Consider the following 70,478-nt stretch of genomic DNA (forward strand, 5'->3'; position numbering starts at 1 on the left):
ATCAAGTCAGTCAAAACTTTTAGTCGTCAGTCCATCACAGTCCATTCACATGCATACCTCCATACACATTCATACCAGATGTTGCTGATAATGGAGTCTCACGCGCAACATATTCGAGCATCCATCACCAGCAAGATGACGTCATCATTTTAAAGGAAAACAATTCCTTGTTGTTTTTTGGGCCGGATTGACTCGGTGCAATCCTTTTAGACTCAGAACTTCTCAGTGTTCCCTATAAGTGAATTTCTCCCAAGCCAATTACAATCATGGAGAAGCACACTTTGCAACTGTTTACAGTAATAATATTTTATAGCGCTTTAAATTTCAATCTTTCAGGCCTGGTTTAAAGAGCTGATTGTTAAATCATGAACTCACAAAATATCAACATATCACCATATCACCATATCACCACCGGTGGATCACACCTCTCAGATTTTCTTATCTCAGTGCACTGTAACAAAAACGAAAACAGACATAACCAACAAAATACTACTAAAATAACACAAACTAGGGCCCGTTGCAGACATGTCCAAGCATAAAACTATCCCTCTCTCGCTTACGAGAAAGAACACAAGCCAAAGCTCACTGATAACATCAAACTAGCGCTAAACAAAACCAAACAATCAACCAGAAATTCACAGGAACATTTTGCTTCCTGCCGGGACAATATTGTGTGGGAATGAGAACCTCAGGTGCCGTAACACCTTTTGTTCCTCCTTGAATTAAAACTCAATCACAGAAAATGCCGTACTCCGACCTAAAACTTACACTATTAATTCATCATTTTCACTCTGTGCCACTGTTCCTCATCAGGGCTGTGTGAAGCACAGCAAAGAATTCAGTCAAGGCCTTGAGCCATAAACAGACATCACGCACAGACATTGTTTTCATAACCAAACTTTTTTAGACCTTATTCCTAAAATCTACATAAATGCCCTCTGGGTGACATATAACACATTCTAAGTAATCAATGGCTCCTCATAAAAATTATGCATTGGGATGTTTGTGTGCAGCATTTTGCATATCAGCATAAGCAAAGCATTCTTCATTGCATCAGCGTGTGTGTGTGTGTGTATGTGGATCACTTCTCAGTGAATCAGCATTCCAATGTGTGTGTGTGTGTATATGTGTGTGTGTGTCATTTCTCACTCACTCAACGAGTGCACGTGTTCATGTGTGTATTTCACTTCATTCTGAATCTGTGTGTTTGGAGACGTGTGTGTGTGTGTGTGTGTGTGTATGTGTGTGTGTGTGTTTGTTCATCACTTTCCTGTTCTGGTGTTCTGGGTAAACCACTGCCTGAAGCGTGCCCTGGGGTCCTGCCCCCCTCCTTTTCAGTTTGTTTGCGACCATTGCTGCTGCTGCTGCCCAAAGTTCTGTCCGTCCTGGTTCTGACCCCAATTGGGGCAGTCCTTTCTCCAGTGTCGATGTTCACCGCAGGTGAAACCTGCATCTTCTTCTGTGTTTTTTGTCCATTCTGAGGTGCCTTCTGACCTCAGTTACTCCTCCTGTCTCGGTCACGCCCTTTTTGCCGCCCGATCATCCGTGTTGGTCCATCACTGTCCTGCACAGTGTGAATGCAAAGTTATCAAGGTCAGCATTCTTTCGCTCGGCCTTACTTTTCATTCGGGCTTGGCGGGCGTCTCGTCACAGCTCTGTCAGCTGACGCAGTCTGGGAATTTTCCCCCGTGTAGTGAAACGGGCCTTAGGTTTAGTGCTCTCCGTCTCGGCTGCATGAGATCACATTCCTGCAGGTCTGTTGACATTCTCAGGTCGTTGTTGTGGGTCCAGCTGTTGCAGCATTTGGTCAGTGTCACGTATGGGGGAGAGCAGGAGTCCAGTCAGCCTCGGCTTTCAGGGCCGGCAAAGCAGCCTGTAATTAAATATATATAGAAAAAACAAAAACAAAACAAAAAAAACAAAAACAAACGAACAGGAAAATGATGTTGTGTTGGCTGTGTTATTCAGAGGGGAGACAACGGGGCCAGGCCCTGTGTCAGCCTTCTCTCCCCCTTTTTTTGTTTTTTCTCTCCCGATATAATCAACTCCTAACCCACCAAGTTGACAGGACAACATGCACCTGTTAAAATTCTTAAGATCATGTTTAAAAGCCCAAAAGGAAATTTTCTTTCATTCAGTAATCACTTGTCTCAATCAATCAGCAGAAAACATGTCACAATTTGAATCTTTTAACCCCTAAATTTGTCATGTCTTCACTGGTTGGTCAGACCAGTGTCTTTTTTTTTTTAAGTTAAATTGTTGTCCTGCAACCCAGAGAGTTTATTTGTCAGTAATGTATTTATCCTTTAACACCAGATGTATGTTAAGTTTCGCTGCTGTAGCCTTGCTGGAAAATCTTCACGTGTTCATGAGTGTAAGCTGTTTCTTCATTGCGTGTATGTGCATTTGTATAAAAGCAGGTTAATTTTATCTTTTCTCAAACTAGGCGTTACCTTAAAAGGAGCCTTTCTCTCAGATTTCTCTGCTTGTGTGTTTTTGTTTCACCTTTTTGTTGTGATGCTCCGGACGCCTTCCCAACCTCCACAAGTCCGTTGGCCCCAATTTTATGTGTTAAAACTTCTCTTAATTTCTCCTCTAATTCTCTCCTCGCTGCTGTCTTTTTCACAGCTGCTGATTCGTGCTGGGTGTGGTTCCCATTACCTATAATTTTGCTTCGGCCGCTGTGCTTGTGGGGGCAGTTGGTCCAGGTCCGCAGCTTCCTGTATTAACACACTAAGAGATTTATTTTAATTTCATTTTCATCACTTTTAAACCGATAAGCAGGCAACCCGCCTACCTTGACAGCGTAAACTGTACGCCAGTCTCCCAACACATTCCTCTCTCTACTCCTCCATAATTCTCCACTGCACACCTCTTACTATCTCTCCTTTTTATTTTTATTACACCACAGAGTAATACACCCAATTATGCCCGTCTATCTCTATGTGGCTCCAAATTCCCTCTTTATTTTAATTTCACACTCGTCAGGGGACAGGCACACAACAATTTCAACCACTGAAACGAGGAATTCAACCTTTTCATATTTCTTTACTAATCTAGACTCAACCTTTGTTCGCAAAATGTGTCTTGTTCTAGTCCGGAATAAATGTGAACCCGCAATTACGCTGCGGTCCCAGTGTTATTCCGTAGCTATGCGGGGGCCCTCACCTCCCCAAGTCACCACCTCGGCACCCGGACGCCGCCGGTCCTGGCCGCGCGTCCACGAACAGGAGGGTCGCCACTCCTAGGGCAAAATTATTTCCACAGGTACACTAGGCATCAACCTTTGATCCTAAAATGTGTCTTTGCTCTAATGTCCTCCTAATCAAACACATCAACCGTCACTGTCACTGTGTTCAGACTTCACACACACACAAAAAGCACACTCAGAGCGCGCCTCACCCACGGCCAGAGCGCGCCTTACACACACAGCGCGTTACACCATCAGTGTGACACACAGAGAGCGCCTCTCATCAGCAGAAATTTGCACAGAAACCTCTGAGCTCAACTATTAGATCTTCTTAAAGCACACTGCACCATAGACCAAAATACCCCTTTCTCTGCGCTTATGACCGCCACAACGGGGCAAAGTCGCATCATAAAAGTGATGCTTGCATCCCCGAAGTTATACCTGACATCATAAACCAGGTGTTACTCTATGTACTTAAAATTTTACTTTGTATTATGACCGCAGCCCTTAAAACTCGACTGACGCCACAAACCACCGTCAAACCTCTATCCAATGTACTAAAACTAGCACCAACCACTACTGCACTTCATGGCCGCACCACCGGAACACGGCCGTATCATAAACCAAATCTACGGACGTGTTTCGCTCTCGCGTTGCCAGCGTTCAACTGCACCGTGAAGCCAGCATCTGCTTTTCCTTAAATCAACTTCTATTTCATAGCCGGCAAAAGCCAGGACGTCACTGACACCATAAACAAAATAAACAAACCTCGACTTCAATGTACTGGACTAATGGCCGCGTCTTCAGAAGAAATTCTAACGTATTATTGCTACAGAAGCCAGTATTAGACAAAATTAAATGTGGAAGGTAAAGTGGCTGCAACTAGTCCATCGTAGTATGTTATTAGTATCTCGGTAGAAGCAGTTTATTTAACACACTGGAATTCAGCCTCAACTTATGTTGTTAGTATCTTGCGCCAAAAACCAGACACCGACAAATTTACTGTGAAAATACATGTGACTCAGCGAACAGATTAATTTGGAAAGCCCAATATGCACATTTGGTATTTATAATACAACAGGCTGTGCTTATGTAACCCAGTTCCTAAAATCATCTCAAACAAAAAGAGAAGAAAAATTAAAACATTTAATGTTCATTGTTCTGTTCTTACTGTCCCTGTTAATGAAAGTGAAATGAGATCAAAATATTTATTTAAACATAGAAGGGATGCAGATTATATATGATATGCTCTGGTCAAACAAGGGTTAAGTTTTCTCAGAGGGTTGATGAGCTCTGATGAGAGCCAATTGTTTTACCCCACTCCTCACATGTCAGCCAATCGGTGAAGCTCTAGGCAGCTCTTGTCCCTCCTTAGTACCAGCTCCCAAGTTTTCAGTCTCTTGCTTCTACAGCCGAACAGAGCAGACGGACTAAAACTTTTGTTATCGGTAAGCTGGAGAAATTAACCTCTAACGAGTTAAAAGAAATACCATCTAAACTGGTATTTTTCACAAATTATGTATTTGCACTTGTTGTTGTCAAGGGCAGAGCGAAACCGGAGGGTTTACTGAGCTGTGGCTCCATGTAAATGCTGAGCATCCACTCGACGGCGGTAAGCTAAATGTGGCTAATCAGACATGTGATGTGCGGAGTGTGGGTACAGTTGTTCGATGTCTCTGAAACGCTGTTGTTATGCTAGTTAGATCGTTAACTAAGTCATTAACATGTGAAAAGCTGTAAATGGTTAAAGCAGCTAAAAATAACTTTATGAGAGATAATTGTAATCAGACTTTATCCTGCTTCCTGTTTAAATTTTGATGTCAATCAGTTGTTTTACAATACTCAGTATTGAACACTTGGAGGTAATTTTTAGTGTATTTCCACTTGTACTGGTAGGCCTATGGTACAAGCGGGATTAAGCACGTCTATTTTAATACTCCTATTTGTGGACTGAGTCCTTGTGTTTACGGGTTATTGAAATTGATTATTTGCACTTTGTTCAATTTCTGATAAGCATTTGCATATTATTCCATTTCTTAAAAGGGGTAATATACTTATTTATTTGTGATTAGATATATATGTACAGTGAGTTATTTTGATGGATGTAATTAATGTTTACAATGAAAGTGAATTATATGGTGACTATAATTCCTGCATGTTTGCAACCTTGTAGATAATCTTTAATGTTACTGCAGGTTACAAATAATTGAACCTTGATACTGTGAAATTTTGGATATTGATACTTTGACCTTTGAAACTTGATATTTTAATGTTGTACAACATGACTGAACTGATGATGATTGAATTGATGATAGCTGATCTGAATAGTAGTTACTGCACTGTGACACTACTTTAGTTTAATTTGTGAGAGTTATCCTTAAAGGGCACGTGACATATATTTGGCCATTGTTTATAGGTCAGGTTTTTATATGGGACGAATCCAAAGACCAGGTCAGCGATTCCAGAACCCAGAGTGTTCCAGTGTTCACTGGATGGCGAGCCAACCCAAGATCCTAGGAGGCGATATACATATACACGCACACTCATTTGCACATTGATGGACTACAGTCCTCTACTGTACAAGTAGTACGGTAGGACAGACAATCACACGCACACTCCTTGTCAGATGAATTCTATGGGCCCCACCGGTACCATTTGGACTTAAAAAAGACTAATTCTTTTACTTGTGCACAATTTTATTTAATTCTATTTTTTTTTGCTACTTTGGGGGAAATTTTTATACTTGACATTCTGTTAAAACCTGTTGTAATACTGTGTTGTTTACAAATTTCTTTTACAAGGCTTAACATCACTAAAGTACTTTTAAAGCCACATAACTGTGTTTGTCTGGTTTCTCTGCCATTTGTGTACCAGAGCTCTAAGAGTCGTTCTCAGTCTTCTGACACTAGCCCAAATTGCTTATTACTTTGGTAATTATCCATCGGTACTTTATGTAACTCCACATAAGTGCTACAAAAGTGGCGAGCCAGCCAGGAGCTCTTTGGTGCATGAATATCAGCAGTGAAACCTCCTTAAAGTGTGTATTGTCATTGAAACATCTTTTGCTATTGCCACAAGATGGATTTTGTATTGAGCTCAGGTATCAAAGTCCCCAATGCAGTAATTGTTAGTGGTACACTCAATTCATCGGATGATGAAGGGGTTCTTGACTTTTTGAAGCAGTATGGTACCTTTAGAGCCGTCCCAGTTGTAGATCCAAACTCAGAATTTTTCAAAAACCTGATCGTCGAGTACCGAAGTGGTAACGCCATTGATGCCTTAACTGATCTTTTGCCATACACATATGAAGTTGAAGGGAAGCCCGGTGTAAAATACCATGTAAGAGCTCTCTCCAGCGTTTACACTGCCAAGGTGGGTGGCAGTGCTACTAAGTCCTACTTAGATGAAATAAAGCAGGTGGCAAAACTGAGTGGCAAAAGTTTTGAAGAGGTACTGAAGTCGATGATGACAGAGATCAGTGAAATCATTGGGAGTTCAGAGACCGATGATGAATGTATGCTCTCCTCCATGCAAGTTGATGATCCAGACAGGGAGAACCAGCTTCACCCCTCTCTTAAAACTTCTGAGATTGCACGCCAGCAGTTTTCTGAAGATCCACCCCAGGTAGGATTGATTCAAGGTGGTGCGGAGCCACACCTACCTGTTGATTTCAAAAAGAGCCCATTTAGTGCGGCAAACAGTTTCAACCCACCTGAAATTCAGAAAGTCATTGTGGAACACATCGTGAAGAAAGATGACTTGATTGCACATTCATATTCTCCAATGAGACTCCGGTCATTCTCTGGCAGGATCCCCAGACCCAGCGGTGAGACAGATTATGACACATGGCGTTCACATGTCGAACTTCTCAGGAAAGACCCTGCCATGTCTGAACTTCAAAAATCTAGAAAGATCTTTGAGAGCTTGTTGTCCCCTGCAGCTGACATTGTCAACAGACTGAGCCCAGAAGCTACACCTGAGACTTACCTTCAGTTGTTGGATGCAGCTTTTGGAACAGTGGAAGATGGAGAGGAGCTTTTCGCCCAATTCATGAACACTCTTCAGGATCCTGGTGAAAAGGCCTCTGCGTACCTCTGCCGTCTTCAGGGCGCATTGAACCTTACTCTGAAGAGGGGAGGAGTCTCTGCTGGGGATGCCGATAAACACATTCTCAAGCAGTTTTGTCGTGGATGTTGGGACCACACCTTGCTCTCAGATCTTAATCTTGAAAACAAGAAAAGCCAACCCCCAACATTCTCAGAACTTCTATTAATGCTCCGGACAGAAGAAGATAGACTGGCAGCTAAAGCTACACGGATGAAGAAACACCTTGGCTCAACCCGGCAGCGGGTTGTGGCGCACTGTCAAAAGACTTGCACCTGTAGTGAGCTACAGGCAGTGACTCAATCTGATTCTGACCCGTTGACAGATCTGAGGAAGCAAGTTGCATCCCTACAGAGTCAGCTTACTAATTTGATGGCAAAGAAACAGAAGAAAAGCTCGAAGCCTAAGGACAAGGCCGAGTGTGATTTACGTGAGATGGCTATGGCAACACCTAGCATCAAGGTCACAAGTGCGAAGCCTGCCAACTTGCGGCAGAGCACCCAGCCAAAACCATGGTACTGCTTCAAGTGTGGTCAGGATGGCCACATCTCAGCAAGTTGCAGTAATGACCCAGACCCCACTCTTGTCGCTGATAAGAGGAAGCAATTGAGAGAGAAGCGTCGCATTTGGGAGATGCAAAACACTCCATCTGCTGACCAGGATTTTTAGACGCAGTCTCAGTTGTGGGGCAAACTGGGACTGAAGCAGGTCAACATCGTCCCGCTAAATCTGGAAGTCAAGCTAAACCAAGAGCACAGGCCACTTTGAGGCAATCCCATGTTGGAGAACAACCTTTCAGACTACCTAAGAGGCTCATAGGCACAAAGAGTACAGGTCAAGTCACGATCAAAGGTAAGGTGTGCAGTTGTCTCCTTGACACAGGTTCTCAAGTGACCACTGTCACCAAGTCCTACTATGACCAGTATTTGTCTGAGCAACAGATAGAGCCACTACATGACCTTCTGGAGGTTGAAGGGGCCAATGGGCAGCTTGTACCTTACCTGGGTTATGTTGAGATTGGAATCACCTTTCCTAAAGACTTTCTTGGTGCTGAACTAGAAGTCAAAACGCTAGCTCTAGTAGTCCCAGACACCGGGACATTAACGAAGTCTTGTGTATTGATAGGAACAAACACTCTTGATGTAGTGTATGAAATGTACAGAGAGGCAAACCCAGAGGGCTACCATCCCATTCCTCATGGGTACAGAACCGTACTCAAAGTACTGGAGTTGCGGCAAAAGCAAGGTTCAGATGAAAACGTTGGATTAGTGAGGATGCGTGGCAAGGATGAAGTGAATGTCCCAGCTGGGAAAACAGTCGTTCTTGAGGGGACAGTATCAATCAAGGAATTTTACACTGAGAGATCTGCCCTGTTGGAATATCCTTCAGTATCTTCCCTGCCTGGGGGGCTTTTGGTGCAAACCTGTCTCCTTGACTTGCCAAATAACCAGTTGTGCAAGCTACCTGTAGTAGTTTCCAATGAGTCAGAGCATGACATTACCATCCCAGCAAAGAGTGTGATTGCAGAACTCAGTGCAATACAGACTGTCCTATCTCACAAACAAATTGTGAGTGAGCCATCAGAGTGTGAACCATCCAGGACCTCTAGTGTGACATTTGACTTTGCCGACTCTCCCATCCCTTCTGACTGGAAAGACCGCATTACTCAAAAGCTGAGCAGTATGCCAGAGGTCTTCGCCCAGACTGATCTGGATTTTGGAAGGACGGACAAGGTCAAACACCACATTAAGCTATCAGATGAGACACCATTCAAACACAGAGCCCGACCGATTCACCCGCACGACATAGAGGCTGTTCGAAAGCATTTGCAAGAGCTTCTCGCAACTGGAGTAATCCGCGAGAGCGAGTCCCCATTCTCTTCGCCAATTGTTGTGGTCAGGAAGAAGAACGGTCAGGTACGTCTGTGTGTTGACTACCGTAAGTTAAACTTACAAACAGTGAAAGATGCATACGCCCTCCCAAGACTGGATGACACCTTCACCGCACTCTCAGGTTCCAAGTGGTTCAGTACACTCGATCTTAAATCCGGCTATTATCAGATCGAAGTTGCAGAGAGTGACAAGCCCAAGACTGCCTTTGTCTGTCCACTAGGTTTCTGGGAGTTCAACCGTATGCCACAGGGAGTGACAAACGCGCCAAGTACTTTTCAGAGGCTTATGGAGAGATGCATGGGAGACATAAATCTGAAGGAAGTTGTTGTTTTCCTGGATGATCTCATAGTTTTCTCGAAAACCCTTGAGGAGCATGAAGCCAGACTCATGAAAGTCCTGGAACGCTTAAAGGAGTATGGCTTAAAGCTGTCCCCCGAGAAGTGCAAGTTCTTCCAGTCCTCAGTTCGGTACTTGGGGCATGTTGTTTCTCAACACGGAGTAGAAACTGACCCAGAAAAGACAGCCACACTTAAAACTTGGCCAGTCCCTCAGAACCTTAAGGAGCTGAGATCCTTCCTTGGGTTCTGTGGATATTACAGACGGTTTGTTAAAGGCTACTCAAGTATTGTGAAACCGCTGAACGATCTAACGTCCGGTTATCCACCACTGAGGAAGCATTGCAAATCAAAAGGGAGGAGTAATCAGTATCATGATCCAAAGGAGCCGTTTTATGGACGGTGGACCCCTGCATGCCAGAAAGCATTTGAGACTATCATTGACAAGCTAACGTCGCCTCCAGTCCTGGCCTTTGCTGACCCAAAGCTGCCTTACATCCTTCATACGGATGCGAGCACTACGGGCCTTGGAGCAGCCTTATACCAGGAGCAGGAGGGACAGCTGCGGGTTATCGCCTATGCGAGTAGAGGTTTGTCAAGTAGTGAGTCCCGCTATCCAGCACATAAGCTCGAGTTTTTGGCTTTAAAGTGGGCTGTAACAGAGAAGCTGAGTGACTACCTCTATGGCAATCAGTTCACCGTTGTCACAGACTCAAACCCTCTGACCTACATCCTCACCTCAGCAAAACTCGATGCAACCAGTTACAGGTGGTTGGCGTCCCTCTCTACCTTCAATTTCAGACTCCAGTATCGTTCTGGAAAACAAAATGGAGATGCCGATGGACTCTCGCGTCGTCCTCATGGCAGGCTACCTGATGACCTTACATCTCAAAAAGAGAGAGACCGGATATGCCAGTTCGCAAAACAACATCTGTCAGATCCAGACAATATTGACTCAGTCGATCAGGACGTTGTTCATGCTATCTGTGAGAGACAGTTTGTTTATCATTCAACCACCTCTGAAGCTTTGGGTGATGATGCAGGTATAACCCTTGTCGAAAGTCTTGCCATTTCTGGAGATGCTATACCTGACAGCTTTGAGCAGGAAGAAACATTGGGAGGCTTACACATCATTCCCCACCTGTCACCGGCAGATCTCAGAGACAGCCAGAGATCTGATCGGTGCATCAGACATGTTATTACCCAGATGGAGAGTGGGGAGAAACCCCCTCCCACATTGAGGAAAGAACTTCCAGACGTAGTCCTGTTGCTGAGAGAGTTGAACAGGTTCGAGCTGTGCAATGACATTCTCTACAGAACACGAAGAGAAGGCGGTAATAAACATTACCAGTTGGTCTTACCTGAAGACCTGCGAGAGTCTGTGTTGACAAGCCTACATGACAATATGGGTCATATGGGAATAGAGCGCACACTCGATCTGGTCAGAGCCAGGTTCTATTGGCCAAGAATGTCCTCAGATGTGGAGAAAAAGATAAAGACCTGCCACAGGTGTGTGCGCAGGAAAACGTTACCTGAGAAGGCTGCACCTTTGGTGAATATCATGACGACAAGACCCCTCGAGCTAGTCTGCATGGATTTCCTATCCATTGAACCAGACAGCAGTGATGTGAAAGATGTTCTTGTCATCACAGATCATTTTACTAAATATGCAGTCGCTATCCCAACATCGAACCAAAAAGCTCGGACTGTCGCAAAGTGTCTGTGGGACCATTTCATAGTACACTATGGCATTCCTGAAAAATTACACAGCGATCAAGGGCCTGATTTTGAGTCTCAGTTGATCAAGGGGCTGTGTGAAGTAGCAGGCATACAGAAGATTCGGACTACGCCGTACCACCCCAGGGGCAACCCGGTGGAGCGTTTTAACCGAACACTCTTAAGTATGCTTGGAACTCTGGAGAACAAAGACAAGTCACATTGGAAGGATTTTGTAAAGCCTTTAGTTCATGCGTACAACTGTACCAAGAACGAGGTAACTGGATTCACACCGTATGAGCTGATGTTTGGGCGTCAGCCACGGTTGCCTGTCGATTTGGCTTTCGGTTTACCTGTGAGAGAACAACAAAACAAGTCACACTCCCAATATGTTAAGGACCTCAAATCCCATCTTGAGGAGAGCTATAGAATAGCTACACGGAGTGCTGCAAAGGTAGCCGAAAGGAACAAAACCAGATTTGACAAACATGTGACCACATCTACCTTGGAAATCGGGGACCGAGTGCTGGTCAGGAACTTACGCATTCGAGGAAAACACAAACTCGCCGATAAATGGGAGCAGACCGTCTATGTGGTGGTGAAACGAGCTGGAGACCTCCCTGTCTACACCGTTAAACCAGAGGGCGGGGATGGCCCCATACGCACCCTACACAGAGACCTCTTACTCCCTTGTGGGTTCCTCTCTGCAGCCAAGGAAGTGAAACCTGAACAACCAGAACCCAAGAAAAGGCCCAGAACGCGACGGACCACTCAGAAAGACAATGAAAGAGCAGATCACCCCTCGGACGAGGATGATATTGTTTCAGTCCACTGGTTTGCAGATAGATCAGTGCCAAATGACTCGGCGTACATTGTCAAGCGAGATCTTCTGCTGACCCATAAATCAAGTCTTGGTCAAGATGATGTGACTGCAGATCAAGACAAGTTGGCTGGTAATGCTCCAGCTTGTGCAGACACCATCTCCGATGTTGTTCCAGCCAGTCATGCTGACCATAACCAACCTTATGACAATCAGATTGCGAGTTATGGAGAAGCCTTGTATGGGGAAGACTTAGCCGGAAATGACGAACCTGAAAAGGAAAGAGACTTACCCGGAAATGACGAACCTGAAAAGGAAAGAGACTCACCTTCTACGGATCGCCCTGACATGAGGGATGAACAAATCCTACTTCTTTCGGACATGTTAGGGAGTGATGAGGAAGGAGAGGACTTGATATTTGACAGGGAAACAGTAAACAAAGAGAGAGATGAACAAACAAGCAAAGAAATTCCTGTTCGAAGATCAGAAAGAAGTCGCCAGCCACCAAAAAGGCTAGACTATGCTGAATTGGGAAATCCCCTTGTCACTGTGGTCAAATCATTATTTCAGGGTTTAACCACAGCTTTCATTGACTCTTTAAATGCTAAAGCTGAATTATTGTTCTTAGATGATGCAGTTCACAGTAGACATGCAAAGGGACTTGCATGAATTCAAGAGGGGAGGGTGTAACCCAGTTCCTAAAATCATCTCAAACAAAAAGAGAAGAAAAATTAAAACATTTAATGTTCATTGTTCTGTTCTTACTGTCCCTGTTAATGAAAGTGAAATGAGATCAAAATATTTATTTAAACATAGAAGGGATGCAGATTATATATGATATGCTCTGGTCAAACAAGGGTTAAGTTTTCTCAGAGGGTTGATGAGCTCTGATGAGAGCCAATTGTTTTACCCCACTCCTCACATGTCAGCCAATCGGTGAAGCTCTAGGCAGCTCTTGTCCCTCCTTAGTACCAGCTCCCAAGTTTTCAGTCTCTTGCTTCTACAGCCGAACAGAGCAGACGGACTAAAACTTTTGTTATCGGTAAGCTGGAGAAATTAACCTCTAACGAGTTAAAAGAAATACCATCTAAACTGGTATTTTTCACAAATTATGTATTTGCACTTGTTGTTGTCAAGGGCAGAGCGAAACCGGAGGGTTTACTGAGCTGTGGCTCCATGTAAATGCTGAGCATCCACTCGACGGCGGTAAGCTAAATGTGGCTAATCAGACATGTGATGTGCGGAGTGTGGGTACAGTTGTTCGATGTCTCTGAAACGCTGTTGTTATGCTAGTTAGATCGTTAACTAAGTCATTAACATGTGAAAAGTTGTAAATGGTTAAAGCAGCTAAAAATAACTTTATGAGAGATAATTGTAATCAGACTTTATCCTGCTTCCTGTTTAAATTTTGATGTCAATCAGTTGTTTTACAATACTCAGTATTGAACACTTGGAGGTAATTTTTAGTGTATTTCCACTTGTACTGGTAGGCCTATGGTACAAGCGGGATTAAGCACGTCTATTTTAATACTCCTATTTGTGGACTGAGTCCTTGTGTTTACGTGTTATTGAAATTGATTATTTGCACTTTGTTCAATTTCTGATAAGCATTTGCATATTATTCCATTTCTTAAAAGGGGTAATATACTTATTTATTTGTGATTAGATATATATGTACAGTGAGTTATTTTGATGGATGTAATTAATGTTTACAATGAAAGTGAATTATATGGTGACTATAATTCCTGCATGTTTGCAACCTTGTAGATAATCTTTAATGTTACTGCAGGTTACAAATAATTGAACCTTGATACTGTGAAATTTTGGATATTGATACTTTGACCTTTGAAACTTGATATTTTAATGTTGTACAACATGACTGAACTGATGATGATTGAATTGATGATAGCTGATCTGAATAGTAGTTACTGCACTGTGACACTACTTTAGTTTAATTTGTGAGAGTTATCCTTAAAGGGCACGTGACATATATTTGGCCATTGTTTATAGGTCAGGTTTTTATATGGGACGAATCCAAAGACCAGGTCAGCGATTCCAGAACCCAGAGTGTTCCAGTGTTCACTGGATGGCGAGCCAACCCAAGATCCTAGGAGGCGATATACATATACACGCACACTCATTTGCACATTGATGGACTACAGTCCTCTACTGTACAAGTAGTACGGTAGGACAGACAATCACACACACACTCCTTGTCAGATGAATTCTATGGGCCCCACCGGTACCATTTGGACTTAAAAAAGACTAATTCTTTTACTTGTGCACAATTTTATTTAATTCTATTTTTTTTTGCTACTTTGGGGGAAATTTTTATACTTGACATTCTGTTAAAACCTGTTGTAATACTGTGTTGTTTACAAATTTCTTTTACAAGGCTTAACATCACTAAAGTACTTTTAAAGCCACATAACTGTGTTTGTCTGGTTTCTCTGCCATTTGTGTACCAGAGCTCTAAGAGTCGTTCTCAGTCTTCTGACACTAGCCCAAATTGCTTATTACTTTGGTAATTATCCATCGGTACTTTATGTAACTCCACGTAAGTGCTACACTTACCTTTCTGTTTTAGGCCGGCCTTCTGTTCACTTTGCCCCACGATCTCACCAAAGGCCAAATCTACACCTCCTCAGCACACCAAAGATCCGGGTCACACGGCACCAAGTTGTTGAAATCTCCCAATTCTTTGAATCTTTGGGCTGAAGGAGGGACAATACTTGGTGTATCAATGCTCAATCAACAATCATTTATTTCCATACAATTCAACAGTCAGAGCATTACAACGTCCGGACGGGAGAGATGCTACCAGAGGGTCAGGCACATGTCTCAAAATGGTGACGGGTTGCTCAGCTTTTTATAGTCTCTAGTGGCCCCCAGCTAGTCGTAAAAGCCAAAACATCACATTCTTTCTCTGTTACAGCGCCTAAGTTATGACCTCGGCAGTTGTTTCTCTGCTTTCTGTAAGGTGGGGGTATGGAATGTGGTCTGTCTATCTCCCCTGTCTTAGACACAGAGTCTCCTGCTTACAATCTTCTCTTCATGATTCAACAATTAAGCATGTCAAGAAAACATTGTAACACATTCCCAGCAGATCAAGGGGTTCTCTGTTAACTCAAAAGTATAACGAGAACTAAACTACATACAGCTCACACACTCTATATTAAAGGGTATAATGTGATCTACAGCAGTATTCTAATTCAACTATTTTGATTACATATATAAGGTAACATATAATAACAGAATAATCTAACAGCTGTAACAAGACAAAATGAAGTTTCTGTTGGAATAAGGACTTTAATGTGCCATATGAGCAGTTAAAGTACTTTGTATATTTGCCTGTTCGTTATCTGGAAGGTTTGATTTGTTGTTCTGAACAATATATAAATGTATGTATAAGAGTAATTGTTTTGTGGCTCACAAGAACAATTAGGGGCCAGGATGTTGGAGCCAAGTCCAGGCCAATATTTTACTCAGTTACATCATGCCATATTTAAGTATTTGTCATGATCTTTAAGTTTTTATTATAATCTTGATCATTTTATGTTATAATGTAATATGCTGTGCTCCATAAATTAATCCTGCTTTATTAGTCTGTTGTTGTTGTAAAGTGTTGGTAGATGTCGTAAAGGGGTGTGTATTTGGCCCGCATGCGGAGGGGTGTGGGTTAAGCACAAGGGATATTGTGTAATTGTAATTGTGTAATTTTTTTTTTTTTTTGTCTTTGAACCCTTTTATAGCCGACAGGTATTGAAGACACGTTTTCTAAGAGGATGAAAGATGGCATTGTGATGGTGACAGAAGAAGACATCATCGATGTGTTGGTTGTCCTTGAGGCAGCAGTAATCCTGTCTAATCTGAGGGATGTCTCAAGTGCCATTTCCATGCTATTGGGCCTTCTTTTTGCCCTCAACATAGACTATCCAACGGAACTTAAGGACATCTTTGAAGTCATTCAGAACGTCCTAATGAACATTGGTGGAAGGCAGTGCATCTCACTAGTGCATAGTCTAAGAAACAGACTCTTGCTCACAGCATACAATTGCCTTAGTGTTCTTAAACAATTGCTCATTTGTTCATTGTTTAAGAAACTTATGTGAACAACAATATAATGGTGGACTCTGCAGATGCTTATCTCATGCAAGTCAGTAGTTTTTCCTTTGTTTTGCAATTGAGCAGACTCAAACTAATGTTTCTGAAATATTCATATTATCAAATGTTTCAGGAGCATGCACTCATTTTCAGAGATATTGGTTCTGTGGAATTTGTTGCAATTGTAAACGAAGACAAATACAAGAGTTTGATGTCTTAGTTGTTATAAACTGATCTTTACAGTCACTTATCAAAGGTTTTGTACTATTTTAATATTTCAAGTTTTATGCTAACAGGTGTGACTGAGCACAATGAAGTTTAAAAATTTTGCAAATGTAAAGAATAACTTTTCTAAAATAGCAAGTGTCCCGTTGATACATTACATTAATGCAGACTTTATGTTGTTGCTTCACAAGAATCACTACTGCTCCTAGAGTATTGGTCAGAATTTAATCTTCACCCAAACTGGGCTCAAGACCAAGTTCAAATTTATTGTTTCACAGCGAGCAACTTTTGAGTTTTGATGGATTGTGAGCCTGATGAGCTACGTCACTGATTTTTCTGTTTCTCAGATGACTAAGATGGCACAATAAATGGTGAATGTTGGGTGCTCATGAGTAATTGTCTTGTCATGTTCTTAAAACAAACTTTCTGCCTGAAATGATCAGAGACACTTTAATGGAATCTGTGGGTTTTTATTTTTTTTCTGTAAACAACAGAAAATTAATTTAAAGGAATGTAGATATTTAAAGCTGAGATCTAAGATAAACCTAACAGGTAGTTTTGCTGAAATGGATGTTAGAAAGCTAAAAAAAAAAACCAAAAAAACTTAAGATGTTCAATACACATTTTTCTTTACATCCAGTCAATCAACTCTGATAATTAAAATGAAACTGATTTACAAGTTTACTCAGCTACCTTAAGGAGCTCAGTTAATTAATAAACTTAAATCAACTTAGCTAACAGATTATGTTAGTTAAGCTAAAATAGATTCCTAAGTTAAAAGAACTACTAAAGTATTTGAATTAACTAAAAAACCCAAGTCAACTGAACTTTGACAAGAGTTTAAACAATAGATTATTTTAATTTATCTGAAAGGGTTTTCCCAAGTAAAAATTACAATTAAAGGAGTTGAACTGACTAACAAATCTCAGTCAACTAAACTAAGACGAAAGTTTAGACAACGTGATTTTTCATTAAGATAACAATTGGTTGTGTTACAAGAACAAACTCTATAATTATTTCTTGACTTAAAATTTTAAGGCAGCCCTTGATATTTTTAAGTTGAAACAACAAGTTATATTTTACAGTGCACTTTTGTCAGGCAGTTAGCAAGCTGCTCTTTGGTAGATGTCCATATGATGTGCTGAATAGTCCCTGTGTGCATAAGTTCTTTGTTGCTACTGATGTTGAGCCACAGCCTCTTCTCAGTTACAGATTTTGTGGACTTGACAGCATCAAGAAGGGAATGGTTGTCTGTTACACAGACGATAGGGAAGATGTTGTGTGTACCATCACCAGTGGTGAGCTCAGAATAGAGTGCAGCCAGAAAAACAGCTGTTAGTTCCCAGTTACCCCTGTACAGGTGGTCTGGACCGGCTCTCCATCCTTCGGGTCAGAGTCCCTTAATCTCTACGGGTACCCTACCTGACAGGTGAAGTTGAGACTAGTTTAAGCCGGCGGCGAGGAGACTTGCCCAGCCTCTAACTGCCTTCGTCTATGGGCTCAAAATGTGGTCATAAATATTTTGTACTTGTAAATCAGTATTTGTATGTGTAAAAAGAATTTGTGTGTGCGTACAAAAGATTAGTGTGTGGACTTAGCCAAAACAAACGTGTGAATCTCTGCAAGTTACAAGTACGAATTTTGACCCTATTTTTCTTCCTTTCATCTGATTGGTCAATGTCATGTGAATCACAAATGTAACAATCCAATCAGAGAACAGATGGGTTTGGCTGTCGGAAGGGAGCTTTTTTGAACTGCAGGTCCTTGAAGGTCCCTCTGACTCTATGATCTCATTGGCAACCTTAATGAAACATATTTGTCAGCCACACTTATTAACCTCTTAAGCCCCAACGCCCCCTGATACGGGGGCAAAAGGCAGGAGATCAGGTAGGCTTGGGGCTTAAGAGGTTACCGGCAGCTCTCTAATGATCTATGGCACCTGCTGAGTAAAATTTAGTGACCTGGACAGTAGGTCCCAAGGATGTGTTATAACGATTTACTAGAATATCCTATTTATCACACTATAAACTCTAACTATTCTGTTGCTAAGTGACTACAACCGTTGTTGAGGTGGGTCTTCTTTTAGGAGGGAAGGAGGATCATCGTGCGCAGTGATAGAATCCAGTTCCCCGCTGTGTTGGCAGAAGTCCAAAGGAAAGATAAAGTGTAGCCCAGTACAAAGCTCCAGGACTTCACCTTCTTGACTCCGATCCTAACTCAGCATACGATGAGTAGGCAGTTCAAAATTCATAATCCAATCAGTCGATCCACGGTGAAGGGTTATGACTTCTCCTCTGTCGTCCCTCGCTCTAAGTCTTTTCACTGCAGATCTTCAGTCTTCTCGCATCCTACTCACTGGCTCAGGACTAGAGTAAAAAAGCCCCTCTCTGCTTCTGCCTCTCATTTTTATACACCTCTACGGACTTATCTAGACATGTCTAGACATCTACCGGTGGAAACAACATCTACGGACATGTCATGTTCCTCTTTAGGCCCACCCTTTTACAGTGGGGCAAAAAAGTATTTAGTCAGCCACCGATTGTGCAAGTTCCCCCACTTAAAATGATGACAGAGGTCAATAATTTGCACCAGAGGTACACTTCAACTGTGAGAGACAGAATGTGAAAAGAAAATCCATGAATTCACATGGTAGGATTTGTAAAGAATTTATCCGTAAATCAGAATCAGAATCAGAAAGGGTTTATTGCCAAATGTTGAGCAGGTTTACAACATTAGGAAATTGCTGCGGTGCTTCAGTGCAAACATACTGTCATAAAAATATAAAATAAGAATAAGAATTAAAAGTGCTAAGTAGATAGATATATACATGAGTGCAGGTGGTGATCAGTGCTAAACATGGAATGATGCAGTGAACACAGCGTAGGGTCATGTGTTAGTGGTGGGAACAGTCGTACGTTTATTGTTCATGTGTCCGACAGCAGAGGGGAAGAAACTGTTCTTATGGCGAGAGGTTCTGGTGCGAATGGACCGGAGCCTCCTGCCTGAGGGGAGCAGGTCAAACAGACTGTGTCCAGGGTGAGAAGGGTCAGCTGAGATCCGAGCTGCACGCCCCAAATCAGGGTGGCAAATAAGTATTTGGTCACCTCAAACATGGAAAATCTCTGGCTCTCACAGACCTGTAACGTCTTCTGTAAGACGCTTTTCTGTCCCCCACTCGTTACCTGTATGAATGGCACCTGTTTGAACTCATCATCTGTATAAAAGACACCTGTCCACAGCCTCAAACAGTCAGACTCCAAACTCCGCCATGGCCAAGACCAAAGAGCTTTCGAAGGACACCAGGAAAAGTATTGTAGACCTGCACCAGACTGGGAAGAGTGAATCTACAATAGGCAAGCAGCTTGGTGTGAAAAAATCAACTGTGGGAGCAATCACCAGAAAATGGAAGACATACAAGACCACTGATAATCTCCCTCGATCTGGGGCTCCACGCAAGATCTCATCCCGTGGGGTCAAAATGATGATGAGAACGGTGAGCAAAGATCCCAGAACCACACGGGGGGACCTGGTGAATGACCTGCAGAGAGCTGGGACCAAAGTAGCAAAGGTCACCATCAGTAACTCACTACAACGGCAGGGAATCAAATCCCGCAGTGCCAGACGTGTTCCGCTGCTGAAGCCAGTGCATGTCCAGGCCCGTCTGAAGTTTGCCAGAGAGCACATGGATGATACAGCAGAGGATTGGGAGAATGTCATGTGGTCAGATGAAACCAAAGTAGAACTTTTTGGTATAAACTCAACTCGTCGTGTTTGGAGGACGAAGAATACTGAGTTGCATCCCAAGAACACCATACCTACTGTGAAGCATGGGGGTGGAAACATCATGCTATGGGGCTGTTTTTCTGCCAAGGGGACAGGACGACTGATCCGTGTTAAGGACAGAATGAATGGGGCCATGTATCGTGAGATTTTGAGCCATAACCTCCTTCCATCAGTGAGAACTTTGAAGATGAAACGAGGCTGGGTCTTCCAACATGACAATGATCCAAAACACACCGCCCGGGCAACAAAGGAGTGGCTCCGTAAGAAGCATTTGAAAGTCCTGGAGTGGCCTAGCCAGTCTCCAGACCTCAACCCCATAGAAAATCTGTGGCGGGAGTTGAAAGTCCGTGTTGCTCGGCGACAGCCCCAAAACATCACTGCTCTCGAGAAGATCTGCATGGAGGAATGGGCCAAAATACCAGCTACTGTGTGTGCAAACCTGGTAAAGACCTATAGTAAACGTTTGACCTCTGTTATTGCCAACAAAGGTTATGTTACAAAGTATTGAGTTGTATTTTTGTTATTGACCAAATACTTATTTTCCACCCTGATTTACCAATAAATTCTTTACAAATCCTACCATGTGGATTCATGGATTTTTTTTTCACATTCTGTCTCTCACAGTTGAAGTGTACCTCTGGTGCAAATTACTGACCTCTGTCATCATTTTAAGTGGGGGAACTTGCACAATCGGTGGCTGACTAAATACTTTTTTACCCCACTGTATCTTTAACGCACTGGCATGACTTGCAGTTTTAGTGCATTTCCTTTCTTCCACTCCACCCAACAATGCTGCAGCTCAACTTCCCTAAAAACTCTTAAGTTTCATACAAACAAAAATCACTTCTCCTTTTTCTCATGTCTTAAGGACCGTTTAATTCATGCACACCCATTATGATTTATTATTAATCTTTTATCAATGCAATGCATACATAACTCTTTTTATTTGATTCTGTGCTTTAACAGACACAACAATTCCTTATTTCCATCCCCCCCCTCATTCCATTTGTGACGAACATGCTGGAGATTCTCACACTGTTCTGACATAGCACTGTCGATCCCACCTGCAAGGGCCAAAGTCTCTCCTGCTAGTGTACTCTGTACCACTCTCCTGATCCGTTTCGACTGACAACATATGGGCAAAAACTTTCCACCTTCTCCCATCAACATGATAAAATATCCACCTTGTGTGCCTCCATCTGAGAGGTTTTCCATCAAGAAATGACTAAACACCACTAATTTGACGGATTTGCTTTCACCCAAGAACTGAAACCTGGGATCAATAGGAATAGGCTGTAGGTTCTTTATGTACGTATCTTGTTGTACTTGTATTTCATTCTGAAGAGAATAAACCTCCATCCCGATGTAGTTAAAGGGTTAGGGTTAGGGGTTAGATGTGTCAATTATCCAATGACACATCTGCTTACCTGTATCTTTGGCTCGTTTCTCCTCCTCTTCTTTTCTCATTTTTAAAAATTGAGCACCTTATGGCTTTGAACTTTTCTTGTCCATCTTCCATTGGTTTTAATTTTGCACTCCAGTATGAAAACCCATCCCCCAACTCAGGGATCACCACTACATAACCTAATAGACCTACACCTTAGTTCACAGATTAACTTTGCCTAAGGTGTATTTCTGGGATTTCACACAACCCAGGATTCAAATTATGAATACATAATTTACAACATTATGAATGAAATGTGCTCTATTTGGAAGCAGCCGCCCCCCTCCCCTTTCGACGGCTTGTGTGTGAGACTTTAAATCATCAGACTGTAAATTATAAATTTTCAATTGTTATTGCTCCCTTTACCCCGAGTCCTAAAGCGTATATTTATTTTCTTACTGTTCTTATATTTATTGTTGTTTACTTGCACTGCTGTAACTGGAGCCTCGTCGTCTCGTCGTACTGGACTGTATGTAGCGGAGATGACAATAAAGTTTACTTTGACTTCAGCAGCAAGTAGGCGCACTGAGGGCTCTCGCGCTCACTTTTTGCATATAGAATTTTGAAAAAACATTGGTGCAAATTATAAGTCTGTATTATAATGTCTGGTGTTTTCGTGTTTGTTGTTTTGTTTTTATTTTGCAAGTTGGTTATTAGATGCTGCTCCAGCCAGCCAGAGAATCCCCCGCCGCCCCGCCCTCTCCTCTCTGCGCCGCAAGCAGCAGGCGCACCTCGCAAACAGAGGGCGCCCTTGCTCTCAGCAAATGGGCGATAGAAAACCGATCGGTGCCTGTACCATTCCCAATATGTGCTGGCTGACGTCGGGGCAGCATGACTACGAGCAATTATTATTTTTTTGCCGATGTCCGTGATGCCGCCCCCCACCACGATGCCGCCCCGGGCAACTGCCCGTATCGCCCATATCAAAAACTGCTACTGTACATGACATGCAAGTACCCCGTCACCTTACAAAGATCATCTAGCCAGTAGAAGACAGCTGGATCGACTTTTGACACTGTGCCCCCCAGCTTCTGCACGGTGTATTTCACCTTGGTGTACCAGAATAATGAAGCATCTGCCAGGCCATAAACACATTTATTCAACTTCCATATAGTTCCTTTGCTCTGTGCTTCTTCAGGTGGTCGGATGTACATGTCTCAGGTTAAATCTTTACGTTGTAGAAAAGCTGCTTTAATGTCCATAGAGTTCGGTTTCCATTGATTTTGACATATGACTGCTATGACCATCTTCAGGGACTCGGAAGAACATGTTGGTGAGTCTTTGGAAAGTTCTTGAGTGTTTATTTCTTCAAAGCCTCTTGCAACCAGTCTAGCTTGGGTACAATGCCCCCTGGTGTTTCCTTGAGTGTGCACACACACCTTGTTGATAGAAATTTCTGACTTTTATCTTTCTCCACTTCAAACACATTTTTTCTTTTCCAGTTGTCAGTTGTCAGTTCAGTTTGTTTGGCTTGCGAGAAGATATCTTCCTTTACCACTAATATTTCATCTCTGTTTTTGTCTGTGCATGACTTGGCATCTTCAGACCGTGTCACTTGAAGGTTGTTTACTTGCTCCACATCAATGGAACCCATGGATCCAGCAATTTCCTCTGACCTACTGTATTCCACGTTGTACCACTTTCTGTTTTTCCCAGTGGCTTTTCCTGCTCGACTAATTATTTCCAGTCACTTTCAGTTCAAGCTGCTTAGCATGATCTCACATTTGCCAATTTCTCTATCTCTTTCCCCTCTGTTGTGTGTGTTTGTCCCACATATTGCATACTCTGCTTTTGTCCTCAAATCAGGTAGGAAGTGTCTGTGTGGTTGAGCTGGTCTGGTCTGTCTAGACTTCCACTAGATAGATCAGGCTGCACCCACCTGTGAAACAGGTGGAGGGTCACCAGGACATGCAGAACTCTTGCCTCCTTAGTAGAAAGGGCCACTGCCAGAGGCGGAGGGCAGTGAGGCATCCAACCCCCATCTCATCAATAGGGGGGCATGATCTGAAATAACAATAGATTGATAATTGCAAGTTTCAATAAGTGGAAGAGGACATTTATCAGTGACAAATGAATTTATCCAATAGAACATTTTGTGGACAGGAATATAGTCGGAGCATGCCCTGGATGAGAATCCTTATTAGAGCTTCTTTCTAGGTTAGAGAGCACACAGCTTGTACCTCCGGCTAAAATGAGATTGTGTGTTGTCATATCCAGAATTCACGAGAATTAATAGACAATTAAGGTTTCATCATCCCATTTGGGGGCGTAAATGTTGGCTTAAATCAGTTCATAAAGTTGGCCAACCACAGTAATGACCCATAGGGACCCATAGGATCAGATAAAATGGTTGATACAGGAAATGGGACGTTTTTACCAATAAGGATGGCCACCCCTCTGTCTTAGTGTTAAAGTTGGAATGGACTATTTGGCCAACCGAACCAGTCTTCAATCTATATCGGTCTGCTATACAAAGGTGAGTCCCCTGTGGAAAAGACATATCAGATTTTTTCAGTTGTGTAAGCACCTTTTTGTGCTTAACAGGGTGATTCATAGACTTAATGATCCAACTTACAAAGTTGGCTGCATAACCCGTAAGCTTCGCCTGTATATTGACAGCAGCCATAGAGTTATCTAATCAAAGAGCAACAGTATGAATGTGTGTGTGTGTGATAGCCACTAATGTCTAATCACATTTATGTGAATTAACTTATATTTAAGCTATTTTACTTTAAATGTAAGTGATATTTTCTTTTGAAAATCCTCTAAATTAACTAGTTTTAACTATAGACCTGGTAACTAGTCTGGGATATTTGTAGCTGATGCTCCATTTTTGTACCAGTAGGTGGCAGTGTGAGACCATGGTTTGGCCTGTTGTTAGTAGTCAGAAGCATGCTCAGCACTGTTTTCTCATAATGTTACATGTACTCCCTGCCTTATCATTTCTTTCCTGCTTGCAGGCTAGTATTGTACCAGAAATAGAAAATAAAAGCAGTCACACCCGATATATTGCATAGATTTAATTGTAATACTTATTACTTGTTATTCTGTTTTCTTTTTATTCTGTTTCTTCGTTACTCTGTTTCTTTCGCTGCACGTAATTTTCGTTCCACCTCATGTAAACATGTGATGCGAATGACAATAAAGAATCCATGAATTCTTTTGGACCTAATACTGATCTTTGAGGTATGTCACAAGCAAGATCCATCAATTTAGATTCCTACTCATTTATTTGTACATATTGTTGCTTATTCACTACATAGCTTTTTATCAGTCCAAAACCACTCCCCTAAACCCATACTTTCCATTTTTTTTATTAGAATTTCATGATTGACAGTATCGAATAGGGCTGCCACAAACGTTTATTTTGATAGTCGACTAGTCACCGATTATTTTTGCGATTAGTCCACTAATCAGATCATGCAACACAGAGCTTACTGCACCAGCATGCATCTGCTCTAATATAACTATCATTAGCTTACAGCTTTAAGTGTATGTGCTAACTAAAAAATAAAGACAAGATGATAGTTTATTAAATTTTAATTAAATTTGCAGATTGTTTCGGTGAAGTTTAATAAACTCAGCCGTCTGCTCCTTGCTATCTAAAATATAACAGGGCACCGGAGTATATTCTCGAGCATCTCACACTTCTGATGATCAGCTGTCTGCTTGACGTTTATTCAGCTGTGTAAAAACCAATGACTGTATAAACTATAACTTTAATCTCAGCCAAACCGATTTACTCAGGAACAAATAAAATACTGAAAAAACCCAAACAATAACATTTTTAAGTTATCTAAGTGACTTATATATCATGTTTAACCTGAGTAGCGAAAGACGGCGGTGGGTTTGAAAACGATTTGCCAGGAGTCCGGTGTTCTCACGGCTCTAGTGAGCCTTGAACCCCAGCTAGCTATCGAGCTAGTGGGTAACAGACGTCTCCGAAAATGTCGGGGCGCTTTTGAAAATATGTGGTGTCTTGATAAACTGAGCAGATATTTGAAGTTTACACAGCTACATTCTCTCCTGAAATATGTTAAACATTTATTTTGTGACCCAGAAAGAATAATAAGAGTAATATTAAAACTAACTAGCTGCTGCCATTTTTGGAAACTGAGCAGGGCCGCGCTATGAATTCTGGGACACTGCTTCTTCTTCTTCGGGGTTTAACGGCAGCTGGCATCGTTGTACATGCAGTGCTGCCATCTTCTGTTTCAGTCCGTTATTACACTCTCAAATCCTACTACTTATTCCTGCGTCTTTTGGGATCTTACAAAGCTTCAAACGACGCGTCGACTATTAAATTAGTCTTCGACGATTTTGATAGTTGACGTAATCGTGACTAGTCGACTAATCGTGGCAGCCCTAGTATCGAACAGTTTTTTTAATTTAAAAAAAAACTCCAAGTGTGTACTTCTTATTATGTAGGCCAGGGGTGTCCAAACTTTTTGCAAAGAGGGCCAAATTTTATAAAGTGAAGACGCCTGGGGGCCAATGGTTCCTTTTGACTTTTTTTTTCATAACAAAGTTACATGAAAATATAATGAAGAACAATTTTAATAGTCACAATTACCCGTTATTTTTAAAATAGAAATGTACCTAAATAAAAAGACACTCAGGCAAGCATTTACAACTCTAAAGACACAATTCTGCCTTTCATTTATATCTGGAGAGTCAGACAACATTGAACAAACTGTATAGAATACCCTAAATTTCCATGAGTTTGCAATATCTTTGCCTAATGAACATTTAAACAGGCGTTATAAGTAATGAAAAGTGTTCTGTTATCAATAAAGTTTTTTTTAAAGTGAATTTCGCCCTTTGACTTTTACAAGACCTTTCAGGAAGCCAAAGTTTTTCACATACTGGAAGATTGCACAACTGGAAGTTCACTTGCTGCAAGAAATAAACACATTTGTAAATTTACACAATATGTACACAACACACTCAACTATGAATTAAGAGCATAACATCAACAGTTAAAACCAAATCTAAGATAAGATAAGATAAGATAAGATAGAACTTTATTAATCCCTCGGGTGGGTTCCTCTGGGAAATTCGACTTCCAAAAAAAAAAAAAGCACAGCAACGACCGAAGTTACAGTTACAGAATTGTTATATATATATATATATACACACACACACACACACACACACACACACACACACACACACACACATATAAATACAGAGACAATATAAATAAAATATACAAAGGGGATAAATAGAATAAATAGGAATAAAAAATAAAAATACAAGTGAATTGCACATTTCAAGTATTGAGTCTATTGCACTGTTGACTATTTACAAAAAGTATTGCACAAAAGGTATTGTACAGTGAGGTGAAGAGGCACTACAGCTTAGTTGTTCCCCCCTCCTTTGTCCTCCTGTCTCCCCTCCCTCTCCCCTCCAGAGAGGAGTTAAACAGTCTGATGGCGTGTGGGACAAAGGAGTTTTTAAGTCTGTTAGTTCTTGTCTTGGGGAGAAGCAACCTGTCACTGAACAGACTCTTCTGATTGTTTATGGCCGTGTGCAGAGGATGCCCAGCATTGTTCATAATGTCCATCAGTTTCTTTAATGTCCTTTTCTCTGCCACTGTCACCAGAGTGTCCAGCTTCATGCCGACCACAGAGCTAGCCTTCCTGATCAGTTTCTCCAGCCTGGATGAGTCTTAAGAGTTTAACAAAATACGTTTCCTTTTGTGTATTGCATTAGCATGCTTTATGCTTTTTACTGTTCAGAAACACATGAGTAATGCAGGGATGTCACTCCTGGAGGCCTGCTCTTCATTTGATTCAACTGTGCTAAACCAGAAAGAACTAAAACATGCATAGCAGCTCTCCAGTACAGAATTTGGGCATCCCTGGACTAATGAGAGGGGTGATACTGAGATCTAGATTTTAGTAAAGCAATTAGGTCTGCTTTGAGGGCAGTGGTTGAGATGCATAAAATATCACGCAAGTGGGAGTCACTCATCCTTGATCTCAATCGGTTCTTGTTTAAGTTCATGACAGAGAATGTTTGCTCACACAAATATGTGGAACCAAATTGACCCTGTGTACGAGAAAATGCTAAATTCCTGGTTTGAGACCGGATGTGGGGTTGTACATTTCCGGTAGCTTGACTTTGCGGTCAATCGCTACTGCAAAGATATACTCCAAAATCATGTCCAAAACTCAAAAACGGAAAGATCGCGTTAAGTTACAAAGAGCAGAAGGTGGGAACACTCACCACTGTTGTGTCATAAAAAATCTAATGATCAATTTTTACGTTTAAAGAGTTTAGATCGATCAGTTGTTTACATCACTCAACACAAGCAGAACTGCATTACTGCATGCAGAAGACACATCGTCCACATTCAGAAGCACATCTCTGTATAGTGACTGGTCTCGTGATTTAAACAGGCAGATGTTCAGCATTCAAACTACAGGTGAAGAATAGTCAAACCAGATGTTTCCCCCATTATGTCGAGATCAGCTAGTCAAGTACACACCTACACAGTAGGGCTGCACGATTAATCATTAGAAAATCACAATCTCGATTCATATTTATGTGCGATCTCATTTCCAAATGACAACGATTTAAAAAAAAAAAAAAAAAGAAAAAAAAAAAAGACGACGATTGTACCGCATTTTGATCCGGGACGTAATCTGCATGAAAACAAGCGCTCACTCTTTCTGCTCAACAAATGACAAGGGCGGAGCCTTATACCACGTGATACAGAAGCTGTGCCGTGGGATGCTAAAATTAGCAGGGGAAAAACAACGGAGAGCACGTCAGGGATGACGAGAAAGTGACAGGAGAAAATCCGCCCCGGTCAACCACCCAAACATCAATAACGGGAACCTTATACAGCGCTTCCCTATACACGCTGAACTTCCGCAGGCACAAAGAAATTACGAAGGCTATCACTTATCACCTGACCAAAGATATGGCTCCCATCAACACTGTGCAAAACGAGGGATTTAGGAAAATGATCAACACCCTAGACAAACGCTGTCCCGCAACTATTTTTCTATTGTTGCACTACCTGCTCTATACACGCAGTGTCGAGCAATGGTGGAGACGGAATTTCAAGCAGTACAACATTTTGCGGCAACAACAAAACGTGAGACATTTGTTGTTTTTATGTTTATTTATTGTTTTTATGTTCAGTCTCAACTGTTACGAAGTTGATGTGCAGTTAATAAGTGCAATAAATATTTATACTGGAAAAGAGAATCGTGATCTCAATTCTAAGCCAAAAAATCGTGATTCTCATTTTATGCAAAATCGTGCAGCCCTACTGCAGACGATCTCCTCCGTGACGTCTCTCCTGTACAGTGCAGAATCGCTGCATCGATTGCTAGCAGGGTGACTCTGAAGTGCACTACTGGATGTCCACGAAACGTTTTGCAGCGTCAAAAAATAAAATTGGCTACTTGATTTCACCTATCGCTGGTTAGTTTTAGAACATAACACCCGCTGTAAACGAGGGACAGCTGAGAAATATAACATTTGAATCCCTTTTCTCTTTTGCCCTGAGGTGCAGGGAAAAATATTAACAAGTCGATGAACATCATTTACAGATATATTGGGTAAATGCCCAAGACATCTATAGAAATGTAAATCGCTGCTTGATTAATTCATTTGCTTAACTTGTTTTGGACCGTAAACCAGGCGCGAATAGGACACCGGAAACAAAGCTCCCCAAAGGCGTTTCCGCACCGGAAGTAGCATATGCTAACGTGCACACAGTCAATTAACGGAATGATGCACTATGATTTTCAAATATAAACAGAGTAGTGACACTTTCCAGGCAGCATAAGTTAACGTAATCAGTAATTTAGACAAAGTACCTCACAAACTGTAGGCGGCTCTCTAAAGGAAAACACTAAACAGGAGATTTTTTAGAAGTTTAAACATCTTGAGTAACATCTGAATAATGACCAGCGCCCGTAGTACCGTCTTTAGGGAGCTTTTTCTGGATGGACAGGTTTGTGACTCTGTGATCCGAGCTGGAGATGTTGAGTTTAAAATTCACAGGATCATCCTCTGTAACTGCAGTGCATACTTCAGGTGAGCAGGCCTGTGTTGTTTGGCTGTGGTTGGTTCTGCATTTATCCTACTTCAAAGTTTTCATGTAACACAGTGCAGCAGGTATTGGGAGGTTTCAATGTTACACTGTACTTTTTGATCACTAGAAATGTTCTGGAGCAATTTTTAGGGGGGAAAAAAAATCAGTCCTGTATTTTTATTTAGTTATTTATTTTGGGAGGTTTGTTGGGATACATATATAGTGTAGGTTTGTGTTTGACTCCACAATGAGCCGTTAAGAGGTAGTTTGAAAGATTACAGACGCTATAAACTGGCTTTCTGATTATATTTCATCAGCACGACAACAGCAGCAGCAGTTCTAATAAATTTGTGCACAAACTGGCCTGCACCAAAAGGACCACATCAGTGGTGATATTAGCTGTGCCTTCACCAGTTTAGCTGAAATTGTATGTCTAAATAGGCAGGTAATCAATTTAGGGCCAGACTGAGAGGTGGCCAATGATATGCCATTTCTGTTGCAGTGGGACATGTCCGCTCTTTCCAATTCTGTCTAGTCAGTAAATTTGATAATGTGAAATTCAGTTATTATATTTGCAGCTATTTAATGCCTGCTGTCCCCTGTCGCCCTAACCCTGTTACTGTATAGGAATATTTGCTACAATGCCTAGACAACTCTATATCTTTCTGTCTGTCTAAACATAGCAGCAATGCTGAATGTTTTTCTGCACATGTCTGAATAGATGACCTTAAATAGGAGATTGCCCATTTGAAATCAAGTCATTTTAGATTTTTGTTACTTTAATTTCATATCTCTTTGATCACAGTTTGCTCAAGTAAGCATGCAGCTGAAAAATTATACAAATGCTATTTAACTATGAGCTGCACGACATCAGGTACTTTTTAAGTTCCATGACAGAGAGACAATGTGAAAATGCTGATCTGAATCTGCACAGGGATCTCTTCTGCTACAAACCACTACCATCAAACAAGGTCTACAACTTCCCCACTGTGTCTCCAAAAGCAATGAGCCTCATTTTGGAATATGCCTATACCCAATCTGTTGTGGTGACGGAGGACAATGTACTGGAGCTGTTGGCGGAAGCAGACCACTTTATCGTGACTGGCATCATTCAAGCCTGCTGCGACTTCCTGGAGAGGAAGCTTTGTGTAAATAACTGCGTCAGTATCTACAATCTGGCACACTTACACAACTGTCCTGACCTCAGGGGAAAGGCCTTTCTCTACATCCTCCATCACTTTGAAGAGGTTGGTGCACTCTCCTTGGAGTTCCTTCAGCTCTCTGTGCAGCAACTATCAGATCTTATCGAGAATGATGAGCTCAATGTGAAGCAGGAGAGCACTGTGTTTGAGGCCATTCTCAGATGGATCAACTATTCCCCTGTGGAACGTGGGTGTGACATGCCCGCACTGCTCAAGCAGGTAACTGAAAATGGGATATCAATTTAATTGCTCCTCTAAGTGCATTTATTTTGTTTATTACTCAGTGAGGGGCTGTTGAATGAATGGTACAGTTTGAAAGTATAGAAAGCAACTTCCGCTGTAGCAATTTGAATTGGGAATAAAAAATAAAACATAAGCTTGATGCCTGATGCAAAAAAAAAAGAAGTTTGATTGTACACTATTGTGTTTACAGAGTTGGGTGTCCAGGCCGCCCACCTGCTCGCCCATCAGCCTTTTATGGCTGACGTGTAAAAAGCTAAAATTGCAATGGCAGAATTACTCAAACTTAAGGCTTGGTAATAGAGTTAATGTAGGGGAATCATTCTTCTTCATTCTTAATCACATTGGGGGGTGGTGGGGGGGGGGGGGTGTTTCTAATTCACTTGGGAGTGTGCATCAGAAGGTGCTCATCATTTAGTCCTTAATAAATTGTAAAAGTATTATTTACACTTGCGTCCAGATAAAACTGGCCGTTGATTTGTAGTTTCAGAAGTGCATTATTGATAATGTGTCTGAACTGCACTTTAGCTTTTCTGACAGAAAAGTTGACTATGCCCATCGTGTTCTGCCAGAACTTACTGACTGGACCTTAGGCATTTACAACAGGACAAACCCTCATTGTGGGACTTGTTTCTACAGCAGGAGGTTACTCAGTGCTCAGATAATGGCATTGAAACTTGACTGTGGCACCACTGCTTGTTTGGAGGTAATGCCATGACCTGCCTTTGTTGTTTGGCAGGTGATGCTGTGGCTCTTTACAGGTAATGTTAGGGTCTTTAAGGGCAATGCCACAGCTGATTGGAGGCAATGCCAGGAGCTACCATAGCTATCTGGGTGATTCCATGACATTTTGATTATAGGGATAGTGCTATACTTCACTAATGGGTGGTGGCATGGTGGCTACATCCAACTCTTATATACAGTCTAATGTTGTATTTCTTGCCTTTTCCCCTTATGATTCTTGTTTTCATCCAGGTCCGCCTACTATTAATACCCACTGAGTACTTGGTTGGCACTGTGAGCAGAAATGATGTGGTGAGTAGTAGTCCGGCATGCATGGATATGGTAACCACTGCCATGAAGATGCTAAATGAGTCCATTGTGGAGAGACCTATACCCCAAACACGCCTGCCGTCTGAAGTCTTATTGGCCATTGGTGGTCCTTTACCATTTGACAAGATTGAGATGTACAATGTTCGAGCTGACTACTGGGTGCCGCTGAGCTTGACACCGTGTCTGGGATTCTACGGTTATGCTTACCTCAATGGATGTGTCTATTGCATCGGAGGTTTTGATTTCAGAAGCTATTCACGTCATGTGAGAAGGTTCAGCCTCACCAGCCAAACCTGGACAGAGGTGGGGCCGATGCATGAAGAGCGGGGCTTTCTCAGTGTGGCCACACTGAATGGCTGCATATATGCTATGGGCGGGTGCCAAAAGCAAAAGACACTGAAAAATGCAGAACGATATGAGCCTGACACCAACCAGTGGACTATGATTGCATCGATGCACAAGCGCAGGTCAGATGCTGGTGCTGCAACACTACACGGCAAGGTAAGTGGAATTGAGGTAGTGGAAGATCTCTGCCATGTTGGTTTTGTGGAGAAAGTGGTGGACAAAGTTAACTGGTAATGCTAACAACCTTGGTTAACAAGCTGCGTCAATAAAATGTACAGTCAAATAATTCCATTAGAAATGCACCAAAAGATGCCAATGCCTTAATCTGTCAGTAATAATAGATTAATAATAATGGATTGGATTTATATAGCGCTTTTCAAGGCACCCAAAGCACTTTACAATTCCACTATTCATTCACTCTCACATTCACACACTGGTGGAGGCAGCTACAGTTGTAGCCACAGCTGCCCTGGGGCAGACTGACAGAAGCGAGGCTGCCATATCGCGCCATCGGCCCCTCTGGCCATCACCAGTAGGGTAAAATGTCTTGCCCAAGGACACAACGATCAGGACAGAGAGCCCAGGGATCAAACCAGCGACCTTCCGGTTACAGATACGCTTCCCAACCCCCCTGAGCCAAGGTCGCCCCACAAACGGGGTGACCTTGGCTCAGGGGGGTTGGGAAGTACACTTCCCAAAGCAGTCACAAACCCAAATTTTAGCCAGGACGCTATCCATATGGATTAGGTTTTTTTTGGTCTTTTGTGTCTGGCTGTAAAAATGATTTTTAAGGCTATGTAGTTGGATTTACAACATATGGGGATTTATTATCTTTTGGAGCCAGCCAACCAACGCATTTATGCACGGGAACATGAGCCCACAGTAAAATATTACTTTTCTGTGAGCTTCTGTGCAAAAAACATTTTTTTAATAGTCTTATAAAGCTGGCCAATGGGAGTAATTTTTAAAAAGTGAATATTTTTTTTTAGATTTATGTCTTTCCAAGCTCCTTAGAATACGATGACCTGGATGACTGAGAACCTTCACAGACATTTTTAGTGTTTGTAAGTTTTTTCTGGAAGCTGAAACATTTAATTCTAGTAAGGCAAGGCAAATTTATTTGTATAGCACAATTCAACAACAAGGTGATTCAAAGTGCTTTACAGAGACATTAGAAACAAAAACAGATAAAAGGCATGATTTAAAATTGATTAAAACAAGCAAGCAAACAAACTAACTAGTAATTTTGACTTAAACTTGATTTTAATTTCTAGGTGTACATTTTTGGTGGTGTTACTGAAGATGAACCTCTGTCATGTGCTGAGTCCTACAACCCTGACACCAACCAGTGGACACTGATCACACCCATGGAAACCGGGAGGAATGGGGGAGCCGTGGTCGCCTACAATAACGAAATCTTTGTAGTAAGAAGAGCTTAAAACATAATCTTATTACGGACAGAAATTCAAACATGGAATGTTTACTGTACCTGTATTTGGGAGTCTGTATTATTTTCCAAGTACCATGTACTGGGTTATTGGAATGTGATTTCTATAATTACCCTAGAATCAGATATTTTGGAATCTGGAGACCTATTTACTTTTTTACAACAGAACATTTTTACGTTACAGACTGTAACAAGTCCTTTGTCTGCACAGGTTGGTGGCTTTAACGGTATCACTCAGTTGCGTAGTGTCATCGCATATGACCCAAGAACAAGACGCTGGCGCAACGTTGCTCCCATGTTACACCCTCGTAAAAACTTCGGCATTGCAGTGCTGGAGGACCAGCTGTATGTGGTTGGAGGTTCCGACAATGGCGGCTTATTCTGCAATCTGGAGTGCTATGATGAAAAGACCAACAGGTGGTACATTGTCAGCGACAAAGGGATGACCCAAGGTGTTGTCAGTTGTTGCGTTCTGAAGCGACACCCCGATCTGACTGCTTATCTTCCATAATTATTTCACATAAAGAAATAAAGAAATACATTTTTCATCAATAAAAAACTGGCTGTTTCTCTGCTTAAGATCCTGAGGTCTGACATCCCAGTGAAAAAGTCTCTTTTAGCTGAACAGAGAACTTGAACTTTCTTTTCAACATGATGGGCATTGCAGCTTCCACATTTTATGGCCACAAGGGAGGTTAACAGCTATGATATTAAGATCCCATTGGTAAAAGTCAAATCGTTTCTTCACTAATAGGTGATCCATTCAAGCCGCCATCTTCATCTCTACCACCAGCGTTTAGCCAGCTCAACCATCTTCAATGTAGTTTTCTTGCCTACTTTAATGTCCAATTAAAGTAGATGAAATCCAATTAGAGTCACAAATTAGAGTTACTAAGGCTGACTGTAATCGGATCCACAGTTTATGAAGTGAATGCATCGTGTCACATCAGTAAGACTTGAAACTAGCAATGGGACATAAATTCTTCATAAACTGTTGAATTAGGTTATATATCACTTTACAGAAAGAACTTTTTTCCATGTAAATTTTACACAGATGTCATTTTGAATCTCTGCTGGCCTTAAGATATGAGGAAAGTTAAAGTTACTCCAGCTGTGGCGTCAACTTTCAGACGTCAGGCGTCAATTACCTTTTATCTTTTTTTTTAAGACACTGTTTGAGAGAAATATTCATCATGTGTTTATTTCGATAGCAGAAACTTTTTTTTTTTTTTTGTAATTACTGGTTGATTCTAAACAACAGGGCAGCTTCCGTATACTCTGTATAATGTGTTTAAATATGATTGAGCTTCTTTTAGTAGTAGAAAGGGATGTCATTCATGCAGAAGTCAGGTTGCAGGCTCTCAAAGGTGCAGTCAGATGTGTCCATGGCACAGCGACCGCAGTGGCAACTCAAAGCCACAGGGTAGGTGACGATCGGGTCTACACCAGGTGGGCAGGCGGGAAGCTCAAATGTTTTATAGTACAGGTCCCGGTATGTGCACACATGCTGGTACACATTGCTGAATGGTATCTTGATGACAGGGTCCTAAAGGGAGGGGAAATGAAAACAGTGTCCTTACAAAAATGTTGTTATAACACTACAGAAGCAACTGTTTTTAAACAAGAAATTCACCTAAAATGTTAAATGAAGTTTCAAAGTCCTGGTTTTAGGCATAAAGTCTTACTGTTAAACTGTTGTGCATCACAGTGAGGGAAAGTTGATGCTTTCAATGAACCATGTGCCAACACAGTGCAGGGGAGCTACCTAAACGCTACTCCCACAGAGGTTGATTATCTTGTTAATAGTGTTACATCTTCAGTGCGTTCAAGTCTGCATACTGTGCTCCTCAAATTTAGAGCTAATGGACTCCCTGGTATAACTCACAAATGTACACCATAAAGTCATCAAATATACTTTTGGTTCTGAGGGATTTTTAAAAGTAGAAAGGGAGGCAGAGCCTTCAGCTTTCGGGGCCCTCTTCTGTGCAACCAGAGTCAGACACACTCTACTGTTAAGGCTTAAACCTTTTGGGTTTTTTTTTCATAAAACATATAGTTGGGCTGGATCAGGTGACTGAATCCTCCCTTAGTTACACTACAATAGGTCTAGCCTGCCGGAGGCTTCCCATGATGTGGTTTTATTGGATTTATTTTCTTATGCTCCACTCTGCTTTTAATCATTATTTATTATTAATCTTTGGCTCTTTTCCACAGTGTGTCTTTTTTCCCGTCTTCCTCCCCTCACCCAAAATGATATGTTCTTGTTTCACTTGAACAATACCACCTATGTTTGCACTTATGTAAGAACAAGTATCACTGCTATGGAGTTTTCATGTTTTGCATGCAGACTCAGGGCTGCTAGTCTCCTCTTGGCATTTTCTTATTTAAACATTGGTGACTTAGAACCTCAATTAGTTTTTCTTCTTTTATACCCTTTCAAATTCAAATTTTATTTGTCACGTACACAGTCATACACAGTACGATATGTAGTGAAATGCTTGGACAACTGCTCGTGACCTAAAGAAAACAAAAAAGGAAAAGGCTATGAATAAGACAGGAAATAAATATGAAAAATTAAAAAGGGTAAATTTAACTAGGAAGGAATAAAATATAAATTAAGGTTAAAAATGAAATAACTGTACAACACAAATTAGAATGAAGGGTAAATTTAACTGGGAAAGAATAAGATAAAAAAAAAAAAAAAATATATATATATATATATATATATATATATATCTCTTGCCAGCCACGCTGTGGAGTACTTGGACGCGTGTGATGGAGCATTGTCCTGCATGAAAATCATGTTTTTCTTGAAGGATGCAGACTTCTTCCTGTACCACTGCTTGAAGAAGGTGTCTTCCAGAAACTGGCAGTAGGACTGGAAGTTGAGCTTGACTCCATCCTCAACCCGAAAAAGCCCCACAAGCTCATCTTTGATGATACCAGCCCAAACCAGTACTCCACCTCCACCTTGCTGGCGTCTGAGTCGGACTGGAGCTCTCTGCCCTTTACCAATCCAGCCACGGGCCCATCCATCTGGCCCATCAAGACTCACTCTCATTTCATCAGTCCATAAAACCTTAGAAAAACCAGTCTTGAGATATTTCTTGGCCCAGTCTTGACGTTTCAGCTTGTGTGTCTTGTTCAGTGGTGGTCGTCTTTCAGCCTTTCTTACCTTGGCCATGTCTCTGAGTATTGCACACCTTGTGCTTTTGGGCACTCCAGTGATGTTGCAGCTCTGAAATATGGCCAAACTGGTGGCAAGTGGCATCTTGGCAGCTGCACGCTTGACTTTTCTCAGTTCATGGGCAGTTATTTTGCACCTTGGTTTTTCCACACGCTTCTTGCGACCCTGTTGACTATTTTGAATGAAACGCTTGATTGTTCGATGATCACGCTTCAGAAGCTTTGCAATTTTGAGACTGCAAGATATCTCACTATTTTTGACTTTTCTGCACCTGTCAAGTCCTTCTTTTGACCCATTTTGCCAAAGGAAAGGATGTTGCCTAATAATTATGCACACCTGATATAGGGTGTTGATGTCATTAGACCACACCCCTTCTCATTACAGAGATGCACATCACCTAATATGCTTAATTGGTAGTAGGCTTTCGAGCCTATACAGCTTGGAGTAAGACAACATGCATGAAGAGGATGATGTGGACAAAATACTCATTTGCCTAATAATTCTGCACTCCCTGTAAAAATCATGTTCTTTGATGATCATGTCAATAAAATCATGTTTCACATTTTAAAACATACGGTACTTAGAAAAGTGTTCACAAAAATGGTTTTAGAGAACTCACACACATTTTTACTTTTTCCACAGTGCCTGTATGCCTCTTCCAAAACTTTGGGCTTTTCACCCTCACACACAATAATAATATTAAAATAATATTTGTACATAAAAATAAAAATGTTCAAATCTAAATTCTGATTCTAATGAATGAGAATACTTTATCAAATCCTAAGGAAATTATAAGGTTACAGTTGCTCCAAGACAATGAGAACAGTAACAGACTGCATATGTTGTTTTTTAATTTAGTACAAAGTTTACAAAATATAAGAAATAGATGTAATATGTACAAATAGCTCAATTATAAATATCCAGTTTTATGATTATAAGTTTCTGCTGCGCTATATACATATGGACAGTATTTTTTTTTTAAATATCCATGGAGGAGAGAAAAAGAGAACTTATCTCAGACTGAGCTTCTAGTAGGAGATCAGTATGAGAACAGAAAACAAAAAAACCATGTGGTGGGTATGGGGTAAGAGTTTCCCGGTGTAGACAGCAGCATCCAGTCCTGCAGCATCTCTGCGCTGGAGGCAAGTATCTGAGGTGTTTGGAGGGAGGAGGGGGATGAGGGTATGTCTGTGTCTGTATACGTGTGTGTGTGCGCATGTGTATCCTGTGTTCAGCTGAGAGAGTGTCCCTTCACCCGGTTGGGCAGAAGTAAACAGTCCTACAGCCAACCTTTTAGGCTCTCTGCGCCTTGAAGGGTGTAGCGCAGAGAGCCATAACACAGTCTCGTTATAAGGGAGAAGAATTTGTTGTTTTCAGCCACCCTCGGCCTTGAGGTCCTTCTAGCAGTAACTTGGGTAGTTAGATGAGAGAAATGGTGGTTGTTTGGGTTTAGTGCGATCGAGCTGCATCCAATTTTAGAGCAGATCTAAATGTCCGTCAATGATCTGTGTTCAATAAGAACAGTCTGGGTACTCAGAGCCCATCTTTAGGTTTTATAGAACATGACTGAGAGACTCTCTGAGGGTTAAAGTTAGACAAAACTAGACAAGGACATAAGAAACCAAGCAGGAAAGATAAGATGAGGCAACCGCCTCCGTTAGAGCCAAAGAGAAGAAGTCAGTGAACGTGTGAGTTCTGGGTGGTTATAGCTTTTTGGGAAGAAACTATTTTTGAGTCTGTCAGTCTTTGTGCCGATGCACCTGTAGCACTTTCTTGAGGGAAGCAGGTTGAACAGGTCAAAACCAGGGTGGGAGCTGTCCTTGATGTTTGTTGCTCTGTTGAGGCAGCAGAAGGAATAGATGTCCATCAGGGAGGGGAAAGGGCCACAGGTCATCATATGTGTTGCCTTGACTACTCCTCTATCCACCTTAGTGCAACTGTCATAACATGCTGTGATGCAGTATGTCAGCTGGCTCTCAATAGACGAGCAGTAGAAGGTCAGCAGCAGGTTGGAGTCCAGTTTGTGCTTCCTGAGGACCCCTACAATCAATTCTTTGGTCTTTGTCACATTGAGCTGCAAAGGATTCTGCTTGCACCATGTGACAAAGGACTTACTCACAGCCTCACTCTCATCACCCATGTATCCAACCACCACAGAGTCATCAGAAAACTTCTGAAGATGGCAGGTCTCTGTGCAGTGGATGAAGTCTGTGGTGTAGAGGGTAGAGAGCTGGTCCAGATGGGCGTAGACATGATTGAGCAGGTACATGATGGCGTCCTCAGCTCCGAGGCGGGGCTGGTGGGGGAACTGAAGGGGATCCTGTTGTGGCATGACAATAGGCTGGAGCTGGATGAATTTTTCCAGTGTCTTCATGACGTGTAAGTCACAGGCCTGTAATTCTGGGGGCCACTGGGACATGGCGTACCAGTCGGGGGACGAAGGAGGAACTGTATGCATCCTTAACATTAGCATACAGTAGGTCTACAATTCTCTCCCTGTGTGAAAGTTAGCAGTATAGTCAAAGCTGACATGGTTGAAGTCACCCATACATAGCAATGAAGGCACTCGGGTGCTGAGTCTATAACCAGGCTATGGCAGAGTGGATAGAATAGAATAATCCTTTAATTGTCCCACAAGGGGAAATTTGGTGGATAATGTCACAAGCAGCCTCGCCTGTCTAAAGTGTTATGTCCCATGCAGTCCTTGCTATAACTTGTGTCCGTCGTTGGAGCTAACTCTGATAGCTTAGTCAGCTAGCCGCTAACTGGCTTTCTGGGCAGAGATACAATGGCTTGTCCGAGCTGCACTAACCCACCTCTCTTGGATGGACATGGGATGGGTCACAAGTGAGCCCTCAAATATATCTCTGGGTAACATTACTACATTTACTATAATAGCCACACAGGTTTACAGTTGGTTTTGAGCTCGGTCTGCTTTATTTTTTGATCACAGTATGTGAATATACGGTTGTAGTGAGGAAGATATTTTTAATGAGATATTTTTAAGAGTTTGCAGCTCTGTGTGCCACTCTCTCTCTGCTTATACAAGTGCATATATGAGCTCACCCAGCAGTATCTTGCCTTCTCACATCTCTATGCCAGTAATTATTCGAGTAGAATATTTATCTATATAATATTTATTTGATTACACTTTAAATCCAGGTCAGAGAGAGGGTATTGTTTTCTTTTACACATGCACATTTAATAAATTAAAGCGGTACTATCTAAAACAAATCTTTATTACAAATCACTCCGGTTGACAAAAATGTGAATTCTGGCGCCTGGCAGTACCTTGAAGCAGCAGGTACGCCACGTGTTGGAACTGGGGTGAAGTGCACCAAAACTTCAGATTTTGTCACAGTCACATGACCCGTGTGTTTTGAAAGCAATTGTTTTCTATAAGCTTCTGTCTCTTCTGCAGAACATAAAGTTTCTGACTCGTGATTTCCAAAAGGCAGCTTAAATGTAATCCAATAATGAAAACAAGGCAGGCATTAAACACTGAAGAAAGGAATTTATTGTACACAAAACTGTCAGTTTGAAAATAAAACATTTTCAGTTCAAGTCCGGGTTATCTATTCCTGTCAATAAAACACATTAAACAGCTATAAAAAGAAAACTGTTGCTTTTCAAACTCCTTTTCTGATTAACTTTAACCCTGGGCACATCAGCAGAATTACCTACACTTTATAACAGCAAAACAATAACAGGATGAACTGTGCAAAAAAATCTTAATATGCAAACTGAAGGAAAAAAAAAACTAATATTGAAAAGCATTTAAATGTGACTTAGAATATTCAGATAAAAAAACTGACATTTCTATTTGGCTCTAACAGTGTGTGAGATCTAGCTTTGTTGATACTGACATGCCAGTAACAGTAACTGCTAGGGATGGGTATCGTTTAGGTTTTATCCGATACCGGTGCCAAATCGGTACTTTTGAAACGGTGCCGGTGCTCAAACGGTGCTCAAACCGGTGCTTAAAGAATGGAGAACACAAAATTGGTCCAAAAACCTCTCATGTTCAGCTGTTTTTTGTAAAAAGATAACAATGTTAGCCTTTTCTGCAGCTATGGGGCATATATGGTATCACTCTTGGCTGGAAGCAGTGCTTAAACAATGGAAAAAACACAAACTTTGTCCAAAAACCTCTCATGTTTAACTGTTTTCCACTTTTTCTTTGATCATTTTAGCCTTTTTAGCCAGGGTGAAGGGAGCATCTGCCATCAAACAAGAAGACAGCCGCATGTAGCTATGATGATGTTTGCTAGTTTATGGAACGCCAGGACTGCCATAATGAATTAATTAAATACACCATTAAATAATTAATTAAATGTGTCAATAATTAATTAAAATTGGAATTAATTAATTAAATAAATAGTTATGACACATGTAATTAATTAATTATTGACACATTAAATTAATTATTTATGTATTTCACATTTTAATTAATTATTGACACATTTAATTAATTATTGACACATTTAATTAATTATTGACACATTTAATTAATTATTGAATGATATATTTATTTATTTCATTTTGGCAGTCCTGACGCCTGGCTCTCATCATGAAATAATTTTATCTGTCAGCCTCACCCATCAAACTCAGGGGGCGGGGTTAACGCTGATCGAGTCAAAACCATTGCTTTGGCCTGGTGGCCATTGTTTCTAGCACACAACCGGCATGTGGAAGCTAACAGAACTGAGCTTTGAAAAACCCTGTTTGTGTGTCACCAAATACCGTTTTAATATTTTTTAATCTTCATGTGTCTGGTCGGTTTGTCAAGATACAGCCTCTTTGCAAAAGTGCTTCGATGATGTCGGAGATGTCTGCCCAGTCTCACGGCAAAGCGTGGGATAGACCCGCTCGCCTCGCAAGCAATCCCACCGACAAAGCGCAGGCCCCGGTACACAGCTGTAGTAACCCCCGCTGACTTCTTTTACTGAGGTTATATTTATCGGTGGTTTTTTTCCTGAAGTTCTTATGTGTCCTACGTGTTTCAGTCGCCAATTCTGAATTATAACTAACATTAAAAACATGTTTAAGGAGGAGAGAGAGCAAATAAATCTGTTTAACATCTGATCTTTGGGTTTTTGTTCAGTAATCAGCGTGACCTGTGTATAAACACATAAAAGAGATAACGTTGGTGTTTCCGTCATGTAGTAACTGCTGGCTTTAACTGTACAAAGGTTGTTCGACACTATGAAACACATACAGACTTCATGATGTTCGGCTAATATTTTTATTGTGAATATTAATCATGAGGGTAAACGGCCCTGTACACCACGGAGCGAGGTCAGCATATCCACGATATCCTCAGCTCCACAGAGTTTCCCAGCTGACTATCTAACTGCCAACTATTCCAGAGACGTGAAAATATACAGCATAAAGAAAAGTGTAAGAGACTCAGCAGCAGATTAGAATAACAGTTATACATTTAATAAATCACCAAATGAATCCAAGAAACGAGCAAACCTGTTCCGACAATTTGAGTTTGTATTCCCTCAGCTGCAGACTCGCTGCTGTTTAAATGTTTGAAAAGGAAGATTAGATATAAACAAACCTCAAACATAGACTCAGTCTGCCTTCACATTTGATATGAGGCCAGCACGTATAGTGGCTGTGTCCTGTTTTAAGATCATACATGTAAAATTGTCGTCTGACCTCCGTCGATCCAGCCGCTCAGAGTCCGTGGTTACCATGGTTACTGCATAAGCAGCTATAATGTTAACAGCTGGCACTGAGGAAACCTACCGGCAGCATGGGTGTTTATGTTTTTCATTGCAAAAGAACCGTCTGAATGGTTAACTGAAGTTAACTTGGATAAATTATAGTTAAGGAGTATCACAGATAACCCCTATGTGAGCTGTGTGACTGGTCACCACTACACTGAAATCAGCAGGCTATTACTGAAATACACGTGCTATATCATAAACTATGATATAAACAGGGAGGTCCTATTGACATGTTTAGTTTTAAAGGACACCTTCCTGCCTTTAGTCTCATTCATGAGCAGTATTCGTTTTCTTCTAACATCCAGAAGTCTGCATGATGTGTTTCATAGTTTGTAACAAGCCTTTGACAGGTAAACATAACATGACCGAAAAAGCAGAGAGAGAGAGTGTTGACATAAGAAGAGAAAATGCTCTCAATTATGGAGACAGGCAAATGGTTCATTTATGTTTGATGTGTGTTTATTCCTCCCTAAATATCGTCGGTGAAGTTCGCCATGCATGTCAGATTTTCCTGCGCATTTTTATACCTCTGCCAACAGAGAGAAAAAAAATCACATTCTAACAGACAGCTGGTGCTTAGAATACAGTTGAATAACTATTAAAAAACAGATGATATTTAGATGATAGTTCAGTCTAACACATGTGCCAGTGAACCATTAAACGTCTGTGAAACTATGTAGTTATGAGAAACTTTAACCTCAGCCAAACCGATTTGCTCAGTTGTAAATAAAACAGCGAAGTAAACGTGACCCGACAGACAGAACCTGAGTGAATGAAGTCCAGCGTTTAACCACTGAGAGCTAAAACTCAGCTGAGGTTTCAAAGCTGTGTGCCGGTGATTGGACATCAGCCGCTGATGAAGCTGTTCGCCTATAAAGTGCTCTGTATGGAAACAAGCTCCAGCAGCTCTGCGCTCGGGGAAAACACTATATTTACTTATCTTGTGCAGAAAAATGCGCTGACATTGCTTTATATCGAGCACCGGCTGCCCAGTTAAACTGTGACTATCACCAGGTAACGTAGGCGTGTTTCTTGAATTAGCAGCAGGTGTTAAACAGCTGACAGATGAGGAGGAGGATGCATGCAGGTAAACTGAGGGTCTGTTGAGCTGATCGCTGGTTTCGTGAGAAAAATGTCAGCTCGTTCTTTATGTTACAGAAGCACAGAGACACAAGACCAGGCGGAAAGAGACGATCGTTCGGTGAAAATGAGAATCTGCGAATGCAACATGTGGAACACGGAGAGTGGAATATGTAAACAAACCGGTTAACGTAACCCCCTGGGTGCGCTCTGCATGCTAATTGTTAGCAGAGCTAGTGAAATCTCTGAAAACATCTGAGCACTTTTGCAAACATGTTCTATGTTGACAACCTGACCAGACATACGTCGCGACATTCGCGGCTAAAACACTGTTAAAAGTGTAGCTGGTGACAGAAAAACGGGGCATTTTAAAACTACACCACCACCATTGCTGCCTGTGATTTGATCTGCATTCTGGGATACCTGGCTGCCCCAAGTCTACACAAGCAATCGATTATCTAGGATCGACCTGTTTTGACTTACTTTGCACGGCAACCAATCAAATGTTAGAGAAGCTGCATGGGCAGCGTTAACCCCGCCCCCTGAGTTTGATGGGTGAGGCTGACAGATAAAATTATTTCATGATGAGAGCCAGGCGCCAGGACTGCCAAAATGAAATAAATAAATATATCATTAAATAATTAATTAAATGTGTCAATAATTAATTAAAATGTGAAATACATAAATAATTAATTAAATGTGTCAATAATTAATTAATTACATGTGTCATAACAATTTATTTAATTAATTAATTCCAATTTTAATTAATTATTGACAAATTTAATTAATTATTTAATGGTGTATTTAATTATTTCATTATGGCAGTCCTGGCGTTATACTAGTTCACCTTACATGCATTAATGTAATAACGTGGTTAGCCTACTCAACGAAAATTACACACGGACAACATTAAGCTACTCACGCAGAGAAGAACGGCTGCTGCTGCATCATCATCCGTCATCATTTCTGCTACACTGGCAGGGCTAGGGGCCAAGACTCCATTCTTCGGGTTTTTGGGGGATATTGCTCCGGGTCCGATAACAGGCAACCCACCCGCAGTAGATGTGCACGGTGTGAGGTCTCGCAGCAAGCTATCAAATACGGCGCATTTCTCGGCTTTTTAAAAAAACGCTATGCGTCGCCAGGTGTTTCCTCCTTTGCACAGTATCACAGTATCAGCTTAAAGCACTTGTTGCAGGCTGCTGAGTTTGCATATTTTGCTGTGAAGTACAGTCAGACTTTTGACCGCTTCGTCTTGGGCATTTTTAATCTGTAGCTCTGCTCTAAAAGAACGTACGTACCTGGCCCCGCCTACCATTCTCGGAAACGTAAAATGATTGGCTAGAATCGAAAAAAAAAAGCACCGAAATAAAGCACCGAAATGTGCGCTGCTTTTCGGTCTGGTTACTACCGTTTATGTCAGACCACCGGACACCGGTACCCATCCCTAGTAACTGCACTTGTGTAGTAGGACTCCTAATGTTTTTGGTTTTGTTTATACTACAAATCAATTGATAGATAACTTAGGGCTGCCATAAAGTGGACCTTACTTTCTCTCACTTCTGGACAATTCAGTGGGCTAAAATTTACAAAGTAAACATAAATTTGATGAGACTTGAAAATATGAATTGTTTACTGGTGGAATGGAACATGAAGTCTGTAGCTCATTTTCCAACAATCTTTTATATAACCAAAGATTTCTGCAGTCAGTCTCTTCCTGCTGGCCTGATGCAGGTTGAAGAAACATCGTCATAGGCTTCACATTTCAACCTGAAAGCTGTGTCCTTGTTTTTTTATATTCTATGATTTATGATGAACAAATATTTAAAACGTCATATTGATCGTATAAAATTGAGGCAGATATATAAATCCCTAACATTTTTCAAAAACATTCTAGTTTACAATGCTGTCTTTGCACTATTTTGCATTAAATTTGGGATTTAAATAATCTGATCATCACATTATGTTTTCAATATTACAAACTTTTTTTTAGACACAAGCAGTGACGTGAATAACGGCGTTAAAAGTACTTTTATCAGTAACTAGTAATCTAATTACTATTCAGTCTTTACAACGCAGTTACCCTTACTAACAAGAAAATGCGGTGCGGACGCGTTACTATTTTTCAACACTCAGACAGTTGAAGCTGTCCTCAGGGCGAAACAATCGCAAAAGTGCTGCTGATTTGCTGAGGAAAAATAGCCACAATAAACCAATCACATGACCAATTTAAGATGCTATAGCAACAACCCAAGACAACCCTGAGTCTTCACTTTTGTGTTAAAAGTGTGTTGATAGGCCATGTAAAACTAGAGTCATGATAAATAAATATATATTTAATGTTTTTTCCTGAATACTATCGTTGTTTATGTTTACTGAGGGAAGAAACAGTAAAAACTTCACCTCTGCTTGTCAGCAAAAATTTAAAAAACAAAAAACAAAACCATCCTTTCCTATTGGTGTTCTGTAAATAGTTTGAAATAGTTATCAGGTCTTTAAGTTTGATGTCATTAACTGTTTCTGGGTCCCACAGTCAAACGATCACTGTGGCATCATTGAGAGTTACAAACTGTCTAAATTTATGAAATTTAACAGAGTTAGAAGTTAGCAGGAAGTTAGCTCGCTAGCTTCCACTTAAACATAATACACCATGTTCTGACTGAGAGATTTCGAAAAAATGAAAACAAACAGCTCTGCTATCATAACCTTAAGACCATACTCTATAACTAACATCACTGATTCTTGGTCTCAGTAACCAGCTGCTTTGCCTTTTTTCCTTTCATCAGACCATGCAGAGATACAGCTGCCCGCCTTTTCCACAGCGTTAACTGTGTTGTAGAATTTTGCTATTTTATGTCCCTTAGCTTCAAGACCATCAACTACATCCTGCAGGGCAAAGAGGAGAGAGACTCAGATGGAACAAGAGAAGTAGAACTTATTAATTTATCATTTAAATACATTGAATAAATTACCTTTTCAAGCTTGGGTTCAGGTTTTACTTCACTTTTAGAGTCTACAAGAACAACCAGAGTATCAATTGCCTCCTTAAGACTCTTTCTAAACCAAAGGTGGTTCATGAGCGCCTTGGAGAGAAAAAATAAATCTATGAGGTGAGAATGTGATGATTACAGGATAAATTAGGTCGAAGAATCTTGTTGCTATGATGCAGCAAAGACGGGCATCAGTCCGTATCAATTTATTTTATTTAATATATAATGGCACCTTTGTGTGTGTACCATGCATACATACCGAGGCCACTGCCGGTGGAATCATTTCAGCACCAGACCCTCCAATCACCAGCGTCTTCGACGGAGACTTCAGCACAGAAGGGGCCATATTGGAGGGAGGCCGCTCCCCTGAGAAATACAACAAAGACCTTGAATAGCAGGACAAAACTACAGTCCAAAATGTCTCCATGAATCTCGGAATGATGAGATCAAGCTAAAGCCATTCTGTTATACCTGTGTGCAAAAAATGCACTGCACCCGAAATATTTCATAGTTCAGCAAAACTGATCAATCTAATAAACATGAACCTACACCATCCTCCCTATTCTGATATGTTAAAAAGTACTTAGCAGCAATTTTAAAGAACCAAACTAATAGGGTTACCAATTCCCAACAAAAAAAAGAAATAAAAATAATAAAAGGGAATCACCCTCCACCTCATGATGCTTAATAGTTACTATATACAATAATGGATTTCTATACATTTTTGCATCAGATGAAAACTTTGGTTGTAAGATTCAGATAATTTTTTTTAAACTAGACATTAGAATAAGAAAGAAAAGTATGTCTTTGTGCCCCCTCTCCCTGTTCATGCCCTACCTGGCCCTGTGGCAAAACTTTGCTCATCCAGACTGCTGATCGGTACTGCACGCTACATCCACTCTATCACGTGACGCATACTGCTCCGATGTGCTACAAGGTTATAAGCTGGGTTACGCTATGTCGCAATTTTTGTGAGGTGCTTTTGTGATATTCAATGGATTGGATTACATTTTTTATTTCTCTCCGATATCCGATTCAGTAATTTAGGTCAGTATCGGACCGATACGTAATATCAGATCGGCCCATCTCTAAGGTTAACCCACTTCAATGGAGACAAAACCCAACAATAAGATGAGCCCCTATTTGGTGACAGTGGGAAGGAAAAACTCCCTTTTAACAGCAAGAAACCTCCAACAGCAACAGGCTCACAGAGGGGCAGTCATCTGCTGTGACCAGCTGAGGACAGATTTAGAGAGTTTATGTAATTTGTGTTTATAGAAGTTCACTCAGAGCTCAACTGTGCCTGTTCTTAAACATTCAAAACATTTCAGCAGGCTATGACATTAAATGAAAAATGCCATTTTAATTCAAATTTACCTGATGTGCTTTGGTTTGGCAGTTTTGTTGACCATTTTCATGATCAACAAAACATGATGCGCCACAATGAATTATGAAATGACATTTTCTCCGCAAATTTCCTCAGTGGTGCTTTTTTTGGTACTATTAGATTAAAAATTCATGGTGTGCAGTTTCCCCAGGTGTTGTTGTATTTTCTTTCAAATTTCTTATGTTGCGACACGCTAATATGTACAAACATGCATATTTATCAAGTATATGTTATATTAACCACGCTTAACACATTAGTTTAGAAGATGAATTAAAATTGCAAATTAGTACTATCAGAACTCAGAGGTCCAGAATATTTGTTATTAAATATTAAATTTAGAAGGAATCCTGCTGATCCCTTACCATGAAAGATGTTATCAGCTCTACCACAGAAGTCATTTAGGTGGTTGTTGAGGATGATTCCAGTGCTTGAAGAGAGGACATTGGACCCAAATCTGTAAAGAGTAAACATTAAATGAACTAGGTCTAAACCCTGTGACACTGTTGTGGAAAAGTCAGCTGGTTTCTAACAGTGAAACAGAATGATGCAGGTACGGACTCATCATTGATGCTGCTGGTGACAGACACAGCAGATCCATCTTCAGCCAGCACAGATACATGTGTGGTGCCGATGCTGTCCAGATATGAGTTTTTGCCGTAATACTGGGGATCGTGAGTCTTGTCGCTGCTGATCAAGCTCCGTATGTGGTTGGCAAAGCTATCCTCTGTCAAATTCTTTGCCATCTGTGTGAAATACAGAGCATCGGAATTACACAAAATTAACAATAATCATAATATGAATAATAATACATACTAAAATACTTTGAGACAAATATAAAAGTAATTTAGGTTTATCTGCTTTAAAAACATTTATTTATACTTATAGGTTTTAAAAGTTACATCACTGCTCAGAATTGTGCTGAAATAAAAATGCAGAGTTACTGGGAAAGGCTGAGACACAAAGCATTTTTTCAGAGTACTCTATGCAGTAAAATGCATAGAGTACTCGACCCGCTCCAGTTTGCATACAGAGCTAACAGATCAACTGAAGATGCCATTGCTACAACGCTCCACACCACCATCTCTCACCTGGAAGTGCAGGGCCATTATGCCAGGCTGCTCTTTGTTGACTTTAGCTCTGCTTTCAATACGATACTCCCGGACAGACTAATAGATAAACTGCTGGAAATTGGACTTCCTTCCACCACCTGCCGCTGGATCAGAGACTTCCTCTCAGACCGTGTACAGAGAGTTAGAGTGGGGCCTCATCTTTCCTCAGCCCTCAGCCTCAACACCGGCTCTCCACAAGGCTGTGTACTGAGTCCCCTACTGTACACTCTGTACACACATGACTGTGTTAGTTCCCACCCAGACAACACAGTCATCAAGTTTGCAGATGATACCACTGTGGTGGGGCTCATCTCAGGGGGAGATGAGACTGCATACAGAGCTGAAGTTCAGAGGCTGTCAGATTGGTGTGCAGACAACAACCTGGACCTCAATACCACCAAAACAAAAGAACTGGTAGTTGACTTCAGAAGGAGGAAGTCCGAGCTGCAGCCTGTCAGCATCAACGGGGAGTGCGTGGAAAGGGTCTCCAGTTTCAAGTTTCTGGGTGTGCACATAGACACAGACCTCCAATGGAGCTCTAACACCTCTGCGGTCTTAAAGAAGGCCCAACAGCGTCTCCACTTTCTGAGAATCCTCAGAAAAATGGACCTGAAGAAGGAGCTGCTGACCGTCTTCTACCGCTGCTCCATTGAAAGTGTGCTGACATATTGCATCGGTGTGTGGTTCTCCAGCTGCACCACAGCACACTCCAGAGGGTCATCAACATGGCCCAAAAAATCATTGGACATCCTCTTCCCTCCCTGAAGGACCTGTACAGCACTTGCTGTCTCAAGAGGGCACGCAGCATCCTACGGGACTGCACACACCCAGGACACCGGGTGTTTAAGCTGCTGCCGTCTGGCAGGAGGTTCAGGCTGCTGAGGTCCCGAACAAATAGACTCAAGGACAGCTTTTACAACAGGGCAATAGCCCTGATCAATGTAAATAGCTGACCTGACTGGATACCTCCCTGGACTTTTTAGGGGGAGGTAACAATGTTTAAAACGATAACAATAATATTTATATTTATAACAAGGTGCAATAATAATTAATGTGCAATAATAACAGTGTGCAATACACATACACTTATTCTTCTTTTTTATACTAAGTTAATATACTGTGTTGTGTTGTTTGTTACGTTGTGATGTGTCATATCGTGTCGTGTTGTGTTATATGTAGTGCCGACGTAGGACAGTTTTTCCAATTTCATTGTACTACTGTACTATGTATGACTGTGCAATGACAATAAAGAGTTATCTTATCTTATCTTAAAATAATAAGTACATCCTCAGTGCTTCTATAAGAGCTTATAGAAGAGGGTAAGTACCGGTAGTGATATGCAAATGCCCTTGATAAACTGATCATTAACACAAAGTCACAATCTCACTGCAGCAAATTAACCCAAAGTCCGACTGTGCAATGCTCAGAGATATTACAAAAAACAAAACAAAAACAAAAAAACAACACTTCAGACCACAACTCATTATCAGTGTGCATAAACCGACTGTGGTGGGATGTGGTTTGTGGATGAGCTGCAGGCGGGGGTGGAGCAGTGGGTTCAGGCAGAGCAGAGGCTGATGTGGTATTGCTCCTTTTACCCATTTAGTCACTTAAATATAATCATACTATATGCAATAAAGCAGGTGCAAATCTGTAGGATTTTGAGATACTTACTTTATCTGAGCTGAAGTTTGGATCTCTGATATGTTTCTTTAATCCATTGGCAAATTTTAAAGCTTCAATATAACGGTGATAAAACAAAATCTTTTCATCAGTCGTCTTAGGTTCTGAATTCATTTTGTATCCTGAAAATATAAATAATTGTTATTTATTTCATTTAAAACATCATTTCTTAGTGTATCACATTTGTAAAGATTGTTTCATATAAGAAAATGATCCTTATTAAACACTACATGCTAGAAGCAACAATCAGGAACCTTTCATGATGTTGAGGATGAGGCTGAGTATGGCTCCCCCTGCAGGGGGCGGAGGGAAGTACATCCGGTACTCTTCCAAAGAAATATTCCAAGCATCAGTCACATTAGCTTGATACAATGCCAAGTCCTCCAGTGTGAGTTTTCCTCCTGAGCAAAACCAGTGAAACAAATGATTTTGTTGAGCAAAAATGAACACAATGCATTTCATAATCAAGACTTTGAATGGATCCAGACAGATCACAGTGTGGCCTTTGAGAGATGACAGATTTTTATAGAGCCAATTAATTTTCTAATTTGTAATTAGATCATTGTGCCTGGCAGACATAGAAAACGGTCAGAAAGAGAGCAGGATGAAACCCGTCTGATAATACCTGCATCCTGAATGTCACTGATTAAATTCTTTGCTATTGTTCCGTTGTAAAACACATCTGGTCCCTCGTTTGCGATCGTCTCCAAAGTGTCAGCCAGTTTCTCAAATTTCACAGTATCACCGGTCTTAAGCAGGTTCCCATTTTTATCTAAATATAACTCCCTAAAAGACAAAGACAGTGAAATAAAGCTGAAACATTCATTGTTTGCTCTTTGTATTTTTGAAATCACATTGTGGGTGTTTTTCATACCGTATTGACGTATTATTAATGCGTGGGATGTGTTGACCTTGGTAGTAAGGAATAGGGAATCCTTCTCTGGCTAATTTGATGGTCGGCTGAAAGAGGTCGGCCCACGGCAACTTCCCATAAAGCCGGTGTGCCGCTTCATAACCTCGAATTTCCCCAGGAACCCCAATCCATCTGCTATCTGGTTAGATAGATAATGGATAGTCAGTGCTGGAAAGTCCCACATACATTTGCTCGTGTTTTAAGTAAACTGTAAGGTCCTGACCTTTAAATCTGAGATGATGTCTGTTATAATTTGGTGTAAATAACTAACATATAAACTAACTAACATACATATAAATAACATTTTGCATCCTACACTTACTTTTAGTTTATTTCACTATATTTACACTATTTCTGGCTCAAAGAAGCATTTAGCATATCTTATATTTACTTTTCTTACTGTTTATGCAGCCTGTGTGCAGGAGTGTAGCACAGAACTCTGGGCCCCATAAATAAATGGTGTCTGTAGCCCCCTTTCTTTTCTTGATTCATCTTTCTCACACATATTCTAATTTCTATTTTCTTAATTTTTTTTTATGTCTGACACAAGTGAACTGCTCCAATAACTACTCCCAGTTCTTATTGCTGTCCATCCCATACTCAAATGCTGTCAAAAGACGCTTCTTAACAGAGACTATGCTGATTCTACATATGGATCCACAGCTTCCCTTCAAAGTCAACACACTATAGACAATCAGGGAGTAATGCATGAAGGTCATTTGTACTCTGCTGACAGCAACATAAGGGACAGGGACATGTGGGACAGGGACATGTGCATCCACAGCAGCCTGTGTCTCTGGCCCCACTTTAGCATCTCACAACATTTCCAGCTTCACCTCCACAGACAGATAATCTGCCAGGGAACGAGTGGAGATTAGCCAAATTAGAAACAATGACTGATAAAGATCGACTTGTGAGGAGAGTTAAGATTGGTCTTGGGGAGGAATTTACATTAATTGAAGACCAGAAAATGGGAAAGATGGGACAGCATTCTGGCAAGAAAGCTTTAATGTTAGCTTATCACCAGCTGTTGTACTTTAGCTGGTTTGTTGACTGCCTGGAGTTGGAAGCGCTGATTGTCCAGTCTGTTTACAGTAATTAAATAATAATGCTTATGCACTCCTTAGTGTGTTAGAGTCCTGACTTTTGTTCAGTAGATGAGGTTTGAGGTGAGGAGGAGGATGACATTTTAACGAGATACCTGTCATGCTGTCTCTTTCCTTCGCTTCTTTGATGACAAGAACCCTCTCAGGTGATAAAACAAAGGTATGATCCTTCATATCTTGAGTTTGTCTTGCAGACTAAAGTGCTGAATTAAAAAAAAAAACCTCTACAGATAACTGACTACAGCTTTAACATTTTTGTGTTACATCTTGTGCATGATTTGGAGAAAGACCTGTTAAGACCTGTTTGGAGAAAGATCTAACTACTCCAATCTCTCTGGCTTTTTCTGAAACTAATTAGCATGTGTTTCATTGTGTTTATGTTCGATTACTCTGACAGATGTCATATAGGAAACTGACTCGCTGTCTTTAATAAATGCCAACGGCCAAACCCTCTGTAGTGGTTTGCTCTCTTTTTTATCATTTCTGTTTTGCTTTCTTGAGGAAAGAGGAATGACTCAGTGTGCATTAGCAGCCACCTGTACAGAATAAATTAACTGTGGCATAAAGGTGAGTCCAAGAGCAGATTAGACTAAAACATTATAAATATTAGCATTATGGCAGAAAAACAGCCCACCTTGTAGCCACTCCGTGGTCTGCTCTGTGGTTTTACGACACAACTTAAGCAGGTCAGAGTTCACATTTCTGGGGACAGTCTCTCTGGAGTTGATGATTTTCACTTTACCTTTGAAAAGATGACATATTATTATGTTATTCCCCAGCAGGGCTGAGCTAAGAGGAGCGAGGGTGTTTTGTTACCAGAGCTGTCCATCACAGTGAATATGACCCCGCCTCCGATCCCTGCGCACTGTGGGTTGATGATGGAGGTGCACAGCAGCGCAGCAATGGCAGCATCTACTGCAGAGCCGCCTTTCCGAAGAATGTCCCTGAAACAGTTCATTGTTATCACTTTAGTGTTATTGTTATCATGTGTGCACAATTAAATTTTAATCTTTATTAAAATTATAATGTCCCACAATTAAATTGCCATGACTGAATAACACGACGATGTGTTGTCTTCGTTGATGCATGTGCTAGGGACGCACAGTTCACTGAATTTTAATCTCAATCACGTCCCACAATCAAATTAACCTAATTAACCAACCTATTGCACGCAATGGCAGCGTCATCTTACCCTCCGACCATACATACATTACACAAAACATCAAATGGGAAAGACAGGTCAGAGAGGTATAACAATGGAAAATGCACCACATGAGGAAAGATAAGGAGAAAAAAAATAACTCCCCCCAGACTGAGCTCCAACAGGGAGATCAGTTTGAGAACAGAAAAAAACCACCTCTGCACAAAGATCATGAAACAACCCTTAATACGCCAAAGAAACACATGACAAGCAACAGGAGTGGGTAAAGGGTGAGAGACAGCCGAATTAGACAGTACATCCGAGCCTGCAGCCTGTGCGCTGGTCTCCTTGATCCCCGTCAGCATCGGAAGGGAATAAGCATCGAAGGCATTTGGAAAGGGAGGGGAGATGAGTGTGTGCATATCAGTGTATATGTATGTGTGTGCGTGTCCAGAGTTCAGCTGAGACAGTGTCCTTCGCCCTGCCAGGCTAAGTAAACAGTCTTCCAGCCAACCCAGGTGGCCTTGCATGGAATGGGAAAGAACAGACTCAACAGTCGTTATCAGGGTGTTGTTCAGCTCCAGCCTTGAGACCACTGCAGCTGGGGCCAAAGGGGTATCCGCGTGAAGTGATGGTGGTTTTTACTTTAGTGCGAACAGCTCACATGAATTTCAAAGCAGTTCTACAGTCCAACACTGGTCTCTCAATCTCCCGTTGGAGAGCCGCGAGCTTCACCATACTTGCGTTCTGTGATGTTGCCATTTCTTGTGCTCAAGGAGCCGATTCTGAGAACTCACGGCAGTGAGCCTCCCCGAGATGTCATCCAATTTGCGCCCAGAGATGTTATTCCGAGCTAGCCCTTCCGAGATGTATCCAGTGTGCAGTCAGAGATCTTATTCTGAGTATTCACAGCAGCCGTCAGCCTCTCCAAGATCTTATCCGTGCTGACTCAATGAGCCCATTTTGAGAAAATCACGCCTCTCCCATCGTTCCAATCCCAGCGGGCAGCCTTGTGGGGGTTTGAACAGCCCGTTCCGCTTTCTTAATCCTTCGATAAGTCAGGGCCAAGCCAGCTCCGATCAGCCAGAACCCTGTTACCATGGTTCCGAATAGGTAGATATCTTCAGCACTCAGGCTCACCCGAGCCCAAACATCTTGTTGAGAAAGGGGTGTCAATTGCATTTAGGGACCAGTTGATCAAATCCATAATTCCTCTTTTAGGTTTTAGAGAACAGACTGTGAGAGAGTGTTCCAGGGAAAAGTAATACACGAGACTAGACAAGGACATAAGAGGCTAAGCAGGGAAGCTAAGGGAGAGGAGGAGAGGAGAAAAGTGCGACCGCCTTCGTCAAGAGCAGAAAAAAAAGAAAGTGATGCAAGAATACTACACTGGCCAGCATATGACACAAAATTCACCCCCGCAAAAACTGATAGTAGGTTTAAATATTGGTGAAACTTTGGTATTACCGCATACTGAAAAATATCATCTCAATAAGGTGTCGATACCTTTCAACAAATGTCAGACAGTTACAACCTTCTTTAGATATCTCCAATTAAGACATAATTTTAATACAGATATTGTGTCCAAGGAGAAATAGCCATTAGTGCAAATATTTATAAATGCATGTAAAGGGAAACTGACAAAACAAATCTCTATGACCTACTCAATACTACAGACAGAAAGGAAACTGTCTACCACCTACATTAAACTCAGATGGGAGAAAGAGGCTGGAATAAATCCATCTGAAGAAGATTGGTCTAAAATATGTAAAACCACAGCCACTACTTCAAGCTCCGATCCATGGAGAGAGTTCACCTGGAAACAAAACTCTGAGGTTTTTTTAATCACCCCTAAGATTAAAGAACTCCATAAACTTCAGTAGGCCACTTCCATATTTTTGGAGAATGTCCTAAAATCGCCCCCTACTGGACAGAAGTGGTCTAAAGAACCAAGCAGATAACTGGGTTACATCTTGAGAGGAGTTTCAGTGTCTTTTACTTAGCCAACATCCCAATTGGACTGAAGAAACAAGACAGATACCTGCTACAGGTATTTCAGGTGGTCAGCCAAAAAGCTATAACACACAAGTGGCTGAAAAAGGAACCTCCAACTGTTTCGGACTGGACAGAAATACTACAAGAAATTCACGTTATGGAGCGACTAACCTTCTCCTTGAGACTGTCCTCAGAAAAATGTGAGCAATACTTGAAGAAATGGAAACATTTTCTTTCTGAGAAATTACTCTCTAGTCTTGTGGTATTCCTTTATATTATCTCTGGTAATAATATGTATCCAGGTTGTACATAATTTTCAACTTGTAACCTTGTGTATGTCAAACTTATACCTAAATGGCCTAATCTCCCTGATTTATTTATTTTTGTTTGGTTGGTCCTCCTTTTGTTGTTTATGTTCAAATGTTATTGTCTATAAAAATGGAAGAAAAAAAACACTCGATAAACAAAAAGTTGTTTTTTTTTAATTAACGTGATCATTTCCAGACAAACAGGTGGGTCTTAAATTGTATAAATCCTAAATCCACTTTTTCGGGTGTCTGTGAGGAGCCTAGGATCAGGACTGTGGACAAGCTGGAGACAGGGCAGAGAGGACTGACTGAGACCAGTGTAAAGTCAGTTGCAATCGTCCAAGTGGGAGGAAATAAGAGCATGAATTCCAATTTAACCATCTATCACAGAAAGAAGAGTCCTCATTTCAGTATTTAACCACCAAGTTAAATATGTCAAATATCACACACAAGATTTTTTCCATAGGGTTTGATGCTGGACAGATGAAGCTGACCACAAAGCTCTCTGATGGAACTAAGCATTTTGAGCGCTCAGTTTCAGTAGAAACGCAATTTAAACAGCAGTTTAAAAGTGAAAGGATTTAATCCTGTGTTAGGTTTTGGTAATTGCACTGAACCTGCACTGAATTTAGGTGAATAAGGAGGACCAACTTTATTTTGATCCAAAGACTTATACATTAGTGAGAAAGTTAAAATTTGTATGCAGAAAATGCAGAAAAGACAGTAGCATTGTGTTTGCAGATAAAAAAAAGTGGAAGTAAATTATTACATACTGTTTCAAACAAAAAAACTGAGAAAAATATTAAAAGTTGTAGCAAAAAAAGCTTAAATAAGACTGAAGATTACAAGGTTTAAATTAACTGAATTGAACGCTACACGAGAAAAAGCTGAGTAATTAAAAAAAGAAATGACAGAATCAGAAAAATGGTGAATGTAAGCTGATATTCTTTAGGGGACTGGGAAGACTTGATACTAGAATTGTGACCTAAACAAGTTGATACCAAGGGTTATGCTAGTTAGCTGATATGCATTTACATGTAAATGTTTTCGTAATATAGTAAATGGCTTTTCTACTAGCAAAGGGCTTTATACAACTTGTTCATTCACCCAGGTTTTCAGTGCTACCTAACTACCATCCAAACCATTCACACTCCGATGGATGCATGGGAGAGCAACCTGGGGTTAGTATCTCGCCCAAGGATATTTGGCATGCAGACTGGGATCGAACCAACAACCGGTTAAGAGGTGACCCGCTCTACTACCTAAGCTACAGCCACCCCATATGCCACTAATCATTCGAATAAGATACACTCCAGATACATTCCAGTGTTTAACTGACTGAATAGTATGCATTGTTCTTCACAATCTGCAGCAAAAAAATCTTTAAAAATTTCTTTTCATGTTGGCTTGAAATAAAATATCACTGTTGGTACTGCAGCTTACTGCAACACAAGTATGCGTTTAAATTAGGAGAGGCAAAGTGTGATATCCACATGTTGGACCAGCATGTCTACACGCTTTACCCTGATATTGTACTGATATTATTCCCTATATGCCTCTATGTTGTCAGTACAGACGATGTCAGTAACAATACTGATTTTTCAGTTGGGAACAAAACAGGTCTTAGATCCGGGTCTTTGAAGTTAATGATGGGATCTGATCACACACACACACACACACACACGTAAACAACAGTGGGTGCAATCAGCACTGGGTTCCTTGACACACTCACTTTTACCCTTCAAATAAAGGATAAAAGCTGGTAGACCAACTACTAGAGCACCTACAATTAGACAAACTGCACCTACAACTAATAGGGGGTGAACTTTGGGCGGGCAAGTACAAGTCGTTTTTGCGCTCTCAACATCCTCGTCCTTAACGTCCTCGTTGGGGGGACACATAGGAGTCGTATTTGCCCCCCCAACGTCCTCGTCCTCAGTGTCCTCGTTGAGGGGGGAAATGGGAGACATATTTCCTCCCTCAACGTGCTCGGTTGATTCAGGCATCGCTGCTTTCTTCTCTGCATAAACGTCGGTAATTCACTTCCTCTGACAGTTAACCGCCTGATTTCCCAGAACCACGTATTGCGCACATATATCCGCTGTGTGAGTACTGACAGGTACAACGTGGCAGAGAAGTGTGTTTGTGGTAAGCAGAGGTAGCTGCTACGACATTTGATTGATTGATTGATTGATTGAATCTTTATTTTGAACATGTTGAAAAAGTACAAACACATAGAATTAAAAAGAGATAAACAAACAAAGCAAAACAAAAGGAAAACGAGCAACCACATCTACAAATAACTGTCATGTTCAAAAAGGAGCAGGAAGAAGCATAAGCTTATTTAATCCCACCCCTTATCTAGTAATCAATAGACTACAGAAATACCTCCTTGCAATTATATTATATGTTATGTGTGTTTGTGTTTTGTTTTATATATATATATATATATATATATATATATATATATATATAGATATATATATATAGATATATATAGATATAATCCATCAACACTACAATGAGCGGGTGGAGGGAGGTTTGGAGTCTTCTCTCACCCCCATTCTCTGCGACCTGCTGGAGCGGGGGGGGGCTAGGAGGAGGAGTTGGCCGTCCGACTGCGGTCTGGGGTGTGGGGCCTCCCTGCTGCTGCGGAGTCGGGGCGGTCTGCCTCCCCCCACCGCAGGGAAAAGGGTAATACCACCTGGGTCTGGGTGCAGTTCCCCCTCCAGGGGCAAGGGTACCTAGACCCGGTTTGTAGGGTACGCTTGGGGAGTGTGATCGTGTGTACAGCGTCTCTTTATGTCTGTCTCCACGTTGGTTGAGTGTGGAGTAAGTGCATATGAGAGCATGAGGGTGGGAATGGATGTTTGTATATGTGTGTGCCTGTATTTCTGTGTCTATATGTCAGGTTGGGTGTCAGGCGCCACCTCTCTGGGGACATCTCAGGCCCTCCAAGGTTTGGAGGCCTATCTCCCCCTACCACCACTCGGTCACTCAGGCACGGCTGGCTGCCGGCGGAGCTCACGGGCGCGTCACTGCAACTCCCCCTGGCTTCTGCTCCGCGGCTGCTGAGTGAGCCCTCATCTGGGACTCTCCTCAGCTCTTTCTGGGACAGTGGCGCGGCTGCCCCTCTGTTGGTCTTCCTTGGTCTCTTGTGTTCTGGGGGCCTCTGGATGTCTGGAGTTTTGATCTCCTCCATACCTGCTTCATGCCCTGGAGGACGGGGCTGTGGCCCCCCCACACCCTCTAGCAGATCATTACATGAAGGAACCTTTTTAAAAAAAACAAGCGCATCCATGCTCACAGGTGTACACATGGGTGATCACACCCACAAACTACACCCTTTTTGGCTCCTACCTCAAAGCACACTGTGTTCTGTTGATCTTATGTGCTGCACAATAATGTTTAATATTTAGTATTTACTGTCATATTCCCATATATCATTGTGATGCTGTTTATTCTATTACTCTTGTTCTCTTCTGCTTGTTTTCTTTTTTCTTTCTCAGCAGGTGATCCAGGTGATCGATATATGCATTTTTTATTTCTTTTTTTTTTTCTGCTCATTCTGTTGGTTTTTGTTTTTTGCCCTTCTCCCCCGTCCCTCTTCTCAGCTGTTTCTCTTTCCCTCTTTCTTTCTCCCCTTCTTTCCCCCAGTCAAGTCTGTCCCGTATTCAGCAAGTGAAAATAAAATAAACAATAAAAGGTGAATCAAATGGACCATTACGGCAAGGCTGGGATGGTCAATTTGGTAAAGTAAATCCGTTGGGCATCTTTCTTTGCCTTTAGACAACAATTCTGATGGCAAAAGAGCCAAACGGGACAGGCAAAAAAAAAAGAAAAAAAGAAAAAAAAAAGAAGTGGCTTTAGATCTGACTCTTACAGACAGGCATGCATGTCTCAGGGTGATTACACACTAACACATTGTGATTAATCACACACATTTGTATACATTTTATTAACAAGATTAAAAAAAAACACTATACAAAATGTGTTTTTGTGACAGGCCGCTAGTAACAAAGTGCTTAAAGATTTCAAATTGGTTCTTTCCCAAGTTTTCTGTTATGTGTACACATATTCCTTGAATTAGGTGCTTTTTAATTCTCCAATAATGGTCAGTGCAAAGTGTTTACACAAACAAACAAACAAACAAACAAACAAACAAACAAACAAACAAACAAGTGTTTACACAAACAAACAAACAAAAAACATTACTCAGAAAATGGTCAGGTACAAGAACTGGATTAAAAAGGATTGGAAAAAACAGATAATGTCCAATGAAATACTTCAGCGTGTGGCTCATGACTTTTGCACAGTACTGTAAATGTTATTAATAATGAAAGATATAAAGATGTAGCTTTCCCATTTTTAAAAAATTCCCATACACATTATTCTTTTCTTCTAGTGAAGGTGCCTCCTCCTTCAGACCTTAGGATAACTAATTTCTCAGACAGTGACATCACGGTGCGCTGGGAAGCTGCAGATGATGATGATGTTTCTTACCTCATTAAGTGGATCTCCCTAAGTGGAGGCGACCTGAGGCAGGTGGGGAAGAACTATTGAGTTGTTGGAGTACATATTATGAAATAAAAAATACAATATCTCAATAAACTGTTGTCCTGTGTCTTAAGGAGTATCAGATATCACTGTCTGCACTCTATGGAGATGGAGCTCAGAGTGAAGCTGTGGCCGTACGCTATAGCACCTGTGAGTCACACATTTTAACTATATCAGCTGCTGGTGGGAGCAGGCTCTCATGGATCTTTCTGGATATTTGCAGCGGGGACATGCTGGGGTCATTTTGGAGCAGGTTAATTTGTGTGCGCCACGTGTCATAATCAGTTTTGTTGTTAGGTCTGGGAACCTTACCGGAGAAGGTACAGAGTCTAACCTGGGACTGGATGTGTTTGACATCTTGCCTTCGTACGATATGCTCTACCACGACCTTCTGAATGTCAGGTGGATTCAAATCACTTACTGAAAGGGACGCACAGGCTTAAGCAGACAAAGAAGGAAATCGGGTAAACCCTCCAGCACTCATTTCTGTGTCCATTCTGGGCTAAAAACAAAAACACCTCATAACTACCTGTGGATGCTGGCTGAGCCTCTGAAGGTTGAGTGATATGTCATTAAGCAGGTAGTCAGAGTTCTCATTGATCAGTTCCTTGAGGGAAGTGTATCCACAGGCCTTACTGATGTCCTACATGGAGCTCAGCGCCGCCTGGCTCACCAGCAGTGTCTCCTCACCAGCTTTCTCCAGCACAGGATACAGCGAGGCCATCAACAAGGCACAGAAATTGCGGCCCACTGGCTGAGCACAGCAGGCGATTCCCCCGAGTTGGATGCACAGCTGACAGATGTTGCTGTTGAGCTAATGGATCATGGATGCAGATGTTGATGATGAAGGAATCACTTGGAGAGAGCTTGTATTTGAGTTGCTGGCATCACTGTTGTATATCGAGGGGAGTCTGGATGGACCGAGCAGCTACGCAAAGAGACAAAACCTGTGTTAAAGCACTGCTTTCTAACCACTTTTACACATGCACTGCAGCTCTGAAGTTTTCAAGATATTGTCCATGCACGTGAGAACGCAAATGTCTGACACAGTTAGATCAAACATTAAACAGCCTTTAGCCTTCCTGCTCCTGAGTGAAAGCCTGTATTATATCTGACTGTGCTCATGTGGGGATAAGACAGATTAGCCTTTTCTCAAAGTGAAGAGTGGGGGCCAATTTAGGATCTTCACTCAAATTTAAAATACAAGGGAAACTGATGTATTTCCTTAAATAAACAAAAACCACACAAGCGCTTATAAAATGCTCATCCTACCCAGTCATATGCAAAGTGTTAGAATCAACGTGTGATCCACCTGCCACTAAGAGATATTATTTCTCTTTGGTAGATGGAAAAAATGGAATCAAACTCACTGTCAGTAGCTACAACAGCACATTTGTTATAATATGATGAATCAAGCATTTAGATATTAAATAGTATTGAGGGAGACAGGATCAAATACAGTGGGGCAAAAAAGTATTTAGTCAGCCACCAATTGTGCAAGTTCTCCCACTTAAAAATATGAGAGAGGCCTGTCATTTTCATCATAGGTATACCTCTAACTTGTCCGAGTTTTAAAGAACTGATTTGCAAATTATGGTGGAAAAGAAGTATTTGGTCACCTCATTTTTTGCCCCACTGCGTAATATACAAAGATATTTGTGGCAACTCGATGTGCTTTGTCCACTTTTATTATCGGATTGCTCTGTTAACCAAAGGGAATACCTCAGTTTATTGTATGTTTGACTATAATTTACAAAAAGACTAAAGCATCATTTCTTATCTTTTCTACAATAACTATCAAATGAACAAATGGAGAGTGCTCGCTCAAGTCATGGATCAAGTGACTTAAAGGGCCGTTTTCAAAGAAAACTAAAAGTGTATAAGCAACCAAGGAAGTGAGTCCTACCTGGCCACTGGACAACATTCAGTGACAGTGCACTTGCTGGCATCTCCGGTGATTCAGTAGGGTGAATAAGGGATCTTGTCTCCTCCGTACTTAATGAGAGTGGTGTATCTGTCAGTCATGTCTGGCACATAAAACACCAGGTAGGTCCCATCATGGCTGTCACAGATATCTGCTTCTTGGGCTTCCCCTCTGGGTCCTTCAGGAGAAAACAAAAACTGTTACCTAAATATCAATGCTTTGAATACATTATTGTGTGGTCCACGTTCATGCACTCACAGTGATCTGCACTGCCAGCAGTCCCTCACCTGCATCTTTGGCATCAATGGTGACCTTCACTGGCAGAGAGGTGGGCGCTCCAGTGGTGTTAAGGCCGGATCCACTTGCACGCACCTTGCTGGTATCATGGGTGGGCAGCACCTTCACCTTGTAAGGGCGGACCAAAGGGGAGAGAAGACAACTGGCTGTGGAATACAGTCTCACAAATGAAAGGAGCCTTATTTACAGAACCGAGTAAACCACGCAAAGAGTTTTCCATTTTCAAAGCTGGCCAGAGTGGAACACTGTAACATGTAACACCTAGAAGGTTCAGATGGCTGCAGTACTTTGCTAATTTGGATCAAAAGTTTGGGGGGAAAATGTAATTAAATCAAGTGATTGTAATGCTGTTACTTCCGTTGTGTAGTTAACCATCTATCATTTTAGATGTTTCATTAGCAGCCTGATGAAATTAGCTGTGTAGTTAGCCGACTTCTGCCATCCAAACAGATGAGGTGAATTATGCAGATCACTAGCACAGTACACAGATTACCACTTCTTATTCCAGCCAGACTTCAGGTACTTCATTCGAATCATGCAGTAACAACAAAGGTTTATTACTACTGGCTTTTTAAATTGTGCTTCTTCTGTTCTAGAAAAACAGAAACATGTGATCACAGGGTTTTGTTTTTTTCAATGACATTTGTGTTGGTTGTGTCGGTTGCAGGCAAACATTGATCATAATGGTTAGATATTAGGAAATAGCTTAAAATGTGTGCATATTTAACTTGTTGCACTGCCGTAGTGTTACCTGCGTGGGATCTCCTCATGAGTATATGACTGTACCCTGGATGATGATATGTGAGGAGCTTGAACTTGATTCGCTAACAGAAACTAATTTGGCTAGCTTAGCGCACATGTCTTGTGGCAAGATATATGCACTTAAATGTTTTAAGTCATTGGCTGTTCTGCCAAATTGCCACCAACCTGCAACTTTGTGAGCTGACTGTTTCGCGATTTTTGTGTTTTAGACAACAAAAATAAAAGAAAAAGATGTACAGATCCAGGCTTTTCCTTTACTGTGGTAGTCGCATAGAATGACGTCACTGACACTGGTTTAATATGAAAACAAACGTTGCAAAAAAAAGAAAGAAGAAGAAGTGAGTCGGCGTGTCATCTTTATCGAGCACCATACATGTTTTGCCTCACATTAAAATTATTACTTTTCCTTTTCAAAAATAATTTATATTCAGAGAAGTCAAATATAGCAAATTTGCACGGCTTCCACGGCGGGCAGGTGGCGTAGAACACTTGCCGGCCCCTGGCAACTTGAAGCACAGACAGGCCCTGGTTCGAGCCTCGGCTCGAACACACTCACTGAGTTCAGGTCCTATCTGTGTCTTCAGTCTGCTAGGGGGATTCCTGGTCTGCGCAGGGAATCCCAATCCTTTTTTTTTTCTTTTCTTTTTTGGGGTGTTGGGGCCTGTATTTACAAAGCTGGGACTATCTCCGTTGTCATGGCTACCAAGAACAACGCCAGCTTGGGGGAGAGCGGAGAGCCGATAAGCAAACACTCATTCATCCTTTCTCCTCTTTCGTTTCACAGCTGCTGCGGTGGGAAACGCTGGGACTTGTGTGGCTATGCAGTTTTTGCATTGTTGGGAACTTTTAAGGACCAGCCTTGAATTTTACAGATTTGATAAGTGAAGCCTGGATATATAGTGAAGAGAGCTGGGATAATCTGGACAGAATCTGCAGGCTGCATCTCCAAATCACAAGTGGCTTTAGATCTGACTCTTACAGACAGGCATGCATGTCTCAGGGTGATTACACACTAACACATTGTGATTAATCACACACATTTGTATACATTTTATTAACAAGATAATAAAAAAACACTATACAAAATGTGTTTTTGTGACAGGCCGCTAGTAACAAAGTGCTCTCAAGGTTAAATACACATACCGGTAGACATTGAGGGCTAGCAGGAGGGACCATGCGCTTACCTGCTGCTCTCTGGCAGGTAGCTCCATGCCCTCCTGGGTTTTAAATGCACCTTAGAACACACATGCATCAACACTACAATGAGCGGGTGGAGGGAGGTTTGGAGTCTTCTCTCACCCCCATTCTCTGCAACCTGCTGGAGCGGGGGGGGGGGGGGCTAGGAGGAGGAGTTGGCCGTCCGACTGCGGTCTGGGGTGTGGGGCCTCCCTGCTGCCGCGGAGTCGGGGCGGTCTGCCTCCCCCCACCGCAGGGAAAAGGGTAATACCACCTGGGTCTGGGTGCAGTTCCCCCTCCAGGGGCAAGGGTACCTAGACCCGGTTTGTAGGGTACGCTTGGGGAGTGTGATCGTGTGTACAGCGTCTCTTTATGTCTGTCTCCACGTTGGTTGAGTGTGGAGTAAGTGCATATGAGAGCATGAGGGTGGGAATGGATGTTTGTATATGTGTGTGCCTGTATTTCTGTGTCTATATGTCAGGTTGGGTGTCAGGCGCCACCTCTCTGGGGACATCTCAGGCCCTCCAAGGTTTGGAGGCCTATCTCCCCCTACCACCACTTCCCCTGCCAGTGGCGGACTCCCTCAGACATCGGTGCGTTGGTGGTTCTTTGTGTCCGGGGATGGGCGTCCAGGTACACACCGGCTCACTCCTTGGCGGCCGCTTATCGGGGCCTGGGGCTCGCTCGGGCCACTTCGGAGGTGGGGTGCACCCGGCCTCTCGGCCTGGGGCTCGGTCACTCAGGCACGGCTGGCTGCCGGCGGAGCTCACGGGCGCGTCACTGCAACTCCCCCTGGCTTCTGCTCCGCGGCTGCTGAGTGAGCCCTCATCTGGGACTCTCCTCAGCTCTTTCTGGGACAGTGGCGCGGCTGCCCCTCTGTTGGTCTTCCTTGGTCTCTTGTGTTCTGGGGGCCTCTGGATGTCTGGAGTTTTGATCTCCTCCATACCTGCTTCATGCCCTGGAGGACGGGGCTGTGGCCCCCCCACACCCTCTAGCAGATCATTACATGAAGGAACCTTTTTAAAAAAAACAAGCGCATCCATGCTCACAGGTGTACACATGGGTGATCACACCCACAAACTACACCCTTTTTGGCTCCTACCTCAAAGCACACTGTGTTCTGTTGATCTTATGTGCTGCACAATAATGTTTAATATTTAGTATTTACTGTCATATTCCCATATATCATTGTGATGCTGTTTATTCTATTACTCTTGTTCTCTTCTGCTTGTTTTCTTTTTTCTTTCTCAGCAGGTGATCCAGGTGATCGATATATGCATTTTTTATTTCTTTTTTTTTTTCTGCTCATTCTGTTGGTTTTTGTTTTTTGCCCTTCTCCCCCGTCCCTCTTCTCAGCTGTTTCTCTTTCCCTCTTTCTTTCTCCCCTTCTTTCCCCCAGTCAAGTCTGTCCCGTATTCAGCAAGTGAAAATAAAATAAACAATAAAAGGTGAATCAAATGGACCATTACGGCAAGGCTGGGATGGTCAATTTGGTAAAGTAAATCCGTTGGGCATCTTTCTTTGCCTTTAGACAACAATTCTGATGGCAAAAGAGCCAAACGGGACAGGCAAAAAAAAAAGAAAAAAAGAAAAAAAGAAGTGGCTTTAGATCTGACTCTTACAGACAGGCATGCATGTCTCAGGGTGATTACACACTAACACATTGTGATTAATCACACACATTTGTATACATTTTATTAACAAGATTAAAAAAAAAACACTATACAAAATGTGTTTTTGTGACAGGCCGCTAGTAACAAAGTGCTTAAAGATTTCAAATTGGTTCTTTCCCAAGTTTTCTGTTATGTGTACACATATTCCTTGAATTAGGTGCTTTTTAATTCTCCAATAATGGTCAGTGCAAAGTGTTTACACAAACAAACAAACAAACAAACAAACAAACAAACAAACAAACAAGTGTTTACACAAACAAACAAACAAAAAACATTACTCAGAAAATGGTCAGGTACAAGAACTGGATTAAAAAGGATTGGAAAAAACAGATAATGTCCAATGAAATACTTCAGCGTGTGGCTCATGACTTTTGCACAGTACTGTAAATGTTATTAATAATGAAAGATATAAAGATGTAGCTTTCCCATTTTTAAAAAATTCCCATACACATTATTCTTTTCTTCTAGTGAAGGTGCCTCCTCCTTCAGACCTTAGGATAACTAATTTCTCAGACAGTGACATCACGGTGCGCTGGGAAGCTGCAGATGATGATGATGTTTCTTACCTCATTAAGTGGATCTCCCTAAGTGGAGGCGACCTGAGGCAGGTGGGGAAGAACTATTGAGTTGTTGGAGTACATATTATGAAATAAAAAATACAATATCTCAATAAACTGTTGTCCTGTGTCTTAAGGAGTATCAGATATCACTGTCTGCACTCTATGGAGATGGAGCTCAGAGTGAAGCTGTGGCCGTACGCTATAGCACCTGTGAGTCACACATTTTAACTATATCAGCTGCTGGTGGGAGCAGGCTCTCATGGATCTTTCTGGATATTTGCAGCGGGGACATGCTGGGGTCATTTTGGAGCAGGTTAATTTGTGTGCGCCACGTGTCATAATCAGTTTTGTTGTTAGGTCTGGGAACCTTACCGGAGAAGGTACGGAGTCTAACCTGGGACTGGATGTGTTTGACATCTTGCCTTCGTACGATATGCTCTACCACGACCTTCTGAATGTCAGGTGGATTCAAATCACTTACTGAAAGGGACGCACAGGCTTAAGCAGACAAAGAAGGAAATCGGGTAAACCTGAGGACAAATCTAAGAGAACAGAAAAAGGAAAGGAAACTTAGCTTAGAACCATGCAGCGCTACAGGAGACGGCAGCACTGCAGAGGTGAGGACCGGCACCTGTTTGAAAGAGACAAATGCACACAAACACACACAACAACGAACGAGAAACAAACACAGAGAGAGGAAAAAGTGGTTATACAGAACTGGAGGACATTACCTACATGTAAATATATAAATAATTATGAATGTACAAGAACAAGAGAAATAAGAAAGAAAACTTTGCTTCAAACCATGCAGGGCAGCTGTCTACAGGTGAGCTTGTGTGATTCTTATTCTGTCAGTGAACAACCTAAAAACAGAAAAAAAGAAAGAAAACTTACCTTAGAAATCTGTAAGGTTGTTTCCTCTGAGACATGTTGGAATCTGTAAACAGCTACTCCAAAAAGGATCCAGGTGTTTCAAAATACCTCTTTGGTGAACGTTTCAATTCTGCTAACATAAATGCTGCAATTAATTAACTAAAAGTCATTGCTCTTCACCCCTATTTATAGACTTTTGTGGATCAACGGATTAAAGCATCATAGGACCAAGTTTGTTGTAAGATTCTAAATATATGTGACGTCATCATCCTGTAAGCCGAATAGGGCTTTTGACCTTGATGTCACAGGAGGCGGGCCACGCCCCCCGCCGCCATGACAGTAGGCCAGACAAAGGATACAGCTTCAGCTATGGTTCGTACGTGTTTTGTAGTTGGTTGCAAGGTTAGATCTCACCATCGTGAAGTCAAGAACCTGGATAATGGGTTATCTTTTCATCGTTTTCCATCCTGGCGGCAACGTGTATCCGATATCACCAAACAAAGACGCCAGGCATGGATTGCAGCGGTGAGACGAGCAGATATCGAGTTCCGTGCAATCCCCAGCTTTTTGTTGATTTGCTCGCGGCATTTTCTCTCCGGTGAGTTCTAAATTAATTCATATCACTATCCGGTTGTTCAGTCTGACGTCACTAGCCGTGTCTGGACCTAAACTCCGCTGCAGGTCCATATATCAAACGATCACTATGGCATTACTGAGAGTTGAAAAACTGTCTAAAGTCTTTCATCTTTAATAAAATGATCAGCGTTCTGCTCTACCAGGTGTAACAATTGAGTTTAACATCCAGGCATCCATGAAAACGGAATTTATGACATTTAACGGAGTTAGAAGTTAGCAGGGAGTGAATTTATAGAGTATGTAAATAAACTGTGATCATCACCATAGCCAGTGGCGTGTCTAGAAAATTTTTGTTGGGGGGGCCAGGTAGGGGCACAGATTTGGAGAAGGGTGGCAGATTTAATTGGCAGATAATGTTTAAAAAAAAAATTCTACCAACCCTTAACCATAATTCAATAATCCTATAAACCTAATAACCAAATGCACTTTTAACTCTTATTAGAATGAGATTTTAACCACTACGGTGCAAAGTTTTTAGATACTGCGTTGATAAAGTACAAGAGATACAATCAGTGCTTTGTCAGTGTTTACTCAGCATTCAAGGACAGCAATATTTGCATAGTATTTTTACTGACATATACTGCACATATGTTTTGGGCAAAAACATTTTTGAATATTAAAATACGAACATTTGTAGCAAACAATTGACAAATTAGCCATTCCAATGCAAAACTTTCTCTGCCTGTTAAAAAAAAGAAGATAATCTTCAGGTTTACTTTATGTAAACAGGATTAGATCGCGGCCACGCAGGTATGTCCGCGTCATTCATACGAAAGCAACAGCGATATTCCACCACTGTTTCACCATAAATAAATAACATCAATGTAACTAAAGATAATGCAGCACTTGATCCTTTTATTGATTTCACACAGATACATACAGGTCATTCCCTAAAAAAGGGAAATGTACTATTAACATTCTATTACATGTATGTGATTATTACAGATGTAATTCATATTTCAGAGTAGTAATTGTAAATTACTTCGTGTAATCAAGATGAGAGACCACGGCTATAAAAGCGAAGGTGGATTTGGGAAGTCTGTCGCAGCCATGTCCTGTCCGTTTACGCGAGCAACCCATTGCGGAAGGTGCAAGATTGATAAGGAGAGTCCTCAGAATTCAGCGTATATTGCGGGACAGACAGGATCCTTTAGCTCAGTGCGACAGTGTGCTCATAGAGAGATATCGATTTTCCCGTGAGGGTATTATTTACTTAACCAACTTGTTGACGAGGGGGTGCAGGACCACCACCTGTCTTTTGTTGCTCTGCCCTTTTCTTGGTTGCTGTTATAAACAAACAAACAGAGTATTCCAGGGTCTCTTTCCAAGAGACTAAAAGCAATATAAGTGATAAATATTACCATTCTGTAGAATATTCTTATATTTCACTTTTACTTGTTCCCATGTTCTAGTGGGTCCTGTTGTGG

General features: G+C 41.5%; 3 protein-coding genes across 5 annotated transcripts; 2 read left to right on the forward strand and 1 right to left on the reverse strand.

Annotated features, from left to right (window-relative positions):
- Positions 1-4,287: 4,287 nt before the first annotated feature.
- On the forward strand, positions 4,288-8,561 carry LOC147316649 (zinc finger CCHC domain-containing protein 18-like). 2 transcript variants are annotated; one of them, XM_086313173.1, is made up of 3 exons: positions 4,288-4,638; positions 4,734-4,802; positions 5,607-8,561. In XM_086313173.1, the coding sequence occupies exon 3, from the start codon at positions 6,269-6,271 to the stop codon at positions 7,961-7,963; it is 1,695 nt and encodes a 564-aa protein (XP_086169299.1). In that variant the 5' UTR covers positions 4,288-4,638; positions 4,734-4,802; positions 5,607-6,268; the 3' UTR covers positions 7,964-8,561. The 2 variants fall into 2 exon arrangements, with proteins under 2 accessions (XP_086169299.1, XP_086169298.1); XM_086313172.1 differs by having other exon boundaries at positions 4,739-4,802.
- A 19,822-nt stretch (positions 8,562-28,383) lies between these two features.
- Positions 28,384-34,515, forward strand: LOC147316650 (kelch-like protein 10). Of its 2 annotated transcripts, none has more exons than XM_086313175.1 (5): positions 28,384-28,721; positions 30,604-31,090; positions 32,087-32,665; positions 33,784-33,933; positions 34,168-34,515. In XM_086313175.1, exons 2-5 carry the CDS (start codon positions 30,674-30,676, stop codon positions 34,465-34,467), a joined length of 1,446 nt encoding a protein of 481 aa, XP_086169301.1. In that variant the 5' UTR covers positions 28,384-28,721; positions 30,604-30,673; the 3' UTR covers positions 34,468-34,515. The 2 variants fall into 2 exon arrangements, with proteins under 2 accessions (XP_086169301.1, XP_086169300.1); XM_086313174.1 differs by lacking the exon at positions 28,384-28,721 and adding an exon at positions 28,756-29,671.
- Positions 34,516-42,485: 7,970 nt separating this feature from the next.
- On the reverse strand, positions 42,486-58,693 carry LOC147316651 (glutathione hydrolase 5 proenzyme-like). Its single transcript, XM_086313176.1, has 13 exons — positions 58,287-58,693; positions 54,319-54,336; positions 53,966-54,115; positions 53,784-53,891; positions 52,005-52,182; positions 51,756-51,916; positions 51,385-51,531; positions 51,122-51,252; positions 48,897-49,081; positions 48,701-48,792; positions 47,211-47,317; positions 46,934-47,044; positions 42,486-46,847 (listed from the first exon to the last, which is right to left on the reverse strand). The coding sequence occupies exons 1-13, from the start codon at positions 58,597-58,599 to the stop codon at positions 46,710-46,712; spliced, it is 1,839 nt and encodes a 612-aa protein (XP_086169302.1). The 5' UTR covers positions 58,600-58,693; the 3' UTR covers positions 42,486-46,709.
- Positions 58,694-70,478: the final 11,785 nt, after the last annotated feature.

The sequence above is a fragment of the Aulonocara sp. 'chitande type north' Nkhata Bay genome, linkage group LG12 (assembly GCF_057382095.1).
Source record: "Aulonocara sp. 'chitande type north' Nkhata Bay isolate Kocher_YH1m ecotype deep benthic linkage group LG12, A_spYH_male_GT1.1, whole genome shotgun sequence".
Lineage (NCBI taxonomy): Eukaryota > Metazoa > Chordata > Actinopteri > Cichliformes > Cichlidae > Aulonocara > Aulonocara sp. 'chitande type north' Nkhata Bay.

What these genes read in the sequence shown, in the direction of transcription:
- LOC147316649 (XM_086313173.1), top strand. Translation starts at nt 6,269, where the DNA reads ATGGATTTTGTATTGAGCTCAGGTATCAAAGTCCCCAATGCAGTAATT.
- LOC147316650 (XM_086313174.1), top strand. Translation starts at nt 29,538, where the DNA reads ATGACCAGCGCCCGTAGTACCGTCTTTAGGGAGCTTTTTCTGGATGGA. An exon ending in CTGCAACACTACACGGCAAG is followed by an intron (nt 32,666 to 33,783) that starts GTAAGTGGAATT and finishes TTTAATTTCTAG; the next exon opens with GTGTACATTTTTGGTGGTGT. An exon ending in ACAATAACGAAATCTTTGTA is followed by an intron (nt 33,934 to 34,167) that starts GTAAGAAGAGCT and finishes TTGTCTGCACAG; the next exon opens with GTTGGTGGCTTTAACGGTAT.
- LOC147316651 (XM_086313176.1), bottom strand. Translation starts at nt 58,599, where the DNA reads ATGCCTGAATCAACCGAGCACGTTGAGGGAGGAAATATGTCTCCCATT. An exon ending in CACTGTGATGGACAGCTCTG is followed by an intron (nt 53,892 to 53,965) that starts GTAACAAAACAC and finishes ATCTTTTCAAAG; the next exon opens with GTAAAGTGAAAATCATCAAC. An exon ending in TTCCACCGGCAGTGGCCTCG is followed by an intron (nt 47,045 to 47,210) that starts GTATGTATGCAT and finishes TTTCTCTCCAAG; the next exon opens with GCGCTCATGAACCACCTTTG.